This window comes from Hirundo rustica, chromosome 3, assembly GCF_015227805.2.
Source record: "Hirundo rustica isolate bHirRus1 chromosome 3, bHirRus1.pri.v3, whole genome shotgun sequence".
Lineage (NCBI taxonomy): Eukaryota > Metazoa > Chordata > Aves > Passeriformes > Hirundinidae > Hirundo > Hirundo rustica.
In genome coordinates, this window is record NC_053452.1 from 18,472,483 (window position 1) to 18,536,664 (window position 64,182).

At 41.3% G+C, this 64,182-nt stretch overlaps 1 protein-coding gene across 2 annotated transcripts; it reads left to right on the forward strand.

Annotated features, from left to right (window-relative positions):
• The first annotated feature begins 21,014 nt into the window (after positions 1-21,014).
• Positions 21,015-36,311, forward strand: LBR (lamin B receptor). Of its 2 annotated transcripts, XM_040059425.2 has the most exons (15): positions 21,015-21,387; positions 23,061-23,241; positions 24,713-24,901; positions 26,208-26,291; positions 26,699-26,876; positions 27,070-27,263; positions 28,348-28,402; positions 29,660-29,854; positions 30,530-30,633; positions 31,065-31,190; positions 31,288-31,456; positions 32,661-32,741; positions 32,848-32,970; positions 33,860-33,974; positions 34,117-36,311. In XM_040059425.2, the coding sequence occupies exons 1-15, from the start codon at positions 21,380-21,382 to the stop codon at positions 34,187-34,189; spliced, it is 1,875 nt and encodes a 624-aa protein (XP_039915359.1). In that variant the 5' UTR covers positions 21,015-21,379; the 3' UTR covers positions 34,190-36,311. The 2 variants fall into 2 exon arrangements, with proteins under 2 accessions (XP_039915359.1, XP_039915360.1); XM_040059426.2 differs by having other exon boundaries at positions 21,019-21,387; positions 33,860-36,311.
• Positions 36,312-64,182: the final 27,871 nt, after the last annotated feature.

Genomic DNA, 64,182 nt, shown 5'->3' on the forward strand with positions numbered 1-64,182 from the left:
TGTGGCTGGAAGAAATCGTCTTGGGAACAGGAAAAGTGATGAGCTATAGATGCCAAGGGTCATGCTGGAAGCCCTAAAGGAAACCTACAGCTCCAGGAGGGACTGGCACCATCTCAGCTTTGCCATCTTGGTTAGGTCTCCAGCTCTAAGCTCTCCAGCCTAGACAAAGTACTGGAGAGAAACAGCATCTCCAGAGGATGAAGGCCTCATCTGGCTCAGACTGTGGTTTGACAACAGGGGGCCTTATTTGCTCAAGAAGAGCCTTTGGGCTCTTTTTTATCCCAAGGAATTTGTTCCAGTTCCTTGACTGCTGTGCTGCTGGTGGATGGTCTGGCTGATGTTGTAAGGAGATTTTCATCATTTAACTTGAGATCAGTGAGGTTACAAAGGAAAAGAGGCTCATTACACAAAGAATGGACTCCTGTGGATGCACCAGAGGAGAAATTCCCTTCTGAAAAATACAGGACCCTGGGGAAGAATTTTCTGCCGGGATGTGAGTGCTTCTCTCCTGTGTCCCCCTCCACCTCTTTCAGAAGCTAGTGGGCTCCCTCAGTTCAGAGGATGTCGAGGAACTCTGTGGTCACCTTGTTTAAGGGTCCATCTTGTTGCTAGTCCCCTTTCTAAGGTGGGTTTTCTTGCCTTGCTATGCTCACCACCGCTCTCCTCAGAGGCAGTGATCCCTCAGTTATTGCTCTGTGATTTGCAGGTCCACCTCCACGTCACCCACCTTTTATTCCAGCACGTGACCCACCACACCTCATCTCCCACCCCCACCACGAGTTTCATTTAAAAACAAAGCCAAGGTGCTGCTGCAGCTGGGGGAGGCCAGGGCGTGGTGATTCCTGCCTGGCTGCTGGAGTGAGCTGCTGCCTGGATAAGTCACAGGGCATCACTGCCAAGCCCCACGCAGCCTTTTGAGCCTTATCAAGGCTTCTCAGGCTGCTGAGCTGGCAGCAGGCAGGAGTGTTCCAGCAGCTGGGCTTCTCCTGTCACTGAGTGTCTGTCTCCAGCAAATGTAGGCCAAGAAAAGCAGGTGGGTTCTTCCACCACTCTCCCACAACCCCTTCAGGGACAGACATGCATTGTCTGGACAGGTTACTGGCAACAGCGCTGCTCTTTCCTGCTCTGAGCTGTGTCAGGATGTCCAGAGGCTGAGAGCCTCACCAGGAAAAGCAGCAGAGTAGAGCCTGATCGTCCCCAGACCGGCTGCTGGTGCCTGCTGATTGCTGGATTTCCATGCCTGTGCCTGGCCAGGTTTCTTGTATCAAGGGCCAACAGTTCACAGTGAAACTTCAGAAAGAAGCTAACAAAAAACCCAAGCCCTTTCCTAATCCCTTCCTTATGGAAGGAGCTGAGAGACAGGGTGGGATTCTTGGCACGTCCCGTGCAGGACCAGGAGCTTGGACTCAATGATCCTGATGGATACCTTCCAGCTCAGCTTATTCCATGGTTCTGTGATATTTCAGGCTGCCTGGGCACCAGCAGGTCTCCGAGGATGCGGGCTGCACAAAGCGTAGGCAGGACGCTCCAAGCGCGGCTGTTTCTCAAGGTTTCTGTCAGGTCCCTCCTTGTCCATCTGGCATCTGCCAGAGGCAGTTAAACGCAGTGACCAGCATCTGTCATGTCCAGCCTTTCTGCCGCACCTTCACTCTCTGCCATGCTCTGGTTTCTGCACCAAACCCAAGAGAACTCAGTCCCCTGGGAGGGGGACAGCGAAACAGGACTTAGGTGGTTTTTTTCCTTTTCCAACCATCAGCTTCTGATTTAAGGAGTTCTGGAAAGCTGCTGGGTAGGTACGGTGACGTACCAAGTAACAAAAAGTCTTAACCTTGACTGTTTTATGTATTTTATAACAAATTCCCTGCGGTGGCATCTGCTGGCAAGGTTAAAACTGCAGCGTTTGCCGTGATGTGATGCAGGGTGGGACGGCTGGGTGTTAGTACAGGCACTAAGGAATGTGCTGCTGACCTATGTAAAAAGCCATAGCAAGGACATTTAAATCTCTGAGTGAGCAGGCCTGACCTCACAGCTGACCTTGTTTGGAGATGAACGTTAGATGAGGCCTGGGTTCGTTCCAGCTGGAATTTCCCTGCAATCCACTTTACGAGTTTGATTCTTTGCTTTAAATATCATGGACTAAACTCACAGATTCTTATTTACTTTAAGGATTTGCTTCTCTTGAATCAATGTCAGTGCTAGAACACCTCAGCCCAGCTGAAGTCACCTTTCTTTGGTGTCTGTCACAAATGAAAAATGGCAGATGTGTTTTCCTAGTCAGGCTGGTTAATTGCAAAGTTCTTCACTGGGATGCTGTCCGAGGAAGGAATATGTCGTAGGACAGGAGCAATGCAAGCAAGAGGAGGGACTGAAGCGTCCTGAGCACATCTCCAGCTGTGTGAGCGTTTCCCTGGCGCTCATCCAGATGTGTGCAGCCTCTCTGAGGTCACCTTAAGTCGCTGACGCGGATGTGTGGAAGAGAGAACGGATGTCACGCAAATCACGCTCGCATTAAGATTGCTGTGAAAACCCATCAAGCACCGTGCAAGCTTGGGGGATTGTCCTTCACTGCTGGAGTCAGACCTTGTTTTAAATGCTGAAAGAAGTCGCTTCGGAGATGAATATTCAGTGATTTGAACCAAACAAGAAAAACTCTGCTTTATTCACCCCCAAGGGTCCCCACCAGAGAAGATAGGGAGTCATCTGTCTCTCACACCTCGTGTGAAAGAGCACAGTGACTGCTTTTAAAGCAAAAGGGACTCGCTGCTCTCCAGGTGATGTAAAAAGATGCATTTGGTGCATTCAGTTCTGTTAACACACCTCTTTACATGCAAAATCACTGGTAAATGAGAAACAGTTGTAATAGAAGCTTAAAAATCCTTGTAGCTCATTTTATTGTATAATTCAAAGCAGAAGTCTGGTACTGCTGTCTTTGAAGACCCAAATTATATGTTTGGTTTCAAACTGCATATTTTATCTAGAACGGCATGAAATGTATTTTAAATAATAAGTAATTGTTAGAGTAGTAAATAAGTAATTAAAAAAAGAAAAAGGGGGCTGGGAAGCAATAATCTGAAATATATGTGTTTCCCTGGGAAAATTTTAACCTGGCATAGTAGACCTGCACAGATGCTCTTTGGGTTCGTTTTTTCAAATCTCTACAGAAGATATCTACCTATGTTTTGTAATTACGTGGTGAAACACTAAATTAGCTAGACGGGCCTACTGCTGTACTGCATAACAATGCCATTTACCTTTTTTCTGCAGAGTTTCAAGAGCCATTTGTACATGTAATTTACCCTCTACAGCAGGAAACAAAGAAATGACACAGCAAAGCACTGCTGGACCTTTATGAAACCTATTGTGCACTGCAAACCGAATTGTTTTCAGCGTTATGTTTCAGAGCTGCAACAGCATAAAGCCAGCACAAGTCCGACTATTTTAATAGAGAGCAATTTTTGTCTGAGCAGCGTCTGAGGTTTTCCTTGAGACAAATCAACAGGACCGATGTTCTGATACGGTGTATTACACTTTGGGAGCACTACAACAGGATCTGTTTGGGAGCAGAAGAACAAAAGGAATAAAGCAGCTTAACGCTGACCTAAATAACCCAATATATTCCTTTTAAAAAACTCTTGCCGTGCCATCTGGGGGGGTTGATTCCCGAGAGATACTGAAACTCCCCTTTGTTCGGAAAGCCCCTCGCTGCAGAGCGAGCACGACCGCAGCGAGAGCAGCGGGCTGCGGCAGCGCGCAGGAAACCACGGCAGGCGCAGGGACGGGCGCTGCCACCGGCCGCGGCTCCAAAAAAATCCAACAAAAACCCGAGCTAAACCCCTGGCCGCTTGCCCCGCACCTCTCAGCTGCCGCCAGCCCGTGCTGGGGGCCAGCCAGGGCCGAAGGCAGCTGGAAGCGCCGCCGCAGCGCCCGGCCCCTCCCGGCGCGGAGGCGCCCAGCGCAGCGGCCCCGAGCGCTCGTTTCCCGCCGAGCGGGGCCGGGCCGCGCTCCGCGCCGGGCTCCTCCCGAAAACCTCAGCCCCGAGCTCTCTCTGGAGCGCAGTCGCGGCTCCCATATTCACCGTCGCTGTTGCTTTTCAGCAGTAAAGCCGTCCTTGCTAAACCCGAGTGCTGGGGAAGCGGCTCTGAATTCCCGCAGGCCGGCAGCCCCGGGGGAGGGATGGACGGGGAGTGCCGGAGGTACAGCCGGTGCCGGCACCTCAGCTTAGCTGTGCTTTGGGTCCTGTTTCTGGGAAGGTCCTGTCCTGGCTGTTGGAACTACAGCAATTTAATTACGTGCCATTGAAGCCCGTGCTGTTTGTTTTGGGGAAGGGGAGGGGAGGGAAGCGAGCAGAAAATGACCATGTTATAGGTGTACCTGCACCCAGAAAACCACAGGAACTAGCCTCTGTTCCTTTTCCTAAGGCAGGTTCTTTTAGGATTGATGCTGCTCTGCCGCGTGTTTGGCTAGAAGTATCCCACTGTAAATGGGATACAACAAAACCTGGCAGGCTTTGGGGCTTAGCATAAAATGCCGTATCTCATCCCAAAATCAAAATATGCACAAGTTGCTACTGAGTGCAGTTAATGAGGCCACGGGTGTAATGTTAAAGGGATGTTACTGCTTTTTCACGTGTAGCTTCCAGTATGTTAAAACCTTTAATTTTCTGAACACTGTCAATGCTGTAAAAAATCTCTTCTAAAATATATGTTTAAATAATCAAAATTTAAATCATAATTCTGTCCCCTGAGTCCAAGGTTTAATCAGAATGATTCCTGCATTTTTGCCCGGCAACACAAAAGCCTTCTAGAGAAAAATTTGCTCCGGAATATTTTCAGAACTTTATATAAGTCCACATTTTAAAATATTTCTGGAGCAGCTGAGGTCCAAAGTGACCTAGCACAATTCCATACGTGAAGCAGTGGGGTGTGTATGTGTCTGTAGGTAGTTCGAATTGGAGCTAGCCCTGAATGTATAGATTATAGCTGAGATTGAACTTGAATTAAGAGAAATGCCAGTTTGATTCGCTCCAATCTGAGTTGATCTTTCTACTCCTCGAAGCACATTTCAATAACCCTCTTGTTATCCTCCTCCGAGTTCCCGTATGCTATTATTGTTCTTATCTATACGTTCCCTTGATTACAGCGCTGCCCTGTGAGCCTGTCACCGCTGCGGCTGCTTCATAATTACTGCTCTGTGGGCTGCCGGAGCCGCTAATGATGCTGTGTTGGCTGTCGGCGCTGCGCGCTCACCCTGCAGAACGTGCTGGGAGCTGGAGCGCGCCTGGGAAGAGCAATGTAGGTCACGGCGGTGTTGGGATCGCTTTGCGGGGGCAGTGATGGTGCCAGGGGGGTTCGCAACCACTGATTCCCTTGGAGTCTCCCGGGCTTTCAAAAGGAGCAGGTTCTTGTGTGTTTATGCTGTACCTTTCGCAGCTTCTGCTGAGATCTGCTCTCTTGGGGTCCTCAAGGTTGGTGTTTTCGTGGACTCTCTCCAGATAAAAATTCATCTGCTTGTTCAAAGCATGCTGTTCTGAGCTGGATGCTGTTTCCCGGTGAAAGAGTGTGCCCAGTTAGTTCCTCCAATTTGCCAGCTGAAGCAGCCTTCCCAGCTTTTGGCACCATGTGGAAGCTGAGGGTGGATCCAGTAAGCACAAGACCAATCCTTTCTGTGCTGCTCAGCATCTTCACGTGTGCAAACAGTGAACCTCACAATGCAGAAATCACAGATAAAAACTGGTACCTTTTATCACCACAGACCGAAATTTCTCTTGTGAGGTGGTAGAGGAATATTTCTGCGATTCAGGTCATTTAAGACCATGTTGCAAAAGTACCATACAGTAAATAAAACACCGGCGTTGTGGCACAGCAAATGCAGACTTTGCTCTTGGAGGCCTCTAAGCAGCATCAAGTACAGGTGGGGAAGGAACAGACCATGAAAGAAGCATCAGGGCAAGATTTTATACTGTAAATTATTTCCCACAAACAAGGGTGGAAAGGGAGAAGGAGCAGGGATGAGAAGTGTCTCAGCCTTGGGTTTTTTTTGTACAGCCTGTTAAAGATCAACACCCCGTAAATCAGACTTGGTTTTGTTTGGCTAAGCGGGGCACAAGCCCAAGAACCACATCTAAAGTAGGCCAGGACAAGGTCACAGCTGTGCGCTGGGGAACACAGCACAAGCCCTGGCTCCCAAACACACCACACACACACACACACACTTTCTCTCACAGGCTCCTGGCTTTGGAATCGAGCCCAGGGGTGCATCGGGAGACCACTGTAGGGAGTGTACCCTGGGCCACGCCTTGGTGGCAGCCAGGTCAAACTGCTTTGCAAGGAAGGGCTGCCATTCTCAGCAATGAGCGCTCGGGGATCTGCCAGTGACTGAGGAAAACACAGAGGAAAATTCTAAACTCAAGCCTTTTGTTCAGTCCTACTTCTGCGAAGCAGTGGCTTCCACTCCCACTGAAAATAGGAAAAAAAAGTTGAATACTGTGAGATACCTCGTGTCTAGCAAGTGCTTTCCCTCCCAGGAGAAGGCAGGGCTGGATGCCTTACAGCAGATTTTCTCACAGATAATTAGCGTGCTAATTGCACTGTGTTTAACACACACCTGGTGGGGGAGGTCACAGTCTGCACTGATTGCTTGGCTTTCCCCTGGTCTAATTGCAGTCAAGCCAGAAACCGCACGTTCATGGTGCAAGGCAGGGTCTGGTAAATGGTCTCTTGTGCTCTGAGAGTGTTATCATCTCTGGTTTTGTGTGTGAGGTTGCTGTGGACGTAGGCTTTGCTGAGAAAAGTGCAATTTACCTTGAACTCTCTCAGTACTGTGTGGTCCTCTGTGACTGTGATACGCAAAGCAACCACACGGAGATGAGAGATTTGCAGGGCAGAGGTGTTCCTCCGAGAGAGCCCAAGGCTGAGCCAAGGCCGAGTGCCCCTCTGCCTGTTCATTTCTTACTTTTTATACATTTGTGGGTCTGGCTGAAGATTGGCTTTTGGAGTTTTCACCTCTCAGCCAACTGGCCAGACCAGCCGTCAGTTACAATTGTTTTCAGGTTAGAAATATGCAAACAAAGGACAGAAAATGAAAAACAAAGGATTTGTTTATGTTACATGTGTGAGAAAAAGTGAAAACTGCTCCTAATATTGTACAGTAGCTAAAAAGTCTGACTCCATTTTATGAACAATCAAAAGGCTTTAAAAAACTCAGAAAAACTAGGGTGACATTCCTCCATCAGAGAGGGCTGCTAATGATGCAAACCCTGCCCACAGCCCTGATCTTTACGGGCTGGCTTCGTGCACGCACATGTGAACTGCTGATTCAGACGGATTTTTAATGAGGGGAGTGAATCCAAGAATGAAGGGAGCTCACTTGCACGGCCTTGGCCAGCCTGCTGCTTCATGAGACCTGGAGGTTATTGCAGAGTGCTGGTGTGGGGCACAAAAGCACTTGGAGAACATCTCTGATCCCCAGGTGGGCACTTGGAAAGAACAAACGGTGTGGCCATTTTAATATTGAGAGGTATCCGTCAGTTAATAACATATCAATAGTACTGGCACAGGGCAACATTTCTCAACTCATACCAGTGTTGTATCATCAGCTTCACATGTACACAACAAATAAATCCTATTTTTTTAGGATTTTTAGGTAGAATGTGGAAAAATAGGTTTACCTCTGTCTGTCTGCCTCAAGTTGCACTTGAGGTGGCTTTCAGATGGTTTCCTCAAGGAAGAGATAAAAGAAATACATATATTGAGAGGGCAGTAGATGCAGGTTCAGAAATCATGTCATGAAGTCACCCAATTCTGGTTTTGCAGTGTGAACTGTGTGGGTTTATCCTGTGATAAATATCCCCTGCAAGCTTTTGTAATGAAAGCTCTTTGAAGGGAGAGTTTCAACAGCCACCAAAGCTGTTACAGATGGAATTTGTTGCTACAATTTCAACAGACAAAATGTAGAAGAAACCTGCTTGTTTCCTGGAAAAATAAAAATTATCAAGCTAAGGAAAAAGGAGTTTTTTTTGTTTGGTTGGTTGGTTGGGTTTTTTTAAAGTCCCAGCAATTCCTGGGGTTGTCCAGATATCAGGACAAGTAAACTGTGGTGTAAGGGTTGCTCTTCTTTCTTCTGTCTCTCCCTTGGAAAGCTTTTCCAGGAGGCCTCAGAAAGCACAGGGGAGGAAGAGCTGGCTGTGGCAGCAGGAAGATGGATCCTCTCCTAAACCCAGTGGGTGCCAGTTCAGCTCCTGTAACAGCCTGCAGGGGACAGCTGGGGGGTGCGACTTTGGAGGGGAAGGAAGAAAGCAGGATAACCTGCGTGTGCCTTTTCCCTCCATGCTGTGAGCACTGTGGGGGCTGTTCATCCCTGCGAGAAGCTGCCAGGCTGCAGCAGCCGATGTCGCCAGGTCCCCAAGGCAGGCCCTCGGTGTAGGCACAGAAAGCAGACGGGCGAGGGGGCTCTTGGGATCTGCTCAGTGACAATCCCACACAAACGCCAGCGGCTGAAATACGGATTCCAAAGGAACGTGGAATTATAGTAGTATCAGTGATAGCCCACAGCCTTAATGTCCTGGTGGATATGGATAATGCTCCCATGTTTCTTACCAGCACGGTACTCCAGCTTCCACCAATTTTACTGGAGGTCTTATTCGCATTACCAAAATCAGATTCTTCCTAACTGACCTGTGTATTTGTTAATTTTGCCCCTGCTATTTTAAAATGATTTTGTTCTGTATCCTGTATACCAGAGAGCAAATACAGCCTAGATCAGACTGCGTAGACTAGACTGCAAAGGTACCACAGCTGTGAATAAAGTAGCTGTGCTTTGTGCAAAAGATGTCTAATTCATTATAGAGTTTCTCCTCTCTGCCTTATCCAATTTTCCCCCATCTGTATGTTCCTGCAGGAAACCACCCCCTGAGACCACAGGGTGAAGCTCAGAGGTAGCACGCCATGATCTTCATGTCTGTGGTTTCTTTGAGAACACCTCTAAAAGTTATTTCTACTGAGAGGTAACATCTTGCATTTATTTAAAAAAAAAAAAAAAAAAAAATCTAACCTGTGGGGATGTTCCCAGTACTAAGCCTCTCAAAAGCCCCTCAATACTTTAGGCTGGAAAGTGGTCTGTATGGCTGTGGTGCCACTGCAGTAATGCTGCTCTGGGAAGGGCACAGAGCTGCTTCTTCCCTCCCTGTGCCCCTGCTGGGCCATGCAGCCCAGCACTCACACCCCGAGCATGAAATTTAGGGAGCAGGAGTGGCTGAGGGTTTGTTTGGCTCCTCACATGAAGCCACACAGAGCCAGAGCACAACATCAAAGTTCAGCTCTGCTCCTGTGCCGCTAGCGTAGATGTTCAGCAAGTTTGGCTGCTTTGTAATGGGATAATGAGAGGTGGGAAGAAATATGCAAACAAGTGATGAAAGAAACCAAATAGATTAAAATCAGAAGCTCGAAGTGCTTTTTTTCCCCCTTCCTTTCTCTTTTTTTTTTTTTTTTTTTTTTTTTTTTTTTTTACTTTCTCCTCTTTTTTTCTTATTTTTTTGCCCCCTTTCTTTTCATGTTTTGTTTCACATTCGCACTGTGCCATGTTCTCGAATGGGGTAATTTGCAGGAGCTTAGGAGAAATTGCTGTGACAGGCAGCATGGCTGAAGACTGTATCTCAGAATTGCCCTCCCTGGAGCAGCTGCTCAGGATGCCAGGGATACAATACTTTTCCTGTCTGAGAAACAAAACAACAAGGCTCAAACACATGGATTCTGGCAACACTTACAGGCAGACTTCTTACACATTGAATGTGTTGAAACTATAAACTAGATTTTAAGAGGAGATTTCAAGTAAAAACTGCTTTCAGGAATTTCAGAGAAGCCTCATAGCTGTCTTCATCATATGAACTTTGTATTATAAAATCTAAAAAGTGTTTCTATTGCACACACCCCCATATATATATAACACAGGGGGTTTTATATTATAAATCACATCATTCTGCATAACTTTATAGTTATGAATTCTATAGCTGTAATATATTGGGGATTATTTGCAATATACAGCCTATATAGTGAGATAAATGTGCAGTTAGAGGTTTTTTATGTATTTATAAACAGTTTCTTGCATTTTCATAATCCTGTAAGCTCTGATTTGTTCTAACTCTTGTGTTATAGACAACTTCTCTCCAGCCTATGACTCCACTCCTCCCAGGCCCCTTGGGAGCTGTGGCACTTTGTCTGTTTGCCTGCACGTGAATAGCTATGGCAAAGCAAAAACAGCTCTGCCATGCTAATAAAAATAAGGCAGAAGAAAGAGGATGAGTAGGCATAAGTCACTAAAGACTAGCAGTGCTCTCATTGTGCAATGGGAAGTCAGTGGAAACATTTGGTGCTGACTTATGGACACCTGGGGAGCACGGAGGGAAGCAAAGCAGAAACCGGGCTCCCTTTGGTCTTAAAAGTGTTGATTTTGACTCCTTATCCATGGCCCTGCAAGGAGACGAAAGTTTAGACAAGTACAATTAACGAGCAAAGCAACTGAATAAATACAAAGCGGCCAAGCGAGTCGTATTTCACGTATTCCAGTTTTCTGAGAGGTTGTATACAGTAACCAGGGATAGACTGCGGTGTGGAGAGGGATTTGATGCTTTGAAAAGAGGAAATTCCCCTCTCCCAGCAAAGGAAACGAGCCGCGCCTCAGAAGGCTCAAGGAGCGTTTAGCTGCTGTGTGCAGGAAGAGAAAAGCATTTCATCCTGAACTTGAAAGCAAAACTGGGTTTCAAGCGAAGAGCAGAGCAGCAGCGTCACTGGCGAAGTTTGCGTTTTGGGTGACCTGCACAGTTCCTTCACTGAAATGTAAATATGTAGGCGAGAAAGGATATACAGAAAGGCCTTTCCCAGAGGTTTTCCTTTGAAGGAGTGGGAGAAGCCTCCCCAGATTTTGTGCATTTATGAAATAGACCTTTTTGAAGTGAGGGTTGCAGGGGAAAGGGGGAACCACAAGAGATGCTGGATCAATAGCTATCTACAAACTAGCTTTAGTGGTCTGAATATTACGGTGTTTCTGAAAAACATATTTTCAAGCCAAGTGGTGCTGATTTATGCACGGGGCAAAAAACCAAAACAAAACAAACCCAAACAACTCTCTTTCAAACTTGAAAATGCTGTAAAACACCAGCTTTAAAGCAAGGCTTGAGGATGCAGTGATGATCTCCTCATTTCTGTTTGGCCTTGCCTGCTGCAGCCTGCAAAAGCAGCCCTGGCTTTTTTGGCCATCAGGAGCTGCTCTGCACTTCCACCTGGATTTTGTCTTTTTGTCCCTCCTTCAGCTGAAAGCTCACGCGGTGCCTCAGTGCTGAAGTGACTGGTGAAGGTGTGGTGGCTGCTGCACCTCCGCAGAGCCTGAACTCAGCCAAGCCAGGAAATGGCTTTGCAGCCACCACAGCTTCACCAAAGGCTGGTGCAATGTTGGCAGAGGTTGTAACTGGGGGAAATGTGCTCTGAGAAATGTCATTATATATAGCAGAGAGGAAGGGAACAGAGAAGTAACCAAGCGAGCCGGGTATCTTTTCGACTGCGGTGTGGTTTTCAGCCCTGCTTGCCCAATCGCCTTTGCACCACGAGGCTCTCCTGCCGTGTGCCTTCACCAGGGCTCTGTAAGACAGGTAACAGCAGTGCTTTACAGGCAAAACTCTGAGCCACACAACAATAGATCCTTCTTCATGAAACAAGTGAGGAAAAGGGTCAATAACTCCAGTGCAGCACAAAATTATGCACAGTTAAGACCTGCGGGTTGCAGCAGGTGGACTTGGGCACCACCGTGGGCCTGGCTGTAGCAGGAGGGATGCATCCAGACCAGGTCAGCCAGAGCCATTTTGAAGGGAAAGCAACATTTAAAAGTAAAGGGAATGAGTCATGTTGCCTGTTGGCATAAATGCAAAGTACTTAGGAGCAGGAAGTGTCTTTGTTTTTGTGCGGGGGAGTGTGCTCAGGTCAGGTTATCACTGAGGTGCATTTCTGGCTAGCAAAATAAGGGCTTGCTCCAGCAGCGTGACCATCCTATCTGGCAGGGGGAAACACTTTCATGCAGTTCAGTATCAGGCTCCCAAGAGTTTGCTTTTTATATTTAATGCTGTATTTAATGACACTGAATCTTAAACCAGCATCCTGCCACCTACTGCTCATGAAAATGGCAGATGCGGTGTGTGCACAGCGGTCTCATTCTGGCCTCAGAATTCTCATCAAAGTTCTCTAGGACTGATGGACTGGTCAGCTCTGCACAGGTTGGGAAAAATGTCCTGTGAGCCATCTGAATTGCCGTACTGGGACTCTCAGTCAGTGTAACGATGCCTGCAGCACCGCCAGCCTTCTTGAAGAACAAAGTGTAGTTTCCTTTTGTGTGCTGAACAAACAAAAAAACATTGTGTGGGAATGAGTCCTAACAGAAATCCTTTTTTTTTTTTTTTAAAATATCCAAGTCACTTATTATTTTCAGAACACTGACCCTTGGGAACTCCTGTAACTGGTTTGTGACACTCAAAAGCTACAGAGGTATCTGTGGTGGGAGCAGACAACTATTGCAATAATATCAGGGATGGTTCTGCAGTTAAAATTAAGCATAGAAGTGTCTGAAAACTGGCAGTCTGCCTAGTGCCAGAATTCATTATGAATTCGGTGTTTAGTGTAGTTTAGGTTAGAAATCACCTTAACTATCCTTTCTCCTTTAATTAAACAAGAGGTCTGCCATTAGGCTCTGCTTGCCATAGTTCATGCTTTGGGCTGAGCTCATCCTGCCTGGCAAATGGGAACACTGGAGAGAGAAACAGGGGAGAGAGACAAAGAGAAGGCTCTGAAGTATCTGTCTTTGCTGCTTATCTGTCTCCAGGTACTGGCTCACTGAAAGTTTTCGCACTGGCAGTGTCTTTCAGCAATTCTGTTCCAGCTGTTGGATGCTCAGTGCTTAACCAAAAATCTGGACACAAATTTGTTGTTGTGCTGTAAGTGTATATATACCTCTACATTTATATGTACATTTACATTTAAATATACATGTGTACATATATGTACATATAAAGCCACAGCCAGAATATACATAGGTAGACTGTAAAATGTAGGGAAGGAAGGTAAGAGAGATTTGTTGAGATGAGGGAGGTGTAGGCTTGTACATGCAAATTCTGCCCTGAAGCATCTTGATTAATTTACTGAAATTGCTTCAGACAAAACTAAATCTATGTGGATATTTTTTGAAGCAATGAATTTTAGATGTTAAGAAATGAAAAATGCCTAGGATCACACATATATTGAAGCCCTTCTCTAACACTTATTACCAGTACTTCTGGAAATGCTGAACTAGGTGCATGCATGCTGGTTTGGTTTTTAGAAAGCTGTTCTAAAAAGTAAACACCACATCTAAATCAGTTTAAACCCTCCATCTTCATAAACCGCAGTGGATACATTAAGTACATGCATATATATATATTAACATGTTATTAGAAAAATAGATGTTTAAGTTCAAAGAGTTAATTAATATTTAAATTACTGTGTTAAAAAATTATAAACAGGACTAGTTGAGCAGGTTTGATCAGAGAAGAAGTCAATTTTATTGAGAGTAGATATGCAGTGATATCAGCTACTGAAGCTGAAATATGTGAGCTCATCGTTCACTAGATGCATCGAGCTGATCACTTTATTTATCACTTCTGGTTTAGGCTTGCATGTTTAGAGTAATTAATTTTTTTTTCTTCTAGGATAAGATGAGAGGTGGGAGGATAGCAGTAGCACCAAATACAAGAGACAGAATATGAATTCCATGTTAAATAAAATCATACCTTTAGTGTCTGTACTCTGGTAAGAATTATCACCTATTCCACATATCCTGGTGATATAAATATTTGTTACAATAATGTGTCCATATTTACCCTAGTTATTTTCCTTAAATATTCCCCCATACTGCAGTGAATTTTTAACACAATTTAGAAAACTGGAGGTGGATGCAATATTGTGCCTTGGTGCAGGGCCTTGTTTGCCACTAGTCCAGTCAGCAGCCTCACCCCTGATCCCTGCCTGGCTGTGTCTCATGGCTCCTACGCCTGTTCACTCCAGACCAGTCCCTTCAGTCTGTTTTACAAAGAAATAAATTTGAAATGTTAGTTTCATCTTACTGAAGGGAGTTGTGCATAGTCCCAGCCATGGGCATAAAAATTGTGCATTAGTTGCAAAAATAAGGCTGAAAAGTTAATGTTTTTGGTTTTTTTAAAATTTATTTTTTTATCTATATACATATATACTTATTTATGTTTATTATATACACATACACATGCACATATATACATGTATACTTGTTTGTGTTGACACTTCAAAGCCTTTGGGCTCTGTCTGCTTTGCATTTGCCAGGTGTTTAATTTATTTCTTTTTCCTCAGGTACCAGAGTGCCTTCATGTTTAGGGATGTAACATTGTTCATGAGCCAGAAGTGGGGATTGAGGCCAAGTTTCTCCCCTCATGCAGGGCAGGTTGTGACACAGTGGCCAGGGAAAGGTAGGTTCTGTCCCTCTCATCCTATGGAGATCCCTGCAGAAGTCACTCTGCTCTGTAACCTCTTTCTGAAGACTAAACACAGGTTTAAAAGCCAGAAGACTTTTGGGAAACTGCTTGTGAGTCAGTGAGTACCCAGAGGATGAACATGGCTTTTCTTTGTACTCAGAATAAACCATTTAAAATTTAAAGTTTTCTGTCTTTCTCGGGAATTAAAGCCACCCTCTGTTTAAATATTTACAACTCTTTCAAGCACATAACTTTGCCACATAGAAATGGGTCTGTCTTACCAATACTTGGAAATCCCGTAGTCTGTGTTTTCCATAAGCCTTCAGAAACTTGACTGTCCCAGGGGCTTTCTGCTGGAGTAATTTAACAGCAGTGCTGCAAAAATGGCAAGGTAAGCAGCCCAGCAGAAGATACAGTAGCCAAAACTCTTATCTCAAGACCCATTTCTTGGAGAATTGCATCAACTTCCCCCGGTCAATAATGAGTCTTATTTATAAATTCACATACAATACAGAAAGGAAACTCATTGCACTGTTGTGGAGATCAAAGTTTCAATGTGCTTTTTTCCTCCTTCTCCTGTTTAGAGAACTGGAGTCAGTTTGCATGTATCTGTGTCCCTCTTCTTATTGCTGAGCCCAGCAAGGTTGATAGCCTTGAGTATTTTTTTAAAGCTGTTTCTAAAGATAAACATTTTGCAAAACCTCCCAGAATGCAAGTGTTCAACTTAATTTGCCCAGAGCAGCACTGTTTGTTACCAGGCTGCTCCTTTATAGGCGGCTTGAAGTTCCAATTTGCTACATCATAAATGAATGTATAAAGAGAAACTTTTTCTGTGCTCGAGGGTGGAATCCCTGCCTTATTGAGGTCTGTGCAAACAAAACCTTTGTTGATTTAGTTAGGTAACATTCAGAGGTTAATCCCAAATCTCCTGCTCCTTTAATAAGAAGCATTCTACTACTGAAAAAAATAGGAAGAAAATTACATATACTGATGGAATAATCCCCCAAATGCCTGAGCACGCTCACAAACACCTTCAAGAAGTGGATCATCAGCTTTTCAACATTTGAGAAGCAGAGAGGAGAAGAGTTTTGTCCACACGCAGAATTCAGTCTGCTTTCCCTTCGAGTTATGTTTTGTGATGTGACACAGTGCATGTGCTCTTCATCACCAGCTTGGCTGCATCAGGTACACATGGCTGTATGTGGCTTCATGTCAGGAACACAGCTGCCAGCCAGGAATTTTCCTCCAGTAGATATATTTACACTGGGCAGGCTGGGATGTTTTGATCAAATATGATACTAGACAGAAGGAGAAAGAGAAAGATCATATATATATACACACACACATGAATTTGTATATATGGCATATACACATAGAACATACACACACACACACATATATATATATACGAATATATATGAATACATGGGTTGTTTAACAGACTGTAAAACCCACCGCATTACTATGAGTCTTTTGGGTGTTTTCTTCCACTGAAGAAAGGCCTAATCAGGAGAGGAAACAGAAGCTTATTACCCCACCCACCCCTGTAGCCTCTGCTAAAGCCATTTATCAGAATGTTTCTCAACCTTCTCGTGTTGGCAGCTTTAGCTTTTTGCAATTTTTTTAGGGGTTACGGGTGATTATGGTGGTGCTGGGGTGATGGCTGGACTAAGGGATACTGAAGATCTCTTCCAACCTAGATGATTATGGGATCCTCATTAAAATGAAAGTCTAAAGAATTATTTTCTTAGTTTTACATTGTGGGAATGAGATGCTTTATTAGATCTTGGCAAATTTCAGACCTAACTTGGGTGGTGGTGATGCTGACTGCATTTCACATTTGTCCCGTTTTATAGTTGTCCTGTGACATTCCCATAAATATTTCTGGAATAATCTCTCAGATGTATACCAGTTATCACTGGCAGAATTGCAAAACACAGTTCTTAGTGGCCCAAGAGGTTTCTAATCCAAGTATAGCAAACAATCCCAAACCCAAACCATTTCTCTGAAGTCAAGTTTATTCTCTAAATGAGACTTCAACTGAAACCCTTCATATTTAAACATATTAATTGTAGGCCTCTGCTGCCAACAAAAGGAAGCAGGCTCATTCCAAGCAATACCTACTGTCATTTAGACTGAACTGCTGAAAACAGTTCTTAACATTAGAGTTGTAAACTTTGCAATAGCAAATAAAGCAGAAATCTTAGCTGGAACAAAAATATTCATTTTCTGAAGTCAGAAATCAAGTTTCACTTGCACTCCTTTGTTTAGTAAATTACCAAATGTCTCTCAGATAAAGCTGATTGCCTTAACACAAATAAAAACCAAATTTATTCTGACTGCATTTATTAAAATCTATGCTTACATGTGGCTCTGGTTTGCCTGAGTATCTTTTAACCTTCTTTAGACATCTTTTACTGCATCAGGTCATGCAAAATACAATGAATGCTTGACAAACTAAACTGGACCTCTGTGGTAAAAAAAATAGGGGAGATACAAAATGTAATTTTAAAAGAATTGTTTGTGAAAATTTAAAAAATCAAGGATAAGATAAGCAGAATAAATAGTAAAATACAGATTTTTTTTTTTTTTTTTTTTAATTATTATTCACCCAGATAGTCCCATTTCCTGCAATCACTTAGAGGAAAAAAAAGCTTACCATACTCTTAATTCAAAAATTATAGCTAGAAACTTAACCCCAAATATAAATAAACAGACAAACAAACAACAGCAAAAACAACCCCCAAATATAATCATCACATCTCAGACAAGTTAAGCTCATGACTACCATGGGGCCTGTTTCTGTCAGTTCATTTTGGCTGTGGCTTTTTGGTCTGGGTTTGTTTTTTGTTTGTTTGTTTTTTCATTTTTTATTTTATAGTGATGTTGCTGAAGTTTCGTGGTTCTTTCTTATCTGAGATTTTTGCTGTGTCTGCACGGCACTAGCAGCTTTCTGTACGGGACAATGATGGTCTTGTCTTTTGGGAATCTCCCTTCATTTAGGAAGCTTTATTAGGACAGAGCATCTCCTTGTTAGCCAAATTTAGAAAATTTGGGCGGTCCATAAAGATTGTGCGGACACAAATATGTCTGTAGTTCACTCTTAAAAGAACTTCCCCACTTTTAAGATTCTCAACACTGGAAACGACTTATTTGAACACTAAACCTCAATGTTAAGGACGATTTGTTAACTTTTTCACAACACACTTTGTTTCTGCCTGCTCAAGTATTGCTTAGACTTCCTGATTTCAAAATCTGGCCAGGAACTCAAATGGCCTTTCTGGAAAAACTGCCCCAAAAGCACAGGGGCAACCACGCCACACGCTGCTGTTTTTTAGCCCTTTTAAATTTTTCCTTTTGGAGAGAGTGAGTGTGGTTTTACTGCACTTTTATTAAAATGTGGTATTTTTACCACGTTTTGGCTCTGTCGAGTGCTTGAGGTGCAGGGCTGGAGGGAGCTCAGCCTGTTGTTCCGCCCGTGGAGGAGCACCTGTCGTCTCAAAAACCTCCTCTGCTTTTTCGGCCGTTTTTATTTTTTTCTTTTGGAGACAGTCGGGTGTTTCCATGGCGTTTTCACCGCCCTTTTACCAATTTTAGCTTTGTTTAGCGCTGGAAGAACACAGCCTGTTGTTCGGTCAGTGTAGGAGCACTCGCTGCCTCGCCACCTCCGCTTTTTCACCCTTTTCAGTTTTACTTTTTGAGCGAGAGGGGACGTGGTTTACTGCATTGTTACCGCGTTTTGTCATTGTTCAGTGCTGGAGGTGAGGGGCTGGAAGGAACACAGGTTGTCGTTCGGACCGTATAGGGAGTACTCGCGGTCTCGCCGCCTCCGGCGCCGCGAGCGCCCCGTAAACAAAACCCTCGGTTTTGTTTACACGGGCGGCGGTGCCTGGGTGGCGCAGGCGGTCTGAGCCTGCCCCCACCGCCACGACAGCGGCCTTCCCGCCCCGTTCTCCCTCCCCTCCCGCCATCATCCCCCATGAAGGGTTGGGGGGGGGGGGGGGGGGTGCTCGCCCCTTCCCCCACCCCCTCACGCCGCGGCGGGGCGGGGCCGGGCGCGCGCCCGGGGGCGGGGAGCGCGGACCGCGCCATCGCCGGTGCAGCCAATGGCGCGCGGCCACCCCGCGATTCAAACGGCGCGTGCCGGCCAATGGGCGCGGTTGGCGGGCGGGAGAGGGGGCGGGGCCGTGCGCGAGCCCGTAACCGTCGCTCGGCGGGGCGGTTGTTCCCCTCAGCGGAGAGCGGCGCGCGCTCGGGCCCCGCTCCCGCCGCTCCGCGGAACCGCCTCCGGCCCGGCCCGGCGCGGGCGGCCTCCAGGTAACGGGGATGGCGGCGCGCGCGGGCCGGGACGCTCCCACCTCCCCGCCCCCTCCCTTCAGCTTTTCCTTGGCGGCTTTCCCGGCGGGAAGCGCTCCGGCCGATCGCCGCGGCCGCGCTCGGGCCTCGCTCCCGGTGGGCGGACGGGCGGCGCGGGCCTCTCGCTCGGGGCCCCGGAGCCGGTGGGGCCGAGCGCCCCCGCTTTGTTCGGCTCCGCCGCGCCGGGCTCCGAGCGGGAGTAGGCCGCCGAGGGGCGGCGCGGCCCCTCCCTTCCCCCGCGGCGGAGGCCCCGCGCCAGGCCCGGGCCGGGAGCGCGGGCGGGGCGGGGCCGGGGGCCGGGGGCCGGGCCTCCGCCGGCACGTGGGGCTCTTCCTGTCAACGGCGCCTCGCCGCTCTCGGGCCCTGCCCGGGCGGCCCTGGTTCCTGCCGCCTCCCCTCCCACTCGCGCGGTTTCCGGTAGAAAGCTTCTTTGAAGGGGAGATCCTCGATTCCCGACCCGAGCGTCGATGGTTGCTATTTTTGCCTCGAGGCTTATGTGTACTTGTTTTCAGTAGTGAAGTTACGTTGGCTTGGACAGGGATAGGTGCCTCCATCGTTCTGACGGTGAAGAGCTAAAAATGTGGAAAGAGTAATGGTGTTGCTGAAAAGGTCCTGCCCAGCTCTCTTCGGTGAATTCAGTAGTAACTTTCCTAGCATTGTTAGCCTTGACTGCGAGCGTTTTCTTTATTTTCATGCGTTTCTTCTTGCATTCAGCTGGCTCCCTCTGACATCCAGAACGTTATCTAACAGTGGTGAGATGTCAGAATTAGTAAATGGAATCACTGGGTGTGTGTGAGCTTTGCTCTTCCAAGAGGGAAAACTTGTTTTGTGTTTACTTATTCTTAAAACTGTGTACCCAACTCCTACTGATGGGGTGTGATCTCCCTGTGGCTACGAGGTAACAGTCATCGTTTTATATCACTTAAATACCTTCCCACACATCTACTGGGAGAGTCATTAAGAAGACCAGAAATGCATGCATGTGGCAATACGTTTCTCAGCCAAGTTTCTTTTTAATTATTTCATTCTTGTTTGAGTCAGCAGAAACTTTTATTCTTTACCAACTTTTAAGCTCCAGGGAGAATTGCATTAATTGGCTTGGTGTAGGATACGAAGTCCTTTTGATCCTTAGACTCTAGATTCCCAAAGGAAAACAGTATTGATTCAGAAAACACAAATTTCATCTCCTGAGTAAATGACTAAGCTTGCAGACAGGTGTCCCTACGGTGCAGGTACATCGTATGAGATAATATTCTTTGGATTCATGTTTTGAGACCCTGGGAATTCAGAAGTTTGTGTAGAACTACTGAGAGTATTAAGCTGATGTCAGCTGATACCATGAAAATTGTCAGGGGTGTGTAGAGCTTGAAAGAGCAGTAAATTAAAAATGTAAACTCTAAACCAAATTTTTGTGAAGACTTCCTGTCTTTTCTCAATGCCCGTAATTGTGTTTGTTACCTGAAGAGATGAAGGCTCCTTTAAAAGGTGCAGCTTTTTGAAGTGGGATATAAGGAACAAGGATTGAAAGCCTCCCTCACAGGAGGCACTGGGGTTCAGAACAAGGTGATTATTTTTGATAGGGTAAGGAGTTGCATCTACTTCTTTTAATGTTTAATGTTTGAGCTTATTATTAAGCTATAATATTTAAGGAAAAGAATTGAAAAGTACAAAAGTTTTCCCATTAATAAGATTATTCATTACTTTTGAGTCAGAAGATACTTCCACTTGCTTATTTATTTTTTTGGAATCTCATATTGGTGATAGCTACCTTAGGCTGAATTACATGACATTGATTTAGATATAGGTCTTTCAACCGTATTTTTAAATTTTTTAAAACTAACTTCAGCTCCTTTTGAGAACAAGGTTGGAGGAAGGGAAGGTCTTTCTGCCTTTCACAAGAATTAAATCATCAAGTTACTTTTTCTTTGGGCTTTGCCTTTGCATACAGAACTGCTGGGTTTTGAAATCTGGCAGAGAATTGCATTTATTATCCCTGTGAAATTGTATCTGAATTCTGAAGTGGTTGGTATAAATTGGAAAAGCCGGTGTACGTGACCTTAGTAACAACTTAATGAAAAAATGCTATCTTTTTTGAAAAGGATTTACCCTCCGAAGATTCTGTTTTTTACAACTTAGAGGATCTGCCAGCTTTGTTCTGCTCAGGCTCCAGGTTTGCAGCTGATGCCTGAGGTGCTGCCCGTCAGAAGAAGAAACAGTGAGCTGGTGTGTAGGAAGTGCAGCAAGCAGAGGGGAAATGAAGTCATGGATCAGGGAATGACATCTGGTGACAGCCCCGGTGTTCAGACTGTTTATGGAAGAGCAGGAGAAGCTGTGGCTGCAAGAGTTTGGGAAAGAGCAGTAGGCATGTATCTCGTGAAGAACTGCCTTCTGCGTGAGAGCACTGGGCAAGGAGACAGAAACGGGGATTGAGATCAGATTTAAGCAGAGGTGGCGAAGAGGAACCGGAACTGGTTTGGTGAACAAGGCAGAAAATCCAAATACTCCAAGATGGAGGGGTAAGGAGAGAATGGAGAATTTGAAATTAAAGTATGCAAGTCCTAAGAAACTGGGCTATGAATTTGAAGGGGGTAAGCTGACTGGGATAAAAGAAAGTTGGAGGAGTGGGAATTCAGAAAGAATAAGACAAGAAACACTAGTTAGAAGGCAGAAGAGCTGGAGCAGCACATCCCTAACAAGCACAGACTAGAACTCATAATTTTTCTGACTGGCAAGTGTCAGTGAAACCAAATTATGAAACTTTTTTTTTTTTTTCCCTCCTTCAAATATTTTACAGCAAAGGAGATGGCCAGATGTTTCTGTTCTGAAGCGATTTGGAGTATTAGTATTAAAATCCATGTGAGGGAATTCTGCTGAGTTTTTTGGTTTTTTGACTTGGAGAGCTACACAGGTGTAAAATCCAACAGCAGCAGCAATAATGTCAGAAAATGCCAGAATGAATGTTGATTGTAAAACCTCACTGAGCCCCATCCCCCAGCGTGTGATGAAGGTCTGTGATTGAATATTAACAGTATTTTTTTCCCCCCAAGAATCTTGACTTTTCACTGCAGGTTAGTTAATATGTAATGATTATCTAGTTAAAAACTTGTATTTGCCTTCGCTTGTGTGGCTTCACGTCTTATTTGTAAAGCAAACAAGTTAAAATGAAATGCTTTGACACCAACATTTTGTGATTCGTGTCTTGTCCCTGTCCCTGCCATCCCCCCCTGGGTCCCTGTGTTGGTTGTAGGCATGGTGCCAGTACAAATGTTAGTGTATATTTTACCTTAGACTTCTAAGGTAGTCTCACATGATACATTGAGATTAAAAGTATTTTCTGCTTGGGATATCTGTTTTCAGAAGGCCATGGCATAACACAAACAGTTCTGCAGGACTTTACATTTAAGAACAACTGTCTCTGAGTTGTAGTTGTGGTTTTTGCTAGCACCTGGTGAGGTGAACCGAGGGTAGTAGTCACACCGCGTTTTGTTAGTATCAAGTGAAAACCTGATGGTGGAGACAGCATAGAATTTAGCTTTTCAGGCTGCTGTGTGATTGCTCCAGTGCTGTGCTTTGTTTTCCCAAGGAATGCCTGGAAAAGGCATTATGCCCTTGTGCTAAAGAGGTGAAAAAGAAAAATATTCAACCCAGACTAGAGCTTAAATTCTGAAGTTTCCTAACTTTTGAGTGCTTGGCATAATAAATTGAAGAAAGCGTGTAATGTGGCTGTAGCTGTTGAAGAGATTGGGGGTGTTTAATGTTTAGACATCATCACTTCTGTTACTTCTATGGAACCACAGGAAACGAGGGTTAGAGGAGACTTCAATACCGTGTAATTTGCATTTCCCTCTAGGTAAGATGAGGTCTTTATGTGATTTTGGTCAAAGATGCGCTTTGCCTGCTGATGGAGATCGTATATCATAGCTCAGTACTAGTCTAATACATCAGAATGTTTTTCCAGAACGTGCAACTTCAATCTTCTCTCAATTTTAAGACTATTTCTTCTGTGTACTGTTGATTTGGAAAAGAGATCGCTGCTGTTTTCTTAGCACACAGCCTTTTCCCTGCTTAAAGTAGAGACCTGTTGTAAGCGTCCCCTTTTCTGTTACATGATACAGAGAGTAAGGGAAAATGAAGCCTAATGTTTAGCTGTCATGTGGACTGACTGATTTATTTTCTTTATTTTATTTAGGGATTCTGTTTGGAAAATGCCAAGCCGGAAGTTTGCTGATGGCGAGGTGGTGATGGGCCGCTGGCCAGGAAGTGTCCTGTACTATGAAGTACAAGTGACCAGTTACGATGATGTTGCTCATCTTTATACTGTCAAGTACAAAGATGGAACTGAACTTGCACTGAAAGAAAGTGATATAAGGGTGAGTACACCTGTATTTAGTTACCAGTACTTCAGCTTATGACTGGCTAGTTATTTTGCAAGTTTTTGTTAACTATGTCTTCTAGGAGTTGTTGCTAAATAAAAGTTTCTTTCTATGTGACACCTCAAGTAGAAGTTCAGAATGACCCCATCTTTAAAGTATCATGGTTGTTCTGTTTATGTAAAAAAAAAAGTAATGTTTTTGAGGAAAACCAAGTTTGGTCCTTCAGGAACTCTGTAGCATAATTTTTCATGAAAAATTGGTTGGGTACCTTACAAAGGTAGTAATCAGTGGGTTGATATTAATTTGATGGTTTTCCATCTCTAAATAAGAAAATTTGCTAACAAACGGGAAAATGCAGTTAAATGTCACTGTAGATAGAAACAGTGCATGCCCTTCAAGCACATACTTAAAACATCTGCAAATAGCTTTTACTGGTTTAGGTCCTCAAAGGCTTCATGAGGTATTGTGCTCTATTTGTGGCAATTACAAACCCTTGAGAAAGATTTGTGTCATATGAGCACGTTCCTTGCTCTTTACATATCTTTATTATTTCAATTTTTGTTACTAATAAAGGCCTTTAAAACTTCATAGAAGTTTCAGTTGAAAATTAATAATGCAGGAGGAAAAAAACCTGTTTGAATGTTCACTGTAGTTCCTTTCTGTGGCCTGTTCTGAAACCTGCATAGGTTCAAAGCCAGATTGTGTGTCTTTATGTCACCACTTGTTGCTGGTAGGGTCCATGCCCAGTAAATGGCCTTCTCTTTTGGGACCAAAATGTTTCTGCCTTGAGGTGGGCAGCTGCTTTCACTGTTTCAAGACCTTCTGACTTCTGCATGCAGGTTGGTGGACTCAAGCTGGGAAAATGCCTTTCTTTGTCATGGAACATCTATGCATTATAAAAGTTGCATTGTGAAAATTGTACATAGGGAAGTCAGCATTGTAGACTTCAAAGAGAATTCAAACAGTGCTTTTGGACTAAATTGTTTATGAAATTAGTTGCCAGTTATAATGAAATTATTAGGCTGATGGGTTTTTTTAGTGTTGTCTCACACAGATGATGAACATTTCTATGTCAAATGCACTGATAAAGCTGAGTAGTGGAAGAGCAGCCCCTGAGGGCTTGGGAGACAGCTCTCATTCCTTTCCCTATGCACAGGATTGAGAGGGTGTTGAGCTTAACAGCTTGGTGCTCACTTTGCTAGCTTACATCCATAGCCTGATTTCTGTAGCTTCAACAGAAATTGCCAGCAGCAGTTGGACTTGGAACAGGCTTGTTTGGGAATTGCCAGCAAAATGAGTATTCTACAGTTGCTCTTTCTTAACAGCCTTTGTAGAGCATCAGTGGAGGACATACAAGACTGATGTGTAGAACTGTATGCCAGAGTCCTCATCACAAAACCCCCCATGTTTCTAAAATTGTTCTTTGGGACACAGATAAGATTTTGCTTTCTTTCCATCTTTCTTTCAGTCACAGTCATCATTCAAGCACAGGAAGAGCCAGTCTTCTTCAAGTTCTCCCTCCAGAAGAAGCAGCAGCAGATCTCGCTCTCGGTCTCCTGGGCGGCCAGCGAGGGGTAGACGTCGTTCTGCTTCCCAAAGCAGGGAACACAAAGATGACAAAAAGAAAACCGTTCAGGAGACCAGCTTAGCTCTGCCGGTATTAATTCTGTTTGTTGGGTTTTTGTGTGTGGGTTTGCTGGAATTTTATTCAAAGGAGCTTTTGCTATTTGTGAAAGATTGGGTTTATCATTGTAAAAGCCAGCTGCAGTTCATGTTCCCTGCATAATTACCTGCAAAAGAATATCTCAGAACTGCCTTTTTTTTTTTCTTTAGAAATAAGATTTCTAGTTTGAAAAGTTTGAGGAAATTCTTGAGAGGTAAACTAAGGTTATAAAGTTCCACTTGAATTTGGTGATACTGTGAACTTCTCAGATTCCAAACAAACACAAACTTTAAAATATTTAGTATTGAAGTGATTGTTAGACATGTGCTGGTGAACTGGGGCAAACGAAGTTAGCTTACTTTTAGATGTGTTAATTGGTAAATAACAGGTATTAGGATTTGAAATAAAATGAGTTCTGCTACCATATGCAGTTTGTTACAGTAGTTGTGAGAAACACATAGTGTGGAATATTTAAATATGGCCTTGCTGATGGATAATACTGCAAAACTAGTTTCATTATAAAAACTGACCTGTAAGGATTTCCAAGTTTACCAGTGTCTGGTATTTAGCTGAACTTGATCAGGTTTGTTCTTAGAATTTTTGTGAAGATGGTGTGCTAAAAATGGTTCTGGTGATCTTTAAGTGAAGAGGAATAGAAGCGATGTTTCTCTATGAAGAGACAAACGCATTTCTTCTGCCTCTTGTGCCCTTGAGATGGCTTCTCGCTTGTCTGAGACACAGTCCCTTGAACTGGGAATATTTTCTGCTGATCTGTTGAAAATGAGCAGGTTTTAGTTAGGTTTCAGCTTAACTAAACCAGATTAATATAAACTAGCTAGATGGGTTTAGTAAATTGCTACTCTTAGGCACTGAAACAGTTGTTGGGTTTGTTTTGCAGTGAGCTTCTTTGAGCTGCGTGATCCAATGCCTGTGGATCACAAGCTGGTTTTAAATAGTTTTTTAGCCGGCAGCTACTGTTTACTTTTTGTACATTTAACCTTTTGGGATAAAAGGGTTAAAAAATCTTTGATGGTTTTGTCCTGGCTTCTGTCTGAGGAGTAGGATTGATCTCTTGGCTCTTGTATGACTGGAAAGGCTGGGTTCTCTTCAACAAAACTATAGTTGAAATAAAACATACGGGTCATGTCTTCCCAGAGCTGTGTAAGTAGACTCAGGAGAATTTTTGTAAGAGAATTTATTTCTTCAAAGATATTTTATGGAAAACCAAACTTTCAGTTCTGCAGAACAGTGCCATATGTAGGACACCAAAAGCTTAAACTGTGTTTCTTCTTTTAACCAGAAACCGAGTGAGAACAACACCAAAAGGTACAATGGTGAACCTGAAAGTACAGAAAAAAATGACACATCCTGCATCATCTTGGAGGTAGGAACATGGAATTTGCTCTTGGCTTTTTGTCACGTTCCTAGCTTGGCTCTCTCAGAAATTCCTAGAAAAGGCAATACAGTAATCAAGTAGAAATAGAATGGAACATAAAACTTAGCTAAAGAGAAAGTGATCTTTTTTTTCCCTTAGTCCTGATCGTTATCTAATGCCCAGGCATGGCAGAAGGGAAAGGAGGAGGGTGGCAATGGACAATCTGTACTGGCAGTGCTGCTGATCTGTAATCGTGGCCTAATAGGTTACAGTGCCTGGTTTGAGCAGTCTCTTTATGGATAACTGTATATTGGTGTTTTATAGCCAGTAATGTCCTCTGGAATATAAGCTATTCTACTAAAATAAAGTAAAATCACTGGGGGACTTTTTAGGTAAATACTTTTATTCATTCACAGCAAAAGTTAAAACCGGACCTGGAAGTCAAGCGTGTGCTTGAGCAGTACAGCTTGCGTTCGAGGAGAGATGACAAGAAAAAAGAAGAGATCTATTCAGAGAAAAAGACTTTTGTGGCTGTAAAACCAATTGAGAAAGTACCGACAAAAACAAAGGAGTTGGAGTTTGGGGGAAGAATTGGTATGTGTGCAAGTTACCTTAATAGTTAAAAGTTAGTACTATTTTGTGGGTTTTTACTTATTGACCATATTGTCATGTCAAGAACTGCTTTTTGGACCTTGGCTGCAGAATTTAGAGTAAAATTGAAACTAATTTTTTTTTTTTTTTTTTTTTTTGTCCCTGTCTTCTAACATGCCATGATGTCTGTTTACAGGGACCTTCATGCTGATGTTTCTCCTGCCTGCTACTGTACTCTACTTACTGTTGATGTGCAAACAAGATGATCCGAGTCTTCTGAACTTCCCTCCTCTGCCAGCACTCGAGAGTCTTTGGGAGGGCAGGGTGTTTGGTATCTTTCTTCTGTGGTTTTTCCTTCAAGCTGTTTTTTACTTGCTGCCAATTGGAAAGGTAGGCTACTGGGAGCGGTTGGGTCTTTATGGGCAGCTGAACTGTCTTAGGCTGGAAGGTGGGGAGTGTTCTGAATACAGTGAGTTTGGAAACAATTTAATGAGCTTTTCATAATAAACTGGAATATGGATGCTGCAGATTTCTGTAAGCTTAAAACAACATGGCTGGCTAAGAATTTTTGTGTTTCAGAGCCTTTCAGTAAAGGATGCAGAAGGCATTTTGTAGGCATTCAGATCATACAAATGATCCTTAGAAAGCTACTTTTGGATTACAATCTTCAGCCTTCTTCTCTTGATACCTTAACTTTCGTACTGTACAAGCAAAACAAGCTTGAAACACCTCATGAGACTGGATTTTTTCCCTCTCAAAGTAATTTTCCAGATACGGAGATTTTCACAAGTCACAGTCATTTCCACATGGACCTGGGAGAGAGAGGTGTAGGAGTGCAAGGTGATATAAAGGGAGGAAGATATTTTCATCTAAAGGCAGTATCTCTGTATCCAACTAAAACTGAGAGAGCTTTATATGTAAAAAAATCTTTTTATTTTATATATAAAAACACTTCATATGTAAAGTGTGGATAAACTTTGCTTGATAGAAGAATTCTAGAAGAATTTTAGGTATCTGACTTTTAAATTCACAAACTATTTTGATATTTGGTTTCTTATGAATAATCCAGCATTTTGGAATATAATCTTCATGTCAGTCAATATGCATATGAGGCAAAGGCTCTCCTTCCCTCTCTTGTGACTTGAGGGTTACTAGCAGATTCTGAAAGGACACTCAGAAGTAGATCAATCATGTTTTATTGCTGTGCATGTTCACAACGATTGGAGCAGTTCTCCTTTCTTCAAGCTGGTTAGGAAGAGGTTTATTTTAAAAGATTTTATTTGAAACTGTTAATCTTTCTCATTTGCTATCCAGAGTATGTTTTTTAGAACAATGCATGAGCTCCAGGTTTGAGTGTGTCCAGCTGGTTGCTTCGATTGAATGTTTTTCTGGCAGAGTTGAGCCAGAAAGTTTTCCTCCCCTGAGGGGCCCACAAAAAATACTTTGTTGAACATTAGGATTTTATTCATCCTAGGTTGTAGAAGGCCTGCCTCTTTCCAATGGAAGGAAACTGCAGTACAGGATAAATGGTAAGCAAGTTGCAGTTGGTTATTCTGAAACAGATACTATTGTGTGATTTACAGTGCTCAGCACCATCAAATACAGATGTTGAAAGATACAGATTGAGCAGAGAGTGTATCAGTTGTAAATCTTGGATAAAATAGGATGAGCCTTTTCTTGGGAAGAGATGGTTAGTAATCATCAGGAACTAAGTGCCCCAAGAGCAAGATATTACCCTGTACAGGGGTGGTAGTGGAATCCAAATACTATACTAAAAAGCTGAGTTTTGTCATAGTCTGGTAAGATGCACCATTTTAAAGTTGGAATAGGGCTGTAGGTAATAGAAACAAGGAGAATTACATCCTGCAAAAAAGAATTGCGTCCTGCGGAGGTGAGTCTCCAGTTTTGTTGAGGCTGTCTCATACCTGTCTTGGTTTTGGACTTTTGTCTTTAGTAGTCATGGCATAGTGCTACAATTCTTTCTGCATTCTGATAAAGGCAGGAAATAAGCTACATAATTTGGTTTATTAAAAAAAAAGCCATCAACTTTGTGCTTTAAAAGCTAATATTCAAAGCAAATTTAAAAGCCTTCTTGAAAAAAGGTAGGGACGGGAGGCACTGGGCACAGAGGGAAATACAGGAGGTTCCATCTGAACTGGAGCAGATGAACTCTGGAGGTTCTTTCTAACTTCAGCCCCTGTGAGTCTGTGAAGGAATCCATAGAAAGTCCTTAGCTGACAGCAGCAGAGAACTCCCTGCTCCTATTTGGGCATCAATCAATTCTCCTTGATTTTGTACTCTCAAAGTATGCAAAAGTTTTTGTGTTCCAGTTTTGACTTGATAAGTGATTTTAATACTTTAAATACTTTAATTACTGTTACCTGTGTCAAGGTGTATATGAAGATAATCCAAAGATGACAGTATGATTGTCTCAGCTGTCTGTGCCCACAGATAAGATTGTGACCTGCTATCATTATCCATTAGCAGTGTCAGTGTCCGTTTTTCCACTAAAATCTGAAATTGGATCCTATGGCATAAAAAAATGAGAAGTATTCAGAGTGTTCTTGCCTCTTGTCCTTTTGATGAATGCACTTTCAGGACTTAGAGTTTTAGTTACACTTTTGTGCCCCAGAACTTTGAGCCATGGGATGTCCAAGATGTTACTGGAATATGGACAAATATTGGAGAAGGTAAAAATGCAGAAAGGTTGGATTAGGTAGGTTCTACAAGAACAATAAATTGTTGGGGTTTTTTTGACTAATATGTCTTTCTTCTACATCCTTTAGGGTTTTATGCTTTTATTTTGACCGCTGCAGCTATTGGAGTTTTATTATACTTTCAATTTGAGCTTCATTATTTGTACGATCACTTCATGCAGTTCGCAGTGTCAGCTGCAGCTTTTTCTTTGGCACTGAGCATTTATCTGTATGTTCGATCCCTGAAAGCACCTGAGGAAGAACTGGCACCAGGTGGAAATTCTGGTGAGTTAGAACATTCTGGATAATTTCTTTCCAACTGTTTGCTGTAGTTTCATTTTTTCAAATTGAAGGCTAGATTTAGGGCTGGTTATTATAAGATGACATATAAGACATATGACATATAATTGTCATATAAGATGACAATTGTTACTTTACTTGGTGAAATGCTGTTTTTTTTTTTTGCTTTTTTTTTTTGCTTTTTTTTTTTTTTTTTCCTTTTTTTTTTTTTTTCCTTTCAAACTCAGTCCCACATATGAAGTCAGGGCATGGTATTTTCCTTCTTGTCCTTTTTTGATGGATGGGTGTTTGTCACAGCTGAAGGGAATTCTTTTTCCCAGACAAGAGCAATTCAATGGAGAAAATGTAAAATTACTAATGCCATATGATCATGTTTGTAGACACTGATGCGAGCTTCAGGATAAGGCTGAAGTAGTGTCAGGGAGAACTTCTAAAGTGGTTAGTCTTCCTAATAAATAAAATATTAGGGCATCTTAAAATACAAACCGTAGTTTTTGTTTTGTATTTTGCACATACTATTAGAAAAACCTTTTTTTTCTAATAATTTAAAAATCTGTAATGAGAGAACATTAGTGGCAAGTGGGATTTTATTTATGGGGAGGAGTGTAGTGGCAGACAAAAGGGAGAGTATTGCTAACAGAGGTTGTGTCTTACCTGCAGGGTATTTTATTTATGATTTTTTTACTGGACATGAATTAAACCCTCGTATTGGCAGTTTTGACCTCAAATACTTCTGTGAGTTGCGTCCAGGATTAATTGGCTGGGTGAGTCAGTAATCTGAGTTATTTTATTTGCTTACGTATTGCACAGAGGGACTTTTTTACGTGCACAGACTCACACACATAATTGATACGAAGGAGATTATATGTATATATAAATACTGTATACATACTTATAAATGAGTAATGAAAAACAGTTCCACATTGCTAGTTTTTTAATGACCTTTTTTTTTCACTTGAAGGAAATTTCTAGCTTCTTTGTTTTGTGGCAAATGAAAACCCTTATTAAAGTGTTTGTATGTTGAGGTTATACAGCTTCAGAAATGTGATTAGTTGCAAACTGACTTGTGAAATAGTTTGTTTCTTTAAACTTAAGTGTTGGTCAAAAATACCTGTGTTAAAATGTCCTGTAGCGTTATAGAAAATACCACTTTCTTCTACAAGTGAATTTTTAAATAAAATCGTTTCTAATTTAGGTTGTAATAAACTTGGCAATGCTCTTGGCTGAGATGAAGATCCACAATCTCAGTGTGCCGTCCCTGTCCATGATTCTTGTGAACAGCTTCCAGCTTCTCTATGTGGTGGACGCTCTTTGGAATGAGGTAAATGCCAATCCCTTTCAACTGTTTCTATTTCTAATTAAAATATTAAGAGAAGAAAGCTTTGGAAATGCTAAAATTCCTTCCTCCTTGTTTCTAGGAAGCCGTTTTGACCACAATGGACATTACCCATGACGGATTTGGATTCATGCTGGCTTTTGGAGATTTGGTGTGGGTTCCATTTGTCTACAGCCTGCAGGCCTTCTACTTAGTGGGTCATCCCACCACAATTACTTGGCCTCTTGCCGCTGTAATTACTGTTCTGAACTGTAAGTTACAGTAAATGTTATCGTTGCTGTTGGATTCAACATAGTTCTGATTTTCGAGATGGGAGGTGAAGCTTTAGCTCAGATGCAGCAGTCATTGTCTGGCTACTGTGAAATACAAAGAATATAATAGTTTCTCATTTTAGCAAATGAAGGATAGGTGAGACTCTGGACACCTAATTGTTCTGTTGAGAGGCAGCTCTAGGTGGGTGCTGTCTGGAGTTGAAGAAGTGACTTAACATACTTTGAATTTAATAGATGCCTTTTTAAGACAATCTGAGTGACTCAAGAAAAAAGTCAGTGCCTTGTTGGCTACGCTCTACTGAACCTAGGGGGAATGTAACTGTTTCCATCTCCTTCCCTGATGACCATAGTTACAAACACATGTCAGTAGAAAACATCTTTTTTTGTCAAAGCTGAGTGAAGCTTGAGAAAAGATCTCACATCTTTAGGCAACCTTAAATTTGCACCAACAAAGTGTTGTTGTCCCTGTTATCTGAATAGGAAACGCAAAAAACCCCACTCATATTTTGTAGGCGTGACAAAGAATTGGAAAAAATGAGAAGATGTGCAACTTAATATGGTGCAATACTGAAAACCAGAAAATTTTTCACCTTTATCTAATGTTTTTTCTTGGGTTTCTGTTTATTTTTTTTTAAATAACATCTTTATTCAAAGTACGTTGTGATCATCTTTTCTCAATGCAGCTTTGGAAAAAGCAAGTTTAAGCTGCTGTGTGAAAATTACGGGAGATACGAATTTCAAACCCAGATAATTCATTGTCTGGCTCTTTCATTATCATGATCTTGTAAATGTGTGGTCAGTCTATGGAGCGGGTGCTGTAACAAAGTGCTAGGCTGCTAAATAGAGCTGTGATCCTACAAAGTGCAGCACGCTGCCTTGTGAATTTCAAAATCAGTGTTACATTAAAAAATATATATAAATATAGATGTAAAAGCAGATGTGAAAATAAAGGTTCTTCAGAATCTCTTCAAAGTTAGTCAGAAATGAGAAGGAGCATATGGAATGCAGGTTTCCCATGGCATTTCTATCTTGTTAGAGCTCTCAGAAGCAGAAAATACCAATTCAATCTCTGGGGAAAAGACTTAGATGGAATAAGTGTGGCAAAGGGCATGTGGGTGCTTTTGTTGAAGCTGAGAAAACTGGAAAATACTGAAAATGCAAAATACATTGTGTTTATTTTCAGGTTTTGGGTATTACGTATTCCGTAGTGCAAATTCCCAGAAAAACAATTTCCGACGGAATCCAGCAGATCCCAAATTGGCCAGTGAGTACATTTTTTATTCCATTGGCTGTGATTTTATTCAGTAGCTCTTTGTAGTATTTAAATACATCTCTCAGTCACTGCACTGACCACAATACTCTGTTCACAGATCTGAAATTTATACCCACTGCAACTGGAAAAGGGCTTCTTGTCACGGGTTGGTGGGGTTTTGTTCGTCACCCTAATTACCTCGGTGACATCATCATGGCTCTGGCATGGTCCCTACCCTGTGGTGAGTTTGAGACTAAAGTGGATTTTAGCAAAAATGCTTTTATGTTTTGCATCTGTCTGGGTTTGAAATGCCAAGTGGCAATAATTTGAGATAGTAAACCCTATTGAATGGCACATTTCTGTGTCACAAGTTAAATACAACACATTTTCTCTTACATTTTACCCTTTCTAATTTGCTGCAGATTTGATATAGACTGGAGATTTTACTCATCTTTCTGACCCTTTATCATTCAATAACCATGGGACTTACTTGCTAATTAGCCATTCTTTAAATTTTTTAGGCTAGTGAGTGTATTTTCAGTTGAAGTTTCCTAAAAGTGGGAGTTTGCTTAGAGACAAAAGCTACCATATACAGGGATGACTTGAAGTGAAATACATTTAAATGAAAGGTCATCAAACACAGTGAAGTGATCTTTCGAAGTGTTTGCTAATAGTGCACAGTGTTCCTTGTACTGGGGAGCCCAGAGCTGGACACGGCACTCAGGTGTGGTCTCGGGAGAGCAGAGTATTGGGTTAGAATCAGAACCTGCTGCCATGCTCCGCCTGATGCAGCCCAGAATAAATTGGCTTATTGGGCTGTAGTCTCACATTTCTGGGTCATTTCCAGTTCTTTTCATTCACAAGTCAAATCATGTGCTCTGAGCAAAGGCTATACTCGTGTCTGCAGCCAGAATAGAGAAAACCTTGTGTGGTGCAGATTTGACCAGAAATCTGATTTCTGCATGTGAATATGTCTCACAATATTTGCAATGTCCTGTGGAATATTTGACGCTTGAGGAGTATAAAATGCTTCAGCCTTGAACAAGTGTGCGTCACCAGCTTTGAACGTGTTAATAGCGACCATCTCTGGATTTCTGTCCTGTATCTAAGTTAACTTTTTCCCTTTGCAGGTTTTAATCACATTTTACCCTATTTCTACGTGATCTATTTCATCTGCTTGCTTGTTCATCGAGAGGCTCGTGATGAGCACCACTGTAAGCAGAAGTACGGCTTGGCCTGGGAGAGGTATTGTCAGCGTGTCCCGTACCGCATATTCCCTTACATCTACTAGAGCACTCCGGGGGCCTGACGGGCAAATTACTGCTACAGCTGGTTTCCTTGCAAAGACGATACCTCTTACCTTTGCACTTGGTCATTTGTTATTTAGGCTTTTAAAGAAAACAAATCAAACAAAACCCGACCAAACCTTGGAGTGCGTCAAAGGTGTTACTTACAAGTAAACTTCAAGATGTGAGTTATGGGGACTGTCTGTGACTTCAATTTTTAAAAAATTGTGAATTTTCAAAACTCTTCGAGCCCTAATTTTTCAAGCTAAATTTTATCTAGAATTGAGTTTACATTTTTTTATTGCATTTAATTAAGCACTGTGATGTAAAGTATATTATTTTCTTAATACAATAAATGCTGAAATTCCATCCAGTTCATTTTTTGGTGTTACTCGTACCATCTAACTTCAGATGTCCAGTTTAGTTGCCTGAATTTGGAGGAGCAGCAGGGTCTTTTTGGTCAGTGGAGCTGGAAGCGGAGGATTTGACCCAAGTGAGGGGCCTGCAGCCCCACGGCCAGAGCTGACACAGCTCAGCTGGATGGTTGTTCCCCTCCTGGCTTTTCATTGATGGCTTTTTTTTGGTCAGAGAGGCTCAGCTGGCGCCTCCTGCCCTGCACCTGCAGGAGGACAGAGATGGAAGTGGGAGAAGGGGCACAGCTGTTCCCTTCTCCCACCCCACCTTGTCGAGGCAGTGCCAGCACAGCCCAGGGGCAGCTCTGAGCCGCTGCCTGGCAGCGCCCCTGGCCCTAGAGGTGGAAGCCACGCTTGTGGCTCATGCTCCTGGAGGGAGATGAAACACTTGAACCACTTGCTGTGGCTGAGGAAGGGAGTAGCGAACCCTCGGCTTGCCTCTGGCATTGAGCATGGGGTCAGAAGTGTGCAGTGTCTGCCTGTTAGGCACAAAAGGATAAAATGACCGCAGTTGGCTTCTTCTGATCTTTGTAAATTAAGTCTTAATGTACCATAGTGTTTACCCAGTGTGTATAATAAAGCCTCCATGTTTTTGCTGTACAGTGTTTGAGTTTGAAAAATGCAACAGCTTTTTTAGAAACAGGAGAAATCAGTATCTAAACCAATTTCCAGTAATTTTTTAAAAATATTAATTGAATAAAGGATTTTGTAAATTAATGTAGTTAATTCTTGAAACAATTGAAGTGTTCATTTAAATATTTGTATTGACAGATATGCTATGAAAATATAGGAAATGCTCCTCAATCCAAAGTTGGTTTTTTTTGGTTTCTTTTTTTTTTAATTTGGCATTGCTACCTCATATGTAGGTGTTGCCTTTTGTACTGTTGCAGATAGAGAAATAGCTATTTTTTGCTATTGCTATTTAAAACAACATTTTTTACATGAGCCTGTGGTTAAGCTCAACCACTTTCTAATATATTTTTGTATATATTTGACTTTTGAACTAATGTATGTGTTCTGGTTACTAGCTGTGTTCTTTGTCTAACTGGCTGTAAATGAGATGCCCTTGTGGTATTTACTTCATAAGTAGAATAACTTTACTGAAATACTCTTGCTCAATTAATTTGCTTTTATTCTGTTGTCACAAGTAAGAGCTTTTCACCCACTGTACATGAGGTTTATAGCACAAGTTGCCCTAAAAAGCTTATTAGAATATTAAATAAAGTGCGGATACTTCTGGTCTTGCTTGCAGGAGTGTTCTTAATAAATTGGAATGTTATTTATCAATTTTTTCAGTTATTTTAAAATGTTGATGTAATTGAAATCTAGCATGTAATTTTTTTTAATAAAATAACCTATTTTGTACACGGGCATTTTTTAAAGATAATTGTACAATTGAAGTGTATATAATGTAGCTTGATTGTTGGTGTTGTAAGGGAATTGTTTTAAGACAAGTGCTTTGATTGCTGGCAGAAAATAGCAGTGCCTCTAACAAGACTCGAGAGAATTCACTCCTGTGAAGCAGCAGATTAAACTGGGATATTGCTGTTTTCAATCCTTGCTGAGTGAACTTGTGGGAAATGGAGAAATCATTAAATGGCCCTGGTGTGCAGCTGGTCTTCTAAAATCTGCTGACGGAGGGGGCACTTGGATTCCTCAGCCTGTAAAGCAGGAGCTGCTCCTGCTGCTGTTCCCAGTTTTATCTGTTGCCACACAAGGTTGTTCAAATGTCATTCGGAGCCCTTGTCTTTCAGAATCTGATCCTGACCAATGACAGCTTCATTTCATTTACATGCTGAATTTTATGTGAATTTGATTTTGAAGTAACTGATTTTAATACAAACAAGCCTATGAGCTAAAATAAAGGTTTTGCCTAAAACTAAGTAGTGTGGTTTTTTTCCAGTTCGTGGGAATGTCTGATAAAAAAGACACTGATTTTCCTTATTTAGTACAGGTGTGTTTGCTGAAGTTCTTCCTGCACCTGTGTTTGTGGGGTGAATGTTATGAGCTCACATGTGGTGCTTCTCTTAGTCTGCCTGGCCATTTTTTTTCTTCTTTTCTGCTACTCCAAAAAAATATTTCAGCTGTAAAAATACAGAATTAACCCTCAATTTGCCTATAGAATATTGTATTTCCCCCCACAGCCTTTATTAGAAGTCAAAACCAAACCAAATTAGGCTGTATCCATATAAAGTGTTACTGCACATGAAATAAATCTAAGTTTGACCTACAAGACTGTAGTGGAAATGAGCACTTACCAGCAAAAGGATATTTACCCATAGGTAATAAAAACATTGGCTTAAATTACATTTGCCAGGGCTTATGAAAACCTTACCAGAAACACAGTTCTTGCCTCTTGGGGAGTAAAAGCTATCCGGGGGAGTGGGTGGAAAACCTTTCCTGTGTGTGGATGGAGAACATATTGCACTGTCTGTACAGAACTGTTTTCTGCTGGGGAAGTTCCCTTAAATTAGAAGGAAATACTTTGATAGAGCTTTCACTCTTTTTTAATATTTAAAAAAGAAATCTTAACCAGCAAACTTCTTAACAAGTATTTTTCAAACATCGTCTCTGCCTTTTTGTATATTAGAATGTCAGCAATAACAGCGTTATGGAATGTCTTGAGAAACTTTGTGTCCCAGTGTGAGAGTGGGGAAACCTTTTTGAAGGAAAAACTGAAGTTGGCCAAACTGGGCTGGTGGTTGCTTTTTTTTTTTTTTGGTGTGAGAGAATGTGTGTGTGTGGTTGTCCTATTCCCGTCACATCAACATCCCATCCATCTTCCTCAGAACACGATCCGGCGCTGCAGCCAAGTGGTTCCAGTAATTTTCCTTCTGTACCTGGAGGTAGTTTGTTCCCCTGCCCTCTTTGTAGGGATAGGGAGCGCCAGGGCCAGGGATCGCAGCAAAACCTTTCCCAGTGTCCCCGGTGCTGCATCTCAAGCTGCAGACGCTGGGTGGAGCAGGTTGTTCACTTGTTGCTGCGCGCTGTCAGCTCCGCGTTCCCAAGGAACAGCACCCGCCTTGCTGGGGGAAGAACACATTTTTCCGCTGCAGCCATGAATTTCCCTGGGCTCTGCATAAAGGATTGGAAGAGGGCAGCAGTTCCCTCCTGACCCTTGGCTGAAGAAGGAAAGATGCTCATGCATAAACTGGGGGACAGTGCCCTCCTGGGGGACCTGTGAAATGCAGACGGAAGTGACTTGGGCTGGGCACACCACACAAGCTTTTCTCCCTTCCTCTAGGACACGCTTCCCAGGAGCTTCTGAGCTTCCTTATGCTGCCTTTATTCCCTGTTGGAGCTGGGTATCACTAGGTTTAGTCAGCCTGACTCAGGCTCTTCTTGCTCCTGTATTTCAAACTGCAGAAACTTTAATGTTAATGAACTGGCCAGACAGAGGATCCACTTAAAGCTTAAAATCAGAGGAAATGAATTCCTTTGAAAAGAGCTGTAATAAATGGTAAATCCTGAGGGATATAAGCAAAAAATAATGCCCAGAGGAAGGGAAAAATGTGGAACTCAAAGCCACTTTCAAATTCAAGCCATTTGCTTTTGACAAAACAGCTTCAAAAAAACCCCCTCATATTGTAACTATTAATGGAAAAGCCTCTCTACTGGCAAGGCAGATGATGCTCATGAAAGCTGCTCAAATGATGATGTAAAAAACCAAAGCAGAACTATTTCATGCTCTTTTCTATGTGTAATTTTATAACCTTGTCAAGACTCTGAGAGTAAACTGGTCCTCTAGACAAAAGGAGAACACCAGAATCATACAGCAATTTCTGCATGTGTTTGTATCTGCTTATCATAGCCTGCAGGAAATGGAACCTAGCCAGGCTGAGAATTCTCAATTCCCACCAAAATAAACCTTTGAGGAGTTTCTTGTGAGGAGCTGAGAGCTTATGGAAGTGTACAGTACAAAATTAAAGGCTTTTTAGCCACCACTTTTGGAAGTCTATGGTACAAATATAGTGGCTCCTTAGCAACACCTTTTCAGTCTCAATAGTGGGCTGGCAGTAAAGAACAAGAGTCCCTGACCCATGGCCTGGTGTCTTTGTTCAGCCTGCTGAGAATTTATAACAAATAATCACAGCCCAACTGATCGGTTGTGACACATCCCCCTCCCCGCACCCCCTTCCTAAATTAAACAAAATCAAAATGAAGCAAGAAAATTTTTTTGTACAGTTCCCTCAGGGCATTCTTTAAACTTGCAAGGATTCTCTGGTGGGTTTGCTGACTTCAAGTTAAGGAGGTAAAAAGAGCAACTTTATTGTCTTCTAAGCTTTGGATAAAAATGCTGACCTTACACCTCTGAACCTCAGGTAAAAACCTTGTTATAATGAGGTAAAGACATTCCTATAAATCAGGTAAAAACATTGTTATAACGGTATGTTCCCACACTGACCTAAAGAAATACAGGTAGTTTTCTTAAATATCAAGACAAAAAGTACAATTTTCATTTTTATTTTAATAGCAAACCCACACATTTCCAATCTCACTCCTTACCTCCCTGCTTAGCCTCGTGTTTTTATGTGCTCAGTTCCTTTGATGAAGTTGGTATTTTACAGAACACTAGAAAACAAAGGTTTCTCAGCATCCTCTTAATTTTCTTCAGTAATCTAAGCTGTAATTTACTGCAAACCTCATTAACTTTGGACGAAAGAGCCTGGTTATATCATTTGAGCCACATTAGCTGTACCTTATGAAGTCCTACACTTTTTGGCTGCAGTTCTTCTCCAATTGATATTTCATGGTCCAGACAATTTACGGCAATTTGTGCCTATAATGAGCCATTATCCCAGCTGTAAAAATCTGCTAACCAAGCATCCTCTGAAATTGTCACCTATATACAACTGTAATGCAGAGTCCTTGTTTATCTACATGGCTCCAATAAATGATATATGTGTAAAGTACATATTCTGTCACGTTCATTAGTATTTCTGAAAACATACGTCTGTATTCAGAGATGTAATTGGGAAAAAAAAGAAGAGAAGTAATACAAAAATCCACTCTATTCCATTATAATAATTTTATTAAATGTACCTGGTGTTGCTTTATGCCATTTAACAAATGGAACCAGATGAAACAAAAATAAGTATTTCCGTGTGACATTATGAAGACTCCTCATTAATATTGAAATGATAATTATGCTATAGATAACATGACTCACTGAATTACAGCAGTGTGGCATCTTCTATACTGTGTTTAAGACTGCATTTTGAGAAACTACATAATATTCGATGAGGGGTTGATTCATAAGCTCCTCCATGAATATGCTTGCCTGAAATTTCTTCCACCAAATTAGTCGTGTGTTGTGCCTGTGTGTGCTGTTACAGAAATACACGATTTTCACAGCTTCTTATAAGTGAAATAAGTGAGAAAATAAGAAAACACCATTAAAAAAAAAAATCACATCAACAAAGCCAGCTTCTAGGTAGTAATGGATTAAAATAGCAACAGGGAGAGAACCTGTGAAAGAGATGTTGAACTCTTACATCTGCCTGGTTCTCTCAGCCTGCCTCTTCTCATGAGGGGCTTTGTGCTTCATACCTGATTCGTGCAATCGGCTTTTTCTCAGCTGCTGTGCCAGGGAGTGTCCTACATCAGAGAAGTATCAGCAAGGTCAGGAATGTGATTTATGGCCATGAAAAATAAATTGAAGTTGGTCTCTCTCCAGTCTGACATGATACATGTTTGTCACTGGGTTTGGATAACTGTAATAGTTGCAGGCTTCATCTTGCTGGGACAAGACACATTTAATAGCAACATTGAAGTCTACAAGATTCTGTAATCCAGAATAAAAAAGGATGACCAAAATGTTCACATTTTACAGAAAATGGACATAAGGATGAGAACAACTTCTGTTAATACCTGGATGATGGGGATGTGTTGTTCATATAAGACACGTACATCCAAACATCTCTTCTGTGGAAAGAGAGCAGCGCTGGTTCCTGATGAAAGAGGAATTTTTACTTCCTAAACAGAATTGTAATGTGTGTATGGAGTTGAGGAAATTAAAGTAAGCTGGAGTTGTCCAGGAAAAACCAAGAACAAATTCATTCCTGTCTAAGATAAAATTCAGAGTCCACCACAGGGAGAAATTGAGGATGCATCCTGAGAATAATCTTATCCCATATGAGCAGATCAACAACAGGAGAATGGATTTTTGTTGCTGCTTTGAAAGAGGCAGCATCAAGAAAGGACACTGGCAGGTGAAGTAAGAATGAAGGGCTTCCTCATGCTGGCCAGAAGAAGTGAATTTGAATTTCCTGAGATGAGATCCAAAACCAGTTTGCCTTGACTGAGGACGCCCCCAGGGGATCTCACTATGGTCAGGTCAGAAATGTCTCTTCTCATCTTCAGCAAGTTCTTAGCAATGTGACTGGAGATGAACATTAGCACAGGTAATGAATAATTGCCTCAGTTTTAAGTTGTCCAAAGAGAACTCAAGAGGTGAAAGGACCTTCCTGAGCATCCCAAAAAACCCCTGTGTGGTCATTTAACTGCACTTCTGAAACTACACTTTTGGGCTCCTCTCCAGGTGTTCTAGGGAATTTGAAATCACAAAAGGGAGTCAGAGTGGTTTAACACTGAGGACAAGCCAGCATCCTGACAGGACCAAAGCACTGGGTAAAACTAGTCTTGATTACTTTGAATTCAGGTTTGGCCTGTTAAAACTCAGTGGGAGCATATTGCAAATTAACAACTAAGTGGAGTTTCAAATGGCTTCTTTGCAGTTTTCATCTGCAGGGACACGCCACTAAAAAAAGTATCAGTCGCATTTTTGCCTGTGGTCCTCTGAATGAGCCTTGACCGGTGCACAGGGCTCCTTTTAATGATTTTGTAATGTGTTTGCACAAGCCACTAATACCAGGGAGAAATTCTCTTTTATGAAATATGTTAATCTTAGCACATCCCAGCATCTGACACTAAAAGATAAGGGAATGCCTTTAAAAGATTTTGTTCTGTTGCTATAAAAAGATAAAGCAAGGCTGATACTCAGTATATTACAGCAAGCTCCTGCAGTGGATTCACACAGGTTTGGAAGAAATCACAGACAAATTAATTTTGTGACTCACTTGGAATATAGACACATGCAAGGTGCTTGGAGGAGTCCTGAGACTTATTTCAGCCTAGAGAAGAAACAACCAGTGCAAAGAAAATCAGTTATCAGGGATTTAATTTTTTTTCCTTCTCTAGGAAATATAATTGCTCTCAAAAAGACTGATGAAGATTGGTCATGAGGTCCAAAGTTAAAGTCAACTATTGATGTTATGTGACAATTTCACTTGTCAAAACATTCATTTAGGCAGCTATGTGCTGACTTCTGTGCCACAGGCAAAGTTAAAAGTTAAAATAGAGCTGATAAACCACTGCTCTTTCTTTATTATTTTATTATATCTGTACTATTCCGCCACCACCATTGACCTAAGTGGTAAAAACTTCTAGATATCAAATCTTGTTTTCTCAACCCTGTTTCAGTTCTTTTATGGTTTCTCAAATGACAAGAACTTTTATCACTTCTTTTAACAGAAAATATTTTCAATGTATTTCTTATAAAAATTACATCTAAGTAGGAAAAATGAGATTTTAAATAATCACTTGAACTACCATTTGCATTGTCATCTACATTAATTTATCTTAGCAGACCATAAAACAATATTACTTAAGATTTCTGGCTGCTGCACCATTCTGTGATAAAATATAAGATACTGTAGAATCAGGTGGCTGCAGAGTGAAATTTTAAGGATTCCATGTCTCATTTTAAGCAATTGTGGTTTTTTGTATGTAGGTAAGAATTGGTCCATGTCAACCTGTCATATTTATTCATTCTCTTATTTATTTAAGCTCTGCCAAAAAATTAGAGAAACAGAAGGCACAAACCCCAAAAAAGCCATCGTTTCTGCTAATTTTCCTCTAGTGTTGGACAGAAGCAGAAGATCTGGCAAGTCTTTCAGAGGCCTTTGGAACTCAAGGTCAGAACAGAGAACATCTGTCATATGGTCAGGTCAAAGAAAGAGCCTTCATGCCTTTGCTCTCTTTCACGTCTCAGAGAGAGGCAGGAGAAGGACTTGAGTAAAGCTCCCAGCTAACCCTGGATTTCTCCAACACACAGGTGTCCGGGAGGCTCTGAGGGCTCACATGAATGAATATGGAAAGCTGCTTGTAAGGGAAGAGAGTACAGGTGACCTTGTCCCTGTAAGTAGCAGCAGTGCAAGTTACCCAATACAGCCTCCCCTCGATGAGTCACAGCTGTATCCAATAAAGACAGGTGTGACAAAAGGGAGTGGGCTAGCTTGTGGGGGCAATTTATGGAGCAGGGGGAACTTTGAGGAGGTGGGAACAAGGGGACCCTGAGGAGAGAGAATCACTGCTGTGAGGTCAGGCTGGGTCTGCACTTAGAGCCTGTTGCTGGAATCCCCAGTCACAGTCTAGCTAGGTAAAAGCCTGCAGTCAGTCTGCAAACTAATCCTTGCAGTCATCGTTTAGCAGGAAATAACCAGCAGTCAGAGGCTGCTAGGGAAACCTACAGTAGGCAGCCAGAGTCAGTGAATGGTTGGAGTTGGGATGGCTGAGCTGTGAAGAGGAACAAACCAGGCCCCTTTTCATGCTGTGATAAACAAGAAGTCTTGGCTCACTTCTACCCTCTAACAAGGGGGCTGCTGCTACAGCTGCTTATGATGAGGAACAAGCAGAATACAGACGATTTCTACTTTAACCTTTCTGCTAACTTTGACCATGGTGCCATTGCAGTAACCTTTTGACACTGATCATTTTTGGATTTAAAGCCCAAAGAAGTTAAGTAATTTAGAACCTGTGAAAGCAAAAGGTGTAATTCTCATTGAAAATCTGATTTAGAACCCAAGTGTTTTTCACAGATTTTGGCCTCAGTATTTTTATTTGGACATAGTGGATTATGTGAGTTGTTAAGTGCAACTCGTAGAGCTGTTCTTAGGATTTAATAATCTACTGCTTTGTGAAGGATGTTCATCAAGCATAAAAAAAAAATCCATCAAAGTAGAAACTGTGGCTGATATAACCCAATTCTCTACCTATTCTTAATCATGCTATTAATTTGAATATGACTGTGTCTAATCCTTATAGTGACAGATGCGGTTTGTGGAAGATGATCTGACACTGGATTTGAAAATAGAGAGAGAATTACTTATTGGATTTTCTTCTTAAATGTACAAAATCATATTCAGCTAGAAGGCTTTAAGGACCAATTGTGCATACTAATTGAAGGTTCTGGTCTTGGAAAAATTGAATAGCATAGCAGAAACACCATAGTACTGATGAGTGGCATGTAGTATGTTTCACATATAAAAGTATGAAAGGAGAGTTCTTCAAATATATCATGCACAAGATTATTAAAACTGAAAGTTATTCTTGGTGGGTTCTTTTTGGCCAGAGTTTCTTTCAGAGTGCTTATGCAAAGCAGAAAATCATCTTCATACTCGTCCTCTGATCCCAAAACACCTGTAGTTGCCAAAGTAAATGCAAGTAGATAGGAAGCTCTCCTGATAATGACTGCAGCTCATCAGGACACTTTTCCAGATTTTTTTATCCCCTGAATCACTAAAACTGGAAAAAAAGTAAATAATCTTCAACTACTTCACTGCAATAAACTAACATACATTACAACTTTTCAATACATTTCACATAGTTTTATAAAAATATGCAGTAAGTGGCTGGTATTTTTGGAATATTGGAAGCCAAATGGAGTATGGAACATTAAATCACTGTTAAGAGGGTAAATAATTTTGCAGTCATGCTACTGAAATTCAAAATGCATGGAACCCATGGATTATGATATTAATTAGCCTTCAGGTCAAACAGAATCAGTTTTCCAGATGTAGAACCCAATTTTGAAACTTCTGTGATATTGTCATTCATTGGAAAATATAAGCAGAGATCCAGGAGCTCCAGAGCTGTTCTTGAGCCTCCCTGTGTGGCTTGGGCTCCTAAAGAAAAGCCTTCAGCTGCATCTGGGCTTCACCTTGGTTATCTCCCAGTGCACTTTGCAGTCTTTAATATCAAGGCTACCTAGAAGGTGAATCTTGAATGAAATCTAGATTGACTCAACTGAAGTTATCAGATGCCACTTAAATGTTTCCTGCTTGCTTAGTCTGTCCAACACCACCATCAGAGCCTTCACAACCTCCTTCTGATACACAGAAATGTCTGCATTTTTTTTTTTTTTTTTTTTTTTTTTTTTTTTTTTTTTGTGGTTATATAAAAAGTTTTGTCACTTTCCAAACTTCTTTGAAACAAACAGTTAAGTCTGTGTAACAATTCTGTGGAGTTTTTAGCAGACTTTTAACACTGAAGGGCTCCCATCCTTCACTATTTGGTACTATTACTGAAAAAGATGGAATATTTTTCATTGTATCTTTAAATATATTTACAATCTGTGTAAAAATATACATACTGCTAAGCTTTTAAGTAAATTCTTCTTGTTAAAGATTCCAAAAAGACCACTTACTAAAAGTCACTGCATTAACATTTACTCTGTAATTTCAACCAGTAAATGGAAGAAAAAACTGGAACAAGAGTAGATTTAATCCTGCTACCCCTTTGCTGCCACATTTAATTGTCCCTCAGGACAAATTGGTTGTTTTTTTATAGGGGTTAAACAATAAAATTGTGGCATCAATACAGAGTAAAGAAAAAGCAGGACAAGAGCTGCAACACTGAAATATGTCCTTGAGTGACCGTGTTGTCCAGTGCTATTTCTGGGATGACAATTTTGTCTTTTTTCTTTGTGAATTGGCAATAGTTTTGCTCACCCCAGCAATGCAATCCCAGAAATCTGCAAGTGTAAAATTGTGGTGGAAGAAGAGATTATTAAATTAAAAAAAACCCCCTACATATATTTGTCAGAGCAAAATGGGAAAGCATAAAAACCTGAAAATCCCATTAAGTCAGAAATTTACTTGACACTAACATTTTGGTGACTGTCACAGTTCCAGTGTTTTGTTTGTCCTTTACCTTTAAAATAATAACCTGTTGTTGAAAATACATGTACATACGTCACAGATATATGTCATAGACACACAGCTCACAAGCAGCAGCATCTGTCTATAATTTAACAGTCTTATAGGTATTACAAGTAAATTATAAATTGCTCTTTGTTACTTAAAATGACTGTTCCACCAATCACCTATTTGATAGCTCCAAGAATGTACAGAAAACCATGGTTTTGCAGAGCAAAGAATGCCTTTAGTATGCTTCTTTTACAGAAAACCATTTTTTTTTTTCCTAATGCTGCTTTTAATTGAATGTCATGTCCTAAGAGAGATGAGACACATCATAAAATGAAGATGTCATATTTGTCTCTGTCAAAAGAAAAAAACCCGCATTTTAACAGTTTCAGGATTTTAATTTAAAAATGTGCTTGTCAGAAAAATCTTTTTAAAAGCAAATGAAATCCTTCTGCTGGGTTTCCTCCTTGACAAGAGAACTCAAGCTTTAAATTTAGTACATGTGATATTTCAGTCACAAACACACTTTTCAGCTTTGCTTCATTATTGTCTATAAAAGTTTGCTGTTGGAGCCAAAGCCCATTAATGTATTTGCTGAAATAATATTGTTTCCTTCTAACTTTGTTAGTTTTACTAGAAGTAAGTTTTATAACACCCTTTATAATAAAGTTTCTCAATTTTAGACACAGTATCTGAATACAGCTGAAAAAATAAAAGAGAAAAAGGGAGCTATTGAATCATTAAATGAAGACTTGGAAATGAGTAATTTTAATACCATAATCACAGACAGGAAGGACATAACTGTTCTCAAAAACTGTAGTAGGTGGAAGAGGTCTTTGAAGATTGTATGATCTGCTCTTCAGGTAGAAGCACACAGACCTGTAATTTAAAAAAGATCTTATTTTCTCAAAAGTATTCTAAGCAGGGATACAGTGTATCTTGAAGAACTCCAGCTATTAGTAATAGCTTTCTCTACTCTAAGCATCACTCTTCATAATATTATTTCTCATATTTCATATATTCATTCTATTTTAGGTGATACCAAATGCCATAAAGGGACAATAAGTTAGAGGGAGGTCTTGGAACTCTTTATACAAGCACAAACCTTGACACCCTTTTGCCCCACACAGCATTGACCCTAGCTGACATATTGATTACTCGAAGGGAGCTGAAATCCAGATGGTTTCTCTGGATATAATTAAGAAGGAATGAAGCCCCAAGACACAAGAGACTGTAATCAGCATTTATCACAGCCTGAAAGGGAGGCTGAGCTGGAAGCTAGGAGAGCTGTCTCTGGAGCTCAATGATATAACCTTAAAATGTCATGACATTAAATTCAGATCTGGCAAAAAGCTTTTGATAATGTGTGAGTCTGAGCTTAAGAAATCAAAGGAATAAACCCAGTGTGTTCAGCTGCCTGAGTCGTTCTCGTGTGACTGTGACCTTTCCCTCACTGCGATTATTAATCACAGTGAGGGGAAAGCACAGGAAACAGGAAAATATCAGTAATATTCATGTAGATGCAATATCTGCCATCCAGTCATTTGGCATAGAGCTCAAGAGGTAACCTGTCAGATTTGGGGTGCAGTTTATGAGACAGTCAGCTTTACATTTCCCAGAAATGTTAAAATCATCCTCTTCTGGAGGAGGGATGCTATTTCCAAAGCCAGAGCATACCAGCAGGCAGCCTGCTGCCAGATGGTTGTGAGCACAAAAGGAGGGATCAAGGCACGGATGGCTTGGCATGAGAGCTCTGTTGTACTTTTTCCTGCTGGATAGTCCAGGTTTGGGGCAAGCCTTCTGCCAGGGGTGTTCTCAGGTGCTGCCAGAGCTGCCCCACACTGCACAGACCTGAAAAAACTGCCTTTTCTGCCATTCAAACACCACTATGCCACCTACAGACACAATGGACCCCATAACCTGAAGACAGACAGGTTTTGTTCTGTCCCACTTAGCCATGGCATTGAGCACCCTGTGTACAATTCGGAATATGCAAATATTATTTAGAAGAACCAGTTGCAAAGTCTAATTTTTCTGAGTGCCTAATTTCAGCATTCTTGCCGGAAGTATTTTACATCATCTTGTGAGCTACAGCTGTCAAATGGCAAAACCCCCCCAGCTGGTAGAGGTAGAAAAAGTTGTATAGCTAGGACTGCTAATTCTGGCCTGTGCATAGAATTGATAGAAAAAACCCCAACCAAACCAAACCATAACAAAGTAAATTAATAAATCTTTGCCCTTGAGTTGTTAATTATAGTTAGACAATGTTTCCTCTTCACATACATCTTGCATGAACTGTAGCAAATTTCTGTCAAGTCATCGCACACACAAAACCACACGGCCAAAGAATCATTCTGCAAATGGGCAAGATGCAAATAAAAGTTTCTTTGCATTCTTTAATTGTAGCCAGACTTTTTTTCCCCTTCCATATAGATCACTTTAACAATTTGATTTTCAAAAAATAAGCACAAGAACTGGAAATTCTGAAACACAATACTCGCGCCTGTGTTTGAGTTCCCATGATGAGCATCATAAGGAAAGATCAGGAGAAGTCATGGCAGATGTGCACGTTTCTCATGGTTAGACATTTCAAGGTTTTCTTTCTACAGCGTGAGCTACTAGCTCAGAATTCTGCACGCTTTATAGAGGTTTCCTTGAATGCAGCAGTAAGCTGGAAAGCACTGCCACGTGCTGAAGTTTCCAAGTGAAAGTACAAGAGGAACTTCTTATTCTCATTCCAGTCCTTTACAGCAGCCTGGATGGCTGGAACAAGCAAAGGATTTAAGCTCCTGACCTCATACGAGGCTGAGAAATTCCCCTGTGGTTGAAATAGTACAGTCAGAAACCTTTTCTTTGAATTTTTTTTTTCTCCAAGTTTTGGCAAAGGTGATCTTCTGGGGCAGAAGAGGATTATATAGATCATGACTACAGATCCTGGTCCCAAAAGATACAGCCAGCTTTGGGGAGGCTGATAATTAAATTATTAGGGCGATGCCTTAAGTTTTAGCTTTCATGTTTTTCTGATTCTGGGCTGCTTAGGGGTGTAAGCTCTGAGCCCCGTATTGAGTGTTAGTCAGTTCTCTTCACAGGGCAGGGAAACAAAACAGCTTGAGGCCAAGGACAATGGGCACAAGTTTCAGGCCCAAAAAAATCATAAACAATGGAGGGCTGAGGGGCGAGAACAAGGAGGAAGGATGGAACTTCATAAGCTGAAGCTATAATTGGACAATTAACGCAAATATGCAAATGGACCACAACTTGTAAAAGTGTGAAACCTTGTGACCATTTTGGGTCCATCTTGGGCGCAGCCCTGGCCAGGCTCTTGTTCTACCCAAGGTGTATTCTTTAAGGCCTTTTTACAAGTACCTGCTTTATTCTCTTAGTTCTGTCTAGTTTCTGTTCCAGCTCAGCCTGCTCAAAGCACCAAGGGACCATAATGAAAATAAGCTCTCGACTCTCAACACTGAGATCCAGCAAGAAAACAAAACCTCACAGGCCGTCTTAGCACTCCTCATAAAATACAGAAATGTTTCAACCTCTATTTGTGTAAGAAAGAGGCTGTTCAGATGCTTAGGTACTTGCACTGTCCTCATCTATGCCTAAAAATGTACAACATGACAAATACCTGCAGCTTTCTGAAGATGAAATATTGATTCCATTCTAATAAATAACAGAAATGCAATAGATCTTTGGTGGCAGAGTAGGCTAATTTATTAGATTAACTTTTTCTTTGGAAGAGCAACCTCCAAAATTGTCTCGTGTGATAGTTGAAAATAGATTTGAATTGATTAACCTGTGAAATTTCTACAGCTAATCCGGTTAACAAGTCAACATTAAGTTATGCAGGACTCAAACACTGAACAGCTCACTTGGGAAATTGGGCTCATTCCATTACAGGAGTATCTCAAGCAGAATCTCTCCATTGGAACAAATTGTGATTTATACATTTACATACACACACAAACACAAACACCACTTCTGATCAACTTTTGGCAAGTGCTTGCAGATTCTCCTCACAAGGTCACTTCTAGGATGTCCTCAGGATGTCACACACTGCTCATTCTTCCTCCATTCACTCCTGTGCAGCTCCTCTCCTAATCACAGCCATCACTGGGTGTGGAATTGATGGCCAGGCATGCATAGGCAACCTAGCTAAAAAGAAATGTTGATGTGGTATTTCTAACATTGTTTCTTAATGTAAAATTCAAATAAATACATGTCACTTTATTTGCTTTAAAAACTCTGTTCCATAATTCTGCATAAACCTAAATTTGGTTTTGTTTCTGCAAAGTCACCCTATTAAAACTATAAGCAGCAAATACCCCAAAACTTTATGTGCAAAGCAACCTCAGCATCTGATTCTTGAAAAAACAATTCTAATATGCAAAAGTACTAAAGACTTTTCTTACAATCAATCAATTTGTAGTCTTCCCTCTACCTTTAAGGCCAAAGCAATATTATACCAACAGAAGTCTGAAAACAGATTGCCAATACTAATTAAGGTGGTATTGAAAGAACATCCAATATGAGCTTTCCCTTCTATTTTATTGAAATCAGTGTCTTGAAACAATTCTGAAATTAATCAGGTGGGAGCACATAGAACTCCCTTAGAGTTCTCTTTTGGAAAAGAACCCAAACCTCAGCCAACCAACAGAAAATAATTAAAAACAAGCAAACAAACAAACAAACAAAAACACACAAAACCCCACAAACCACACACCAAATGAGCTTTTTTTTTTTTTTTTTTAAACTAACTCTGATTATGGATATGCCAACCTCATATCTGCATCCAAAAAAATCAGGTAGATTTAGTGAAAAATGTTGCTAATTATAAACAGAAATGGCTTAGTTTTAAAATGCAACAGATTGAGCAAAACAATTATTTCAAAACAGAGGTCTCAACATATAAGTGCCTTAAGCTCTCAGACCTACACTGTAGTCTGGAGTCCTCTCTATACCTACCTTGTCAGGGAAAAAATCCTGACACACAGTTTTCTGGGAAAAAAATCCCAAAACCCAGCAATCTCATCTCAACCCCCAAAAAAGCTACTTAAGTTTTTCACTACTTTTAAGGAAAAAGAATCAAAACAAAACAAAACAAAACAAAAAAAAAAAACCCACCAAAAACACCAGAAAAAAGTTTTTAATAATGTCTTTTCTTATCTCATGCCTCTAATGCACAGCATTTCCTTTGTTAATACATGTTAATATACCTTAATGGCAGAAATTTAAATACAAAAATATTGAGGCTGGCTGTAAGCTGTGTTTATGTAAACTAATTAAATCAAAGATAAGCCAAATGTTGATGTTAATATGCATTGGATTTTACTGAGAAGACACTAAAATCTGAAATTGTGGATAGTTATTTGCTAACCCCAGTATGTGCTTTCAAAAAAGCACAGCTAAAAATATAATGAGTTATTGATTTCATATGGACAAGGTTCCAAAACTGGATTGCAAAACTCCATTAACTTCTCCACCTGGGCTGGCCAACTACAGACAACAGTAATTGCTCTCCTTGCAGTCCTGCATGTACCAATTTATAATATTAAAGAAATGGTACAGTTAGTTATACAGTGATATTTCAAAACCCACCTACAACTGCAAAGCAACATGTTATGTTTTACTCAGATTCCATTAAAAAGTCTTTATAAAGAGGCAAAAATTTAAAAGTGCAGGTCGTATTTGAAAAGGTGTACTGTTACTCTTGAAGAACTCCTTCCTTCTACGATGCAGTAAGTTATTACAATAGAAAGTTACAATATACCCTTGACTGATTTTTAATTTTGTAAATTTGAAGTTTGCAACAAGAAGAATAACATCCAATTTCACAGAATATGCTGAGTTGGAAGGGACCCACCAGGATCATAGAGTCCAGCTGCTGGCCCTGCACAGGACACCACAAGAGTCACACCATGTGCCCGAGAGCGTTGTCCATACAACTCTCATCCCTCAGAGTATCGCCCAGGGCAGAAATAAAGTTTCTACAGTGTTTAAATCTTTATGTATATATGCTATGAAATGAGGAAAAAGAAAGTGATGTAAAACCCAGACATGGAGGGACCGCTGAAAATAAGCAAGCAAGAGGAAATCCCAGGCAATGATGTTTATGGAACACTGTGGGAATTTGTGATGATAACAAAAGTGGGAAATGGAATGCAGTTCTTTTATCCCTTGCAATTCCTCACTCTCCCTGGGATTTCTCCTTGAAGTGTCATAGAACAGGGATCCATAGGCCATCCTCTCTTGAGGAATGCACAGGGATACAAATGAGGCACATTTTAGTCTTAACACATATAGAACCACAAATATATCAGTTATTCTGAGATTATATGAGATGGAGAAGAACAGGAAATGTAGATACACCAGCTTCAAAAAAATTTAATGGCCATAATTGCCTTGAGTGATGTGCTTTTTGCAGGGAGGATGATTCCAAAAGGAAGCCTTTAGACAGTTGTGCCAGGCAGCTGGCTCTGGAATCCTTCACAGAAATGATGGTGGGACCACACCGTGGAGTTCTGTATCTGTGCTGGATGGCTCAGAAATGATGTAGTATTTAAAGAAGATTAGGTCAGGACTCTGTAACTGAAAGGATTTGGAATGACTCTGTTTTATTTCTCACGTATTAAAGAGAAAAGAAAGTGAAGCACCAGTGTGCCCATCACAGACAATCCCAATACAAAGTCTTGGCAGATTAGACACTTTGCATGTTCACTTTCTGAATTTAATACAGGTTATCATACAAACATCTTTGAGACAAAACGTTCTGCAACACACAGTTCAGAGTGCCAAGTACACATTAAAAATGTCTAATGACATCGCTGTCAAGAAGCAGCATTGAATTTCAAAATATCACTGAATTTTAAATACAAAATACAATCACATAACATATTCTCATTTATCTGCATCAGTGCTTATATCTTACCAGATAAAAATCCACTCAGCTGAAGGAGATGTGAAATAATTTCTTCCACTTTATTATTCACAGACAAATGGAAGACTGTCAAAACACAGAAGGCAGCCTTCTGATGGTTAAAGCTTTCGACTTTGATCATGTGGATATGCTCTTCAGTAGCCGTTCCTACAACTTACAGCAGAGCATTTATATACACTTACCTAGGACATTCTGGAAATCTTCTGAAGTCCCTTCCTTTTGTAGTGTTGATTTTGATGCTTGCAATTATTCACCAGGCTGAGATAACAATATAAACTGTCTGCTGAAGGATTCTGCTTGTGCCATTCAACTACAAAGTGACAGAGGAGTTGCCGTCTGCACATTTAACACTGCAAGTAGAAACAGCTGTAAGTTTTATTCTGTACATTAAAAATGTCTAACTCTTGACTGCAGCCAATTTTCTGCTAAGAATTAGGAGTTTTTTGGGAGCAAGGACCAGGTTAATGTACTCCACATGCAATTGCAGTGTTCTCGAAGGGTGCACGGTCATATGAAAGGTGAGATACAACAAGACACTCAATCTCCAGTAATTACTTAGACACACTCTAAACGACTTCAGCTCTGAGAAGCACAGTTGTCAGAGAGGCAAAATGCTATAAAGAGCACACAAATGTGTTTTCTTACGTTTCCCCCCACTCGTTATTGTGTGCAATCATTTTAAACTATTTCAAAGTCTGCCTGAAAATTCTTGGTTTATGATATCAACGTTTTCAGTATTGCTTCCCTCTTGGGGTCTCCCTTGATGTTTTGCTGTTGTAATGTTAACTTTGCAGGACTGATACTGCTTCACTTTCTGCAGGAGCGCACAGACTTCTGGGGCTTAAATATAAACTTTCTGAAATTAACTTCTGCAGTTCAAGCACCATCACCACTTGAGATGCATTTCTTAATCTTGTGACACATGCAATGTTTTGGTAGAATAGTCTCTTCCTACGAGTAGCTCCCGATCAGGTCATGGGTTCAGACACTGTTTTCACCCCTTTTCATTACAGCCTCCATAGTACAGAACCGTGACATGGGTTCCTGTCGAGCTCCTCAAACCAGATGGAGAAGGTTCACACAGCAAAAACTCCAGCCTGGCCTCTTGGGGAATTTTGTCAAGGAATTGCAGTTATTCTGCAGTAAGTACCTTTTTCTTTACATAATCTCCTATTCTCTTTTTGTGCATCTTCTCCATATAAAATGAGCGTTTTGGTCTGGAGCAGCCTTCAGGGTACTGGCTGTGCTGTGAATATTGCTGAACCTTCAGCAGACCATGGGAAAATCAGGTTTTCTTCCTTCCCTGATCAGTTCCTTCACCTTGAAATAAGGGTGGTTGACATGGGCTGCACATAGGTCTGTTGCTGAAACTGTGTCAAGAGATCACTGTGTTTACACAGGGGATTCAAAATAACTTAAACATTTCCCTGCAGGTGGAATGCGTTTAAAAAAAAAAACCAATCAAACCAGTCTAGAAAGTCATAGTAAGCAGGGGTAGCAGATACCTAATTCACATATCTTAAAAAACCACCCCTAGGAGCAAACCACAACTTCAAAATTCAAAATAAGTGGGACTGTCACACTCAAGAGGATGTTCTAAACAAGAGCAAAGAATGACAATGGAAGTGGAGGAGGCAGAGCAGCTGAATGACTGTTCCTGATTTGTTATACCCAAAAAAGAAGTGACACAGAAAAATCCATGCCATTCATCTACCTCAATGACCAAATTAACTGCACTGAAGTTGTTACAAGAATGTTGATATAATGGAGCAGTAAACAGAGAAGGAGAAAACTTGTAAAAAACCCTTGTCTTTCTCTCTTGATCTGATTCTTGTTAGAGGGGAAAAAGTGTAAGGCTGTAGATGGTGTTATTTTTATTTTAGACTAAGTAGAAATATTCAGGGGTCTGAAAGTCTATTTAAAAGTACACAACATTCCAAAGAATTTCAAAACAGAGGAATTTACCAGCTTTTCAGAAAAATGGTGTTGGAAAGATCTAAACAACAGAAATGCCAGAAGATCTTAATTCTCTCACGCATTTCTCCTCCAGTACTATTTTTGACTGAAGTTAACTTTCTCTGTAATAAGAAATCTTAATTTCCCCTTCAATATTATTTCAATATTATGGAAAATTTTAAAGTGAAAACTTGGGAGAATCTCAATTGATAAAATCATATCTTGTTTAGAAGAAAATAATTTGATATTGCTATTTGTACTGCTTATTTTCTTATTAGCAGGTGGAGGTTTTTTCCTAAAGAACTCCTTTGACTCTCTAAGTTTTTATTTTTACTTGTAGGACGTTGTTCCATTTGTCAAACTCTTTCTGAAATCTGGAAGCAGCTGTCTTCTATTTCTGAAAAAGGGGTCTTGTCATAGTACTGTGAGTTTTTCTGATTAAGTTCCCATTAACAGATGGCGTGGTCAACCAGGTCAGAAGTGAGAATAATATCCACTGGTTAAAGATTTTTTCATCAGATGTTCTGATGTAGCTTTGCAAGTATGCAGACTGCTATGAAACCCTGTTCAATAGAAATACAGTTTTCTTGAGTTTATTCATCTGAATTTTGTTCCTTCTAGATCAATCCCTCATGGCTGATGAGGGAGGAAAAAACACGGTCAGCGAAACAGAGCTTAGCACTGATTCCGTAAAAGAGGAGAAATGCTGATGCTCCCAAGTGAGTCCTGAGGTGGAGCAGAATGTGGCTGATTGTGGCACCACAGGGGCACAGTGACCAATTACGGGCTGGATATGACCAGTTATGAACTGGAGCAGTCTCTATAAATGACAGCACTCTGCTAATCAGCAGTGGAATTGTCATGGCTGAAAACACTCTCCCCACATTTCCCAAGAAGGGCAGTCAGAGGCAAGAGAGCTCTGAGATACCAAAGGATGTCCTGGTGGCTTTTATCGTCATCTGCTCACGGGTCCTTGGTGAGCTGCCCTTCACATCAGTCAGGCCATTAGGAGATTTACAGACCTTGAATAGAAAGGGCAGCAAGGGAAATGGCTGGAACACCAGTGCTGCTTTGCTTTGGACATCCCTGATTCACTTGCTTGTCTAAAGGTTTTCATTTTTTTTTTTTAAAAAGGTGAAGGACAGTTTTTTAATGCTTATGAAAATTCTTAAGCAATTAAATATAGTTTTTCCAAGAGGCATAGTCTTATGTTCTACCCTAGCAAGTCCAGTTAGCTGCTAAGTGTTTGGTCTTTCCTGGAATATTTGTTTTCTTTCTAATTTCCATAAGATTCCTTTAAACTCTCTCTACTCTTTGAAAATAATTTATGTAAATCTCAGAGAATTTTGTCTGTATTAATATAACCACTTGTTCAATGGCATAAATAACCATGAGTAATCCAAAAGCTGAGACTTTAGGACAACTGAAACAATACCAGAAATTCCTGTGTTTTACAGATAATTCCTTTAAAATAACACCATTAAAATATGTCACACTAAGTAGCAGGAGGGGCTAAGATGATGAGGATTAGTGCTGGGTTTTATGCCTTTGGTTGTAGCACTGGGATATCCAGAGGGAGGTTTTCCCCTCAAGAGATGCTTTGGTAACAAAATCTTCAGCTCAGGTTCCGTGGGGAAATACACACCACAAAAATATAAGTGGGCTAAGACCATAACCTCTTGTTTTTTATAACAAAGCCATTACATGGTCTCCAAATCAAAACGCACTTTTGGGGGTTGTGATTTCTGTGTACACCTTGGCATAGGAGAGAGAAGACAGTCAACAGCCAACAGTCATTTCAAATGTATTTGCCTTTCATTACCTATGTTTGAAGTATTCTTGTTAGTGACGTAAAAATGAGGATTAGCACAACCAAACGTTATTTATTGCATGAATTAACTTCAAAGATCTCTCCTCAACATGACACTTAAGAAATATAAAGAATCTGAACAAGTCCAAGAAAAAAAACCCATTAAAATTGCTTTCCTTAACGTATAGAAGTCGTTTACAGAAGGGTTGACATCTAAGGTCATATGATTTCAGGACATTAAAACATTTCAAAAGACAAGTCTGATTTTGATTGAACATGCTAAAAATATTCTACAGTCAGATCATTTAAAGCACCCCAACTAAATTTTGATGAACTTGCCGCCTACAAAAAATCTGTTATTAGGAAAACACTTTGTACCTGCTAAGCATTAATGCATGGATTAATAAAAATAGCTCTGACTAATGCCAAGCAAAGACAAGAAATTATTTTTTTCAGAAGCTGATGCATCATCTATTTCTTTTATTGATACATCTGTAAGTGTCAGGTTTTCAGACTTGGTGCAATTAAAAACTGTTTACTCAAATGCTTTTCCTATTTCAGTAAATTAGGCATATTTTAAAATCAGGCAGACAGAGTCTGATAGTTTATGCTTTTTCCTCTTGTCTATTCAAGTGGAAGAAAACATCCAGCAGCCTTTTCCAGTCCCTTATCCCTAGACACAAACAAAAGATCTAACCCATATGCTTTCAGCACAACCCAAACCCACAGAAAGGAATCTCTCCCTAACACAAGGACAAGCTAAAAACCTATCAGAAGGATCTCAGCTATAGGATACATTTCCACTAAAGGGGAAAGAAATCTCTTGTGAAAAGTTAACAATGCCTTTTTCATCATCAAACCTACACAATACAAATATGATTTACATGCTACTAAAGGATGGTCCTAAAGAGAATGAACAGCTGAAGTGTGATGGGATTTTGTTAACTCATCTCAACATAAAGATTTTATTCTATCTTCTCATTCAGCCCATATTCGTCCTGGATTTAGTGCAACCACTCTCATTTTACAATGGAACACTGTATTAACCATAATTTTCATCTTATTTACAGCACAAATCCCTTGTCATAAAGCAGAATCTACATGTTTGGCACTAGATGAATATAAAATAAAGCTCAGGTTTCCCTAGATTAAAAGTCTAGGCTTCTACACAGCAAGATGACAGGACATTAAGAATTTATCAGCCTTCCATGCTGTTATCAATAGGTACTCTGGCATTTGATGGTCTTTGATGATTTATAAAGGGAAATAAGATAAAAATGGATAAACTGTACAGTAGAAGACCAAGCAATCTTTAATTCTTTTCCCAGGAAAAAGCTACATTCAAACTGACTTGGTCTTGCTCATCTTGCTTCCTCTAACTTTGATTTTCCAGACTAGAAAGTATTTTTTCATCCCAGGAGTAGCAGAAACCATTATTTAGGCATGTGGATGTTGCAGGCTGTCCCACCTGCTGTCACAACAGCTCAATAACAACACTTGGGCTGGTGGGAGACAGATGTGGGACTATTTGGCCAGTTCCTGCTTTCTAAACCATTCCCTGTAATGGACAGACACATGAAAAATGTATCTTAGGCAGAGAGGTATTGTAGCCAGAAACATTCCTGTGCTGGCCACATTGGTGGACAAGAGAAGGACTGTGAATTCATCTCTCTGGGCTGCTCTAAGGCCTTTGACTCGGTCCCCCACGACATTGTTTTCTTTAAACTGGGAGAGATGGATTTGATGGGTGGGCTGTTAGGTGGATGAGGTATTTCTGGACAGTCACATCCAGAGGGCAGTGGCTTGACTGAGGTGGGTATGAACTAAGCATTAGCATAAAGTCCGTAGTTAAAGAATGAGAGTAAAATAAAACTTTATTTAAAAGATTAAAATAGGTTTATCTGTCTTCTAAACATTCCCATCACAGCAATCATTAATTCTCTAATTGACACATGTACACATATATTCAGTAACAACAAATGTTCCCAGAACTTCGTGGAGCAATATAATGAAACAAGATCATGATTTCTTCAGTTAATTTTTATAATGTGGAGCACGGAACTGGCAAACATAAGGTACAATTTCAAATATGTGTGAAATTCAAACCGGATTCAACCAGAAAGAAGCATCTCCCTCTAAAAAGTAACGAAAAAACATTGAAATGAATGTGTAGGAGAATAGTGTTGCATATTTATCTGAGCAAGAGGTTAAACTTCAGCTACCAAGTTGTTACTGATGTTTCCAAAACAGCCAAAAGAATGTGATAAATTCACCACTAAATATTTCCTTCTGTTTATCACTCCATAATTTCCTGGAATGCATTCTATATAATTTGAGCAGGGTTAGCTATTTCACACAGTCTTTATAGCAACAAAGAAAAAATGGAAGAATTAACTTTCCTCCTAAAATTCAGTGCATAGGAAGATAGTAGGAAGATACTACCAGAAATAGTCTTACTTTTTCTAAGGTTAAATAAACAAGAAGAAACAAAAAAATCAAAAGAAAAAAAAAAGTTTAATTCCTTTAGTAATTTATACATAAGAACAAAAAACTTCTGAGTAATCTTTAGATTCTGTAATTCTTTGAATTCTTGAATGCCTGTGCATGAGTCAACATAGTATTAAAATGGCATTTTATCACATAGAAGTATTGAAAAATTATTACTGTAATTATTTAATTTCAATTTATTTTTCATTTCCTTACATGAAATTGGAAAATAAATCAAAATTGAGTAACTTATAAGGCAGCTGTCTTTCATGTAGCCATTTTAGCACCAGTGTTAATCCCATTTCTCCTAAATTATGGCCTGCAGAAAACTAGTGAAAGAATCAAGAAAAAAATAGCAATCACTTTCAAAAAGAATTTATCAAGCATTTCCAAACCTTCATTATCAAAGACTAAAAGTATGAATACTGATGGCCTCAGTGGTGGCAAAAAAATCACTTTTATTTTATCTACCAATGCAGTTCTTGTTTAATTTTGAACAAGCTTACAGCTGCTACACCCAGAGGGTGGTCACCTTAACACCTTCTGGCAGCAAACTCCAAAAAACCTTTTCCTGAACCTCTGCCAGATCTTGCAGGAAGGCAAACAGCATCTGAGAACAAAATCAACAACGGGGTAAGCAATTAGAGTTCAATTATCCAAAGAGAATGTTCACACCTGTGTGAAAGGAGATAAAAATGACAAACTAAAGTAGCATAATTTTCAAATTATGGACTGGAGCCTGACTGGCAAGAATACAGTAAAGTGGCAATGGGTAGATGTACTTTTGCAGAAATCTTTCTCATCGTTCATGGCAGAATGAGGGAAGACTGCATACTAAAGACTAATTAATTATTTTGAATGAACTATTCTACCATTTCACCAAAACAAATAGTAGATATTTTATTGCAGATATTTTGGAACACATCCCTTTGTACTTAAATCAAAGCTGTACTTAAAATTCTTGTACTACAGTAAGCATTCTCTAGGCAAGGAACAAGGCTGTAGCCTTTTTCCCCCATTCAGATTCCCAACATTATTCTTTTCTACCCATTTAATTTTATAAACTTTAGTGTTTCCACTAATAGAAAAAAACATTTTCCCCACTTTAACAACAGTAATTGCAGTGCTTTCTAAGCTATACCTCTGATTTTCTGACTTTCAAATCAGGTATCTTAGATATACAAGAAGTTTAGCATCCAGCAACAATACAGTTGTGTAAACTATGCAATTATCACTTAATCTATGTAAATTTAGTGTCACACTAATCCCAAAATGTATTGATGCTAAAGACAAAAAGGACTTCAAAGTTGAGTTATCTTCAAAGATGTATAAGATCTGATGAAACATCATGGAATGTGGTGCTCATATTCTTAACAGGTATTATTTTTAATGCATCTTTTAGGATTTTCTAAAAGCATCTTTGAGCCTTAACTCTCTAATCTAACTGAAAATTAATCTAGCAAGGAGAAAAATACACACATACAGTATTTTAATTAATTTTCAGCTAAATTAGTGAGACAGTCTAGCATGCTTGCCATGAAATCACGGGGACCAGTGTGATGGAGAGGGTGTCTTACTATAGGACAAGCAAATACAGGTGACCTCGTCCCTGATAAGTGACAGCTGTGTTAATTACCTAATAGAGCCTCCCCCTGATGAGTCACAGCTGTATCCAATAAAGGTAAGTGTGACAAAAGGCAGTGGGTTAGCTGGTAAAGGGAATCATAATAGAAGATCATGAAAGGGAAGGAATCTCGAGGAGAAGGGGATGAGAGGCTCATGAAGAAGGACCCTGAGGATAAAAAATCACTGCTGTGAGGTCAGGCTGGGTCTGCACTTAGAGCCTGTTGCTGGAATCTGCAGTCACAGTCTAGCTAGGTAAAAGCCTGCAGTCAGTCTGCAAACTGATCCTTGCAGTCATCGTTTAGCAGGAAATAACCAGCAGTCAGAGGCTGCAAGGGAAACCTACAGTAGGAGCTTGCTGCAGCCAGAGTCAGTGAATGGTTGGAGTCAGGATGGCTGAGCTGTGAAGAGGAACAAGCCAGGCCCCTTTTCATGCTGTAATAAACAAGAAGTCTGTTTCTTGGCTCACTTCTACCTTCTAACAAGAGGGCAGCTGCAGATATCTGACAGCCTGTTGTGCTCAGGGTATGGAAATTTTTCAGACCGTAAACCCTCCTGTGCTCCAGCTGGTTTTCAGAGATCAGTGAGCTGTGATTTCTGATCACAGACAATTCAGCTCTAAAACTGTGCTCAGTAAGATCCAGAGTCACAAACAGAACAGATTATTGAAGGAACAGAAAAACTGTGCTCAGAATTGCTGGTGATAAATGCACTAACTACAGAGATTGCCACAGGCAGTATAGGAACAGAGACCTACCAACAATATAAGTATAAAAATGAATATTTCCACCTCTGTTACAATGTAGTTGGAAGAGCAAAGTTCACCTAAAAGTGTCCCTTCAGGAGAGGAGGAAGGACACAGTCTCTGATTCTGAGCGGAGGTGTTTTCCTCCTCTGTCCTTTTTGACCCAGATTCCCCCTTTCACACTATAAATTTTGACTCTTGCCAGTGGAGTGGAACAATCAGATCTGACAGCTGGAGTTTTGGGGACTTTGGGTGCATGTGTTGCATGTCCTCTTTTTTCTTCACTTGCATTCTTAGGGGTGTGAAACTTAACATGGAAATGGAGCTTAATGAGGTTCTTTCTGTCTGTCATGTGTTAGCACGGTTTAGTTTTTTTGTCATAGAGGAATATGGAATGATTTTCCAGGTCAGGACCTGGGAATTACTTTAGAGAGGACAGGGACCTATCAGAGGGTTAGTTGGAATATTGGCATCTGTCTTGACCACTAACAGAGGAGCGGCCCTGGCCGGGCTGTGCCTCCAGGCCCAGCTGCCGCCAGCACGGGGCTGGACAGGCCCTGATACCAGCTATGGGCCTGGCTGGGCCAGGGCCTGCCCAGATTTATCATCCTGCCTGGTTGTTGTTTTTGTTTTGTTTTTTCTTTTTTAATTCCGGACTGCCCAGGTCCTCTAATCTCTGATATTTCTGCGTGAGTTCTTCCCTCCCTCACCAGCGCGGCCTTGAACATCTGACACCATGAGCTGCAGCGAGAGAGAGAAAGGCTCTGGGCATTGGAGAGGACAACCAAGCTGCTGCTTGCTGCGAGGGATGTCCACTGTCAACAGAAAGTCTGGTCCTGGGAAATCTGCCATCAGCTGCTCGTGTGCCCAGGAATTCTGAGCTCCTTCGCCTGCCCTGCTGGAGCTGGGCCAGCCCTGCCCGGCCATCGCGGCTTCTCCAGCACTGCTCTTTGTGCTACGCTGTAGCCCCGCACCACACTGCCTGCCGGGGACATCCTGCTGTTCCAGCCACCAGCTCGGGAGTTTCCACCATTCCAGCTTGGTGCTCTCGGAGTCCCAAGGGATCAGACTGCCCCAGGCTTTGTGAAACAAAACCCCTCGAGGTTCCTGGTTCTGTTTATTATTAATGCTGTAGTTGTTGTTGGTTGTTTGCCTTGTTATACTTACTAGTAAAGAATTGTTATTCCTTTCCCCATAGCCCTGCCTGAAAAAGCCCCTTTAATTTCCTAAATTATAATAACTTGGAGGGAGGGAATTGGAATTCCCCATTCCTAGAGAGGCCCCACTCCTCCCTAGCAGATACCTCTCTTTCAAACCAAGACACTGTCAGAATTGATACTTGACACAGAAGGTAGAATGAACGCCTTGGTCCTCTTCCACATGCTGGGGTGGCAGTAAAGGCTGTCTGAGCTTCACCAGGGAGCCTTTGTGCACATCCTTATCGGTCCAAATTTGAAACAAGGCTGGTACACACAGTGAAGGGGCTGGTACAGATGTGCAGATGCTCTTCTGTGCCTCACACTCCAGACATCCTGCAGGCCTCAGCTTTTGCTCAAGCCCTTGCAAGATAAGGAAGGGGCTCAACTCAAGTTTCCCTCAACCAGTCTCCTCAATTCTTCACCAACTTAAAGTCGACTGTAGAATTCTGACCATTTACCACACCAGGAAAGGCTGAAGGTCCTTAAGCAGCCACTGTCCCCTGCAGCCAGCTATCCTGCCAGCCAGCCATCCTCCTTGCACACTGACTTTGGGCAGTTTCTTCAGAGTCCCATAACTCATGGCAGTGTGTGCTGGCTTGAAGGCAAAACCAGTGAGAGACTCCAAGTCAGAAAAAAACAATTTAATAGGAGAGGAAGAAAAAAAAGTAAAATAAAATAAAACACATGCAATGGTACAAAAGATCACTGACAGAGTCAGAATACAACCTGAAACTGTGGTGGTAGCAGTCCAGATGAAGTGGTCTTGTTGAAGCAGTGCTCCTGCAGAAAGGTCTGGTAGCTCTTGTCCTCTGGGAATCCAGTGGGTAAGGCTGCCTGTGCTGTCCCAAGGCCCAGATTATATCCAGGTGGGAATGCTTGGCTCCTCCCCCTGGGCGGAGCATCTCACAATGGACTGATATCATTTTATCAGTTTTGTAATGGGTCCTTGATTGCCCATTAAACAGAGATAGCTCCTGGGGAGAGTTATCTATGAGTCATGCAGGAAGGCATTGGTGGGCCATTAACAGAAGATAGTCTGGAGGGAGGGGGCAAGGGAAACAGTGGTGCACAACTTAGTTTCAACATTTCATGTAGCTGGTGATAGAATACATACTTTGGGCACATTTTACATTGTAACCTAGGACATAATCCACCCCTTATTCTATGACCATCTACATCATACCTAAATTCATACATTCTTACAGCTAGATAGATAAATATACACATATACAGAATGAAACCCTACACCCAGTTCTCACTTAAAATTAGGTTTCCCTGTGGTACACAACGGGTTTCCCCATCTTTCTGCATTACCCACCAAGTGGAACCAGGTCCTTGAGCAAAAACAATCCCACGGATGGGTCTGCCTTTGCTTGATGTGGGATTAATCCAAACAGTTTTTCCTAAGATGCCTTTCATGTGTACCACAGGGACTTTATCACCATCCACTGTGTGCAAGGGTTCAGACTGGGCAGGACCAGCTCGATTGATTGACCCTCGAGTGTTGACCATCCAGGTGGCCTTTGCTAAGTTCAGTTCCCAATTTTTGAAAGTCCCCCCACTAAGCGCCTTCAGGGTAGTCTTAAGTAACCCATTGCACCGTTCAACTTTCCCGGCAGCTGGTGCATGATAAGGGATGTGATATATCCATTCAATGCCATGTTCTCTAGCCCAGGTGTTTATAAGGCCGTTCTTGAAATGGGTCCCGTTGTCTGACTCGATTCTCTCAGGGGTGCCATGTCTCCACAGGACTTGCTTTTCAAGGCCTAAGATAGTATTCCGAGCAGTAGCATGAGGCACAGGGTAGGTCTCCAACCATCCAGTGGTGGCTTCCACCATAGTTAGCACATAGCGCTTGCCTTGGCGGGTTTGGGGAAGGGTGATGTAGTCAATCTGCCAGGCCTCCCCATACCTGTACTTCAACCATCGTCCACCGTACCACAGAGGCTTTACCCGCTTGGCCTGTTTGATTGCAGCGCAGGTCTCACAGTTGTGGATGACCTGTGAGATGTTGT

Excerpts from the sequence above, each read along its gene's own strand:
- LBR (XM_040059425.2), top strand. Across the intron at positions 23,242-24,712 it reads TGAAAGAAAGTGATATAAGG|TCACAGTCATCATTCAAGCA; the intron begins GTGAGTACACCT and ends TCTTTCTTTCAG. Across the intron at positions 29,855-30,529 it reads GGCACCAGGTGGAAATTCTG|GGTATTTTATTTATGATTTT; the intron begins GTGAGTTAGAAC and ends TCTTACCTGCAG.